The sequence below is a fragment of the Chelonoidis abingdonii genome, chromosome 2 (assembly GCF_003597395.2).
Source record: "Chelonoidis abingdonii isolate Lonesome George chromosome 2, CheloAbing_2.0, whole genome shotgun sequence".
Taxonomy (NCBI): Eukaryota; Metazoa; Chordata; order Testudines; family Testudinidae; genus Chelonoidis; species Chelonoidis abingdonii.
Window position 1 is genome coordinate 151,859,385 of NC_133770.1, and position 71,236 is coordinate 151,930,620.

The window sequence follows — 71,236 nt, forward strand, 5'->3', positions numbered from 1 at the left end:
AACCACTTCAGCGAAAAATCTTTAAACCAATAGATATGCGCATGTTTAGTGACCTGGTATCTAGCCACTGGCCACATTGCAGATCCCCCCACACGCCCTCTAGGGATTGCGGTAGTAGACTCTGTTCCATGACTCACAAACCAGTCCAATCCCACTGCCGCCACCAGAGACTCCATTAACTGTTCAGTCTCCCTTTGGCCACCATGCTGTGTAACGTCACTGCTGGAGCCCGGAAGAATTCCGCTCTCTTGGAACGGGGTCCAGCGGGTTGCTTATCTAGAGTCATTGAGTTAATTTCATTCTTGTTGTTCTAACAGCTACCCACCAAGTCAGACAAATAGATTCACCCAGGAGGGTCCAATAACCCTGTGCAGCCCATGCAGTAAGGTGCCTCACTGGCCAGGTCATGTTCAGTAGTCACACAGCTATCTCACAGCCGTGCTCTGGGATGAGTACAGACAGCTCCGCAGCCACCCCAGAGCCTACCCCCACAGCTGCTACTCGTTGTCCCCTCGCACACCCTGGTTTGCTAGTCACATTGGAGTGGGCACAAAGACTGAGCACCCTGCTCCTTCTACAAGTGGTCCCTGTGAGCGAGGGTGCAGGACCCTTGTCCTGCATGGTTCTTGCTGTGGATTCATAGAGGCACATGTTTGCCAAGGCTGCCAATCCATCAGGTTCCATGAGCAGGAAATTCATCCCTTTCCCTCACCCAAATCGCCTCGATCCTGGTGAGATTGGACACAGGAGCCGTAACCATTTTAAAATGAGAGTTGTGGAGCCATTATTTACCTGTGACCAGTGTGTTTGCAAAAACCCAATAGCTCCTTGACGGTGGGCGATAGTTTTAAATGCCGATTCTTAATTTGCTAGTCAGAGCTCTGGATCATTGCCTGATAAATCCCAGTGCACATCTACAGAGCATGTGTGCACTGAAAACTGTGATGACCTCTTCAGCAAATGGCAATTATCAACCATGTGAAGGAAGTTGGCCTCTAAAACAGAATAACTTACTGGATTACATTGTTCTCCAAATAGCTTGGGCCAGGCGCCTGCACTAGAAAAGTGGCGTTGTCTAGCAGGCAGAGGTTGAATGGGGCTGATGGGGAAGGTGGGAGTGCAAATGCTTGGTGTAACCATAGACACTGACTTCAGTGAAACTTGACGCATCTCTGGCAATCAGACTCTTCACCTCTGCCTGCTTCAGTGTTCCCATCTGTGCAGTGGGGACAACACCACCCACTAGTTTTGCCATTACACCGCGTCCACTGAGTGCACGTTCGTGCCTCAGGCAATGGCCAAGAACTGATGCTTCAGAGAAAGATACAAAACCTCAGCCTGCATCTGGCCAACTGCACAGTACTGCACATGAGAGGGAAAGTCCATCTCGCCCTGTAGGTGATAACATTACTCTTATCTTTGCATAAATGCACAACTGCAAATGTTATTAGCTGCTGTCAAATGATCCAATCCCTTACAAAAAATCCAGCTAAGTACTTAACTCTGTGACCCTCTGCTCCTGTGAAGTCTCCAGGCTGCCGACCCAGAATGGGACACTTTATTGCCAAGGAGTTTACAAAGGAAAAGTGGACAGGCTGTAAGGGAAGGCCTGCCTTGTCTTGTTCTTTGAAAAGCCTTGTGTGAAACAGACCAGATTGTTCAAGGGGAAGGAAGTGTCTACTTCAGCTCAGTAGACAGCACAATCTGCTTGCAAATTTGCATCATCCCTTGTCATGTGAACGGGCAGAAAGGCCTGGCCTGTCAATGTTGCTAATGAGTGGATTTTCCTCTCCAGAAAGAAGCACAGAATAATGAAACACCACATGCATCTGATGCATCTCAACCCTGGGTGCAAATGGACTTCGGAGGCCTGCCCAGGGAGATACATCCTGAGGGCGAAGGCAAAGGGAAGGCCCCAGGTGTGTGCTGGAGAATGGCACCTGGCTCCTTTCTGCTGGTTAGCTCTGTCCCTGCACTGGATCAGCTCAGCACGCAGTGCAGGATGATTAAGGATGTGTGAATCAGGCACCTGTTGGACACACCCCAATGGTTACATGTTACCAGGCACATTCTTCTACCTTTGCTCAGTGAGGTTAAACCCTTTCCTCTTCCAGGTTGTAAAACAACCCCCCACTCCCCTGGGGCTCTATTCTGCGGGTCTCAAGCATGAGGCTTTTTCTGAGACACCAGATGGCTCAAAAGACGTGACAGTATTGTGATAGTTTCAGGGTAACTGGACCTGTTTTCCCCCTCTGTGGTTCCTCAAGGGCACCCACGTAAGGCTTCGAGCTCCCAGCCATCACCTCTCTTGGGCAGAGAAATGTCTCTCTTTCCCTCTGACGGGATTTTAATGCTCACAGTCCCCTGCCATCCACTGAGCTATCCTTAGCAAGCCGATCTGCCCACAGGCCAGCCCCTGGGCTGTGCTTTCTCTCCCAGGACAATGAGCCATGGGCTCCAGCAGGTACAAGTCACCGCCTAGTTCTTCAAAAGGACGTTTGTTCCTAAAGCAAAAGAATCATATAAAAAACACAAAAAAGTCCCACCTGTGTGCTAAGCCCTCACCAGAGGTCACCCACAGCTCCAGCCTCGGGCTCTGGGAGGTATCAGGCGTTCAACTCCTCTGAGGTGTTGTCTTGGTTACCTGTTTATGTCAGGTTTTAGATGAAGAACAAAAACCATGTTGGCAGAGTTCAGCTGTTTCTTTACACAGCCTGGGCCTTTGTTCTGTAGGTTCCTGTAACATCAGTCACTGGCGCTTTCCTTAGGGCAAAGCGTCAAAATGCTGGGGGGGGGGGGGTGTTGCATAATGGGGGCTGAGGCATCTGTACTAATCATCCCTCAGTGATTCCAGATTCTGCAGGAAACCCACCCACAGGGAGCCAGGAAGACACAAATACACAAGAGCTGTGAATATTCAACACCTCGCACTGTCTGGCCCTTCTCAGTACAATGGCGTTTCAAGGGTTTTAATGTTTTAAACAGAAACTACAACATGGGCCCCAAAGATGGTGTATGTGGTCGCAGTATCTGTACAGGGGATCTGGTCCCTTTCCTCACGCGGCCAAATGGAATGAACTGGAATCCTCAGTCTATGTTATGGAAATGTCACTTGCCATTATGAGCCCCTGGCTGGGATCCTTGGCTGAGGCTTAGGTGAGCTGTCCTTCGCACTCTTGGCAAGAATCCCTCCAGGATGGGGAGGAGATCTGCTGTGAGGGAGGGAGCGCACCTGCCCTCTGGCCATGCCACACCCATCCCAAGGACAGCAGGGGACACGACTTGCAAGCTGACGCTCTTCCTGTGTTGCGCTGGGCTTAGTAGTGTGAAAAGCAGGGAACAGCCAAGCCCCTCCTACATGGAGTGAGATGAAGTGAGTTCGGTGCCACCAGCATGGAAGTGGAGCAGTTTTGGCAGCCATGTGCATCCTGTCTCACAAGTGGTCTATTCCTCATGATCAGAGTGCTCCTGAATCTGTGCAGGGCAGGCCACTGACACGGGGTTTCAGCTGCTGACATCCAGCTGCAGCAGGTTTTCTGTCAAAGCGTCACCTTCGAGGCTGCTTCACCCAGGTGAGCTAAACTTTAGCACCTGCTGCACCCACATCCCATACAGCTTCGCCTCTGAGGCTGGCACTGCGAGCTCAGTGGCTGTTCCATTCCCTCCATCTGCCTTGGGGGGACCCTGATGACAGCAGGGTGGGTTTGCAGACAGTAGGGTGGGCAGCGAGTGGCTCGCTGAGGAGAATTTAGCCCTGTGTATTCTCATCTGCCCCCCCAGCCCAGAGATGGCTGTTTGGAAACACCCTTCAATTTCTCTTTAAAGTTTTGTGACCATTAAAACAATGGTTTTGGCTGGAGCTTGCCCAGGATGTCCTGGNAACTGGGATTGTTTAGTCTGCAGAAAAGAAGAATGAGGGGGGATTTGATAGCAGCCTTCAACTACCTGAAAGGGGGTTCCAAGGAGGATGGATCTAGACTGTTCTCAGTGGTGGCAGATGACAGAACAAGGAGCAATGGTCTCAAGTTGCAGTGGGGAAGGTTTAGGTTGGAGATTAGGAAACACTATTTCACTAGGAGGGTGGTGAAGCACTGGAATGGGTTATCTAGGGAGGTGGTGGAATCTCCTTCCTTTGAGGTTTTTAAGTCAGGCTTGACAAAGCCCTGGCTGGGATGATTTAGTTGGGGATTAGTCCTGCTTTGAGCAGGGGGTTGGACTAGATGACCTCCTGAGGTCCCTTCCAACCTTGAGCTTCTATGATTTATCTAGGTGCCTAAATGCTAAGGCATTGCAACACTCAGCCTGACACCAGTGTCCCTTTGAACACCTGAGCCTTTGTCGCGATTGCCCGCTCATTTGTTTCTTGGTTATTTCAATGGAAGTGCAGCACCTAGCCCAAGGGGTCCAGGCTGGCTTTGGGTCTTTAGGTACCGCTAAACACACAGTATACAAAGCTCAGAGAACAGCACCAGGCAGTTATTTTTTAGGTCCTCAACAGAGAGCAGCTGTGGAGAGGCCCCGGGGCCAGCACCTTTCTGCGGCCCTCTCCTAGCCAAGATCACTGCAGCGAGGCCAGGGCACACAGAGAATGCTTCACACTCCTCTGACTTTGGGTTTTTTTGTTGTTTTTTTTTTAAAATAACAAATGCACCTGCTCCTGTGGTTCACATGCATTGTGAATTGTAAGCGGCCCTTTCCAACTGGATTCTGCAGGCCCTCAGAAATGAGTGTGGGAAAATCTTTAAGCTACAGCACTGCCTGACTGCTCCATGGAAGATGCATGCAGTAAGCAGCATCCCAGTCCCTGGAAGGAGAGCCTATGGTGGGAATGGAAGAGCACGACCAGACTCTGCTCCCCAAGGCCCCGGGGTTCAGCCCACATCTGTGTATCAGAAACTCTAGAAACACAGAAAACAAAAAAATCCCTTGATCAGCATTTTAAAATCTAGTTTAATTAAGCCCATTGTCAATAGTGAGGGATGGGAAATGCAATGTTACATCAGCAGTAACTCGGCCAATCCTCTTCCAGCTGCTTGGTTGCTCACCCACCGCCATCCTGCTCAAAATGCTACAAAGCATTCTTGCATTTTCCTGACATTTGACAAAACCTCCCCCTCTGCAGCAATGCCATTGAACCTCCACAGCCAGCAGAGCCAGGAGCAGGGGGCTGGTCCCCGCAAGCGCTTGCTGCCTTTTTCATTACACACAGGCTCAACAAAGTTTTTCAGAGTCGTTTCAATTTCTAGCTCTCCACTGAGAATTGCTTGTGCTGATTTCCACTTGGGGAATGCCAGCACTCTTCCCTCTCAACCCCCCACCCACCCACCCACACTGCAGGGGTAATGCACAAAGACCAACAGCGACTCCTCTCTACACTCAGAGTAGGTAAGTACTGCTATTTCTCTGGTGACTGAAAACACCCCTTTCCTCATGCATCACCTATAGACGTGGGTGAGCCCCTGTAACCGCCCCGGGGCAAGGGCTGTGCATGCAGGTGGTGCAGATGCTTTTGCTGCTGTCTAGTCTTGGAATCCAAGTCATTAGTTCTTCGATGCTGGACCAACACGCTCTACAAACTTTGCAGCCCATATGCTGGAGCTGTAACACAGAACTGCTCCCTTTCCAAGAGTTACAGCCTGGGCTTCTTTCCCCTCCCACACACAGCCCCACTAGAGCCTGGATAACAGATGGCCTTAGCTTTGGGTGATGGAGAATTTCAGCAGCTCAAAAGGAGCCGGTGGGGGGCAACGTCTGAAAACTCTTTCAGCAGCAGCCAACATCAAATGAATCCATGGTTGTCACCTAAACCAGAGAGCCGCATCACCAACCTGGGCATTGATTGCTACCGCCCACTTGGGCAGCCTCAAAGTGGCCAAGGGCTGCATGGACCATCTCTGGCCAGGATTCCTCCACCACCAGTCTTCACTCAGATTAGCAGGAGGAAACTTGCACTGTCTCCGCCTCCGCAGTTGTTACTGCTGGTTTGACAGTCTTGATGTTACTTGAGGCATTAGATCTTGCCCTTGGAACCAAGTAGAGACCCTCTTGCATCAGGCCCTTGCGTGAGAGTCTGGAAACACAGGAACCTTTTGGCTCCACATTGCAGCCCCATTGAAGCAGAAAACCCCAACAGGAAAAGACAGCTTAGGGTATGTCTGTATATTGCAGATTGTAAAGTGCCCTGGCTCTGTAAAGTACTCTGGAGACCAGCTGCAGCAGCAGCTCAGAACCTCCCGCCTCACAGAACCAAGGGAGCTGCTCTCATTGGCCCCCTGCATCCCTTCCTAGGTGTGTGGTACTGGGTTTGGACAGAAGATTTAGTGAACTGGCACATGGCAAAGCTTCCCTGGACACATTCTTCAGATTCCCATCAAGAGGTGTGGCCAGAAACTGGAGAAGGAGAAAGGGCTAGAGGCTCAGTATGGGACATGAGGTGAATAAACCTCCTTTCCTAGCTGGGAAGCTGACAGACACACAGCTTCCTGGGGCCGTACCCTACTTTATTATATTTAAACACCCTAGGGCTTAACTACTCAGGCATAGGGTGTGGCGGGGGGCGGGGGGGAGGAAGATGGCTGTTATAAACACAAACTAAACGAACAATAATACTGCAGCACAAGCCGTTAGAGACTCCTAAACATGACACATATGAGTGTTGTTGGAACAATTTAGTTCCTGAAAACCTGCTTCCAATGTGGGTGAGTTAAAGCACTCCAGCCTCTCCCACAGAGGGCCCAATCCAGCTCCCCTCACAGCAGAGGTGAAAGTGAGCCGGTACAGTGCGGCACAGCATACCAGCAAGAGCCAGTACGCCATGCCGGATCACACTGGCTTCCGCGGCAGGGATTTAAAGGGCTCTGGACTAGCAGTGACCAGAGCCCCTGGCCCTTTAATTTGCCCCTGAGCCCCAGGGGCTCCCAACCACCTCTGCAGCTGGGAGCCCTGGGTTGATTTAAAGGCCCTGGGGCTCCCAGCCACAGCCAGTGCCCCGGAACCCTTTAAATCTTGAGAGGCCACGCCTCTTCCAGTTGAGGCCACGCCCCCTCAGGACTCTGGCAGTACTGGGAAGTCCTGTAAGTTACTTTCACCCCTGCCTCACAGTGAACAAGTCTCTCTCCCTTGACTTCAAAAGTAGATGGGGCAGGCTCCAAGTGCCCAGAAATGGCTGGGAGATTACTGACTACAGGGCTAACTGCCTTGGCCTCTCCAGGTCTATGTGTGTTTCAGCATTGGAAATAATTAGATTGAAAACAAAGTATTTGAAAGCTAGTTTCTATTTCCCTGGCAAGAACTGCTCCAATCTCTTTTCCCTGGGACAGCTGGGAGCATCACTAACTACTGTTGAGGGCTTGACTACACTGGCACTTTACAGCGCTGCAACTTTCGCGCTCAGGGGTGTGAAAAAACACCCCCCTGAGCGCTGCAAGATGCAGCACTGTAAAGTGTCAGTGTAATCAGGGCGGCAGCGCTGGGAACGCGGCTCCCAGCGCTGCACGCTACACCCGTAAGGGATGTGGTTTACAAGCAGCGCTGGGAGAGCTCTCTCCCAGCGCTGCGGCTTTGACTACACTCATACCTCAAAGCGCTGCCGCGGCAGCGCTTTGAAATTTCTAATGTAGCCATACACACTAGTCAGTTACCAAACCTGCAGTGGATGGCTCCGCACTTCTCAAACATTTTGGGCAGTTGCTGTAGCCCAGCTGTATCATTCAGTAACCCCCCCTCCCCTCCATTCAGTTATGAGAATTCCAGCCTTTAACCCTGAGGGCGTCCCCAAATGGAAGGACTGGTCTTTGGGAGCAGCTCATCCTCTGGGGAGGCTAGCTTGCACACAGACAAATGGCTGGCAAGCAGCAGCAGGATGCTGATCCCTAGCATAGAAGGTCAGCATTAAGGCTGCAGCACCTGCATACCAAGAAACATACTCAGGAAGCTGGAAAATTCAAAATAGGAAACCAATCCAGCAACGCTAAGAGCAACCCTGCTTGCACGGTGCTATTCGATGGCTGAATATGCATGACCCGAGGGGAAAGGTCGGCTCACGCAAAGCAGCTGGCTCATGTGCTGAATGACGGCTGCCTGTCCATCCCAGGATGTCTAAAACCAACAGACGTGAGCAGCTTGTATGGGCTTGCTGGAATCGCTCCACCAGACATTGGCAGAGTGGGCACAACCAAAATGGAATGATTAGGACAGGTTGAAGATGCCAGATAACATGGCCACAACATGGCAGTTTGCCACCTGAAATCACAAAAAGCTTCCTAGTTGCAACGAAACTGCTCAAAAAAAAAAAATCACAGACAGGTGCATGGCTGGAAATGTGGTGCCCACCGCTCAAAATACTCAAGGACATCAAAATGCACATGGCCTTTGCCTTCCTGCAAGTGTGGAAAAGCACTGGTTGACCTGGAGATGTTTAAATTGCTGCTGAACAAGAGTTAGCAGGCCAAAAGCCAGTATCTCACAGTGGGATTATTCCAACAACTCAGGCACGTGTGACTGTGGTGAAACACAGACCTTGGAACATCTGTAGGTCTGCCAGCTCCTGGAGGAACCGTGCACTATTGGAGATCTCAGTAGAGATCCAGGCCCAACACTGCAAAAAGCCTAGGATTGTGGTGGAAGGACCCAAGAAGGAGAAGCGGCATACTGCTCATAGAAACGTAACGTACCTGTGATTAGAACCACACCTTTAGATACTGGAGATATCAGCCAGTGGTTTTACCTGCAATGGAACTGCCTCTGCAGTGTGTTCCCCTCAGAAATAAGCTTGGCCATGTTTAGAAGGATGGACTGATACAGCTGTTTGCCTACCACTGCTTTGTGGGACTGGCAAGGTCTCTCTCCTTTCTCTGTATTTATAACTACAGGGGAGCATTATGGTTTTGCTCCCCAAACTCAGAAATGTTAAAATAAAATTTTAAGCAATATCATGCACCCACATTTCATGACAATAGGCCCCTTAAAGGTCCATAATAAAATAAGCATGAAGGAGAAATCGACTGTGAAATATTTTTGTTGGAAACCTGTGTTTTGAAATAATCTCCCCTCTGCCTTAGAGAGCTGCTTGGGATCAGAGAGTTCCTATTTATTTTTTAACACCAAAGTTATCTGTTCTCTTGTTTCCATCAAGAGCAGTTGCTACCCTACTGCCCCAATTACTGGTCTCCAACTGCATCAGCACCACAGGGTCAGATTTCTAGCTAGTGTAAGTTGGCGAACTTCAGTGGAACTATGGCAAGGTACAGCAGCTGAGCATCTCGCCTGGTGCTCTCAGATGAGAAGGAAAAGAAAATGGGTCTGATTCTCTAGTGCCCTGCACCTTGGCCATGCTTTTCAGATGGGCTTGCTCAGCACCCATTTATGCCCCCAAATGGGTAGCCAGATTTTCAAGCTCACTTGCTGAGTACTGAGCTCTTTTGAGAAATCTGACTGTGTGTGTCAAAACAGGGGTGCTAAGTGCAGGCTCTTTTGAAGCTCTGACCCCTTGGGCGGTCATTATCACTTGTGGAAAAAGCTATGATTCAGCTTTGGCAGCATTTTGCATCCACTCTGCACACGTGTAAATGCCTGTACATGGGACATGGCAACGTAGATTCAGGCTCAATGACTCAGTGACTAAATATTCCCTGGCATGTTTCAGAAGAACAGAGCAGCTCTCCCATCCCAAATTCCAACGGGAGTATACCTTGCCTCCACACGTCAGCCCTGTCAGTCCAGCTGAAAGAAATGCTTTCAGTTCCTATTCCAGACATCATGGGAGGTGTTATGCATCTCCTGCAGTGTAGTGGGGCATGAAGTGATTACTGTAGATAGCAGTTTGCAAAGATCTTTGGTAAGGCAGTGTTAATTATTATATATAAACAACAACATTTCACAATTGTAGTAAGACTTCATTCCGTACACTGATATTCATTCACACTGCACTTCCCTGCTGCCAGGCGACTTCAGTAACACATTACAATTCATGCCTCGTCACGCCTGTTAGGGTTTCCTAAATGAGACCCGTACGTATATCTAAAGGAGCCAGCGTGTTTACCCATTTAGCCAACACAGAGATCATATTTAATAGATTTATACTTTCAAAGGCTATAAACCTCTAGTCCAATGGAATAGTAAACACCTTAGACAAATACATAGGAAGAAAACACAAATTGTCCCCAGGTTCACATTTTTATTTGCACGTGATCTCAGCCTCTTGATTTATAGAGCACCAAGGGACATTTCATCACAGCACCGTGCACCTTCCCCTTGGTGGGCTCCCAGCGAGTGACCGACAGAGTAGAAGAGCCTGCCTCCATGAGGCTAAGCTTTCCAGGGGATGACTGTTTACTTGCTAATGCCAGGCTCATAAAGCTGCCAGATTTTACCTGCTTCTTCGTTGGACACTGATGGCAGCTAGTCTCTGCCAAGGAAATCCTGTCGTGCAGGTGGGTGAGGCTGCATAGCAGAGTGCATAGCATCTCTAGCGCTCCCCACCTCATTGACCAAACACACAACTCCAACATCTTCGACAGAAACCAGCTCCCGATGCAATGGGTTTACCAGAACAATGGGCCAGTGCACGTGATTTGCCAACGGAAGTCAGCAAATGAAAAAAGGAGAAGATCAGAGAAAGCGTTTGGAATGGAGGAATACCCACCTCACCCCACCACAACTAACAAACAACACCAGCAGAGGTTATGACTGGTGTGATTTGGGCACTGGAACAAACGTTTGAAAGACCAGAGAGCAAAACCAAAGCTGTAAGTGAGAAAATAAACACTCTCACTTCGGCTACAAGTAGGGTGACCAGATGTCCCGATTTTTGGGTCTTTTTCTTATATAGACTCCTATTACCCCCCACCTCCGTCCTGATTTTTCACATTTGCTGTCTGGTCACCCTAGCTACAAGAGAACAAGCTGGATCTGACCTAGAGCACACATTCAGCACACCAGTGAGAAAAGGAGGTACAGCCCAAAACTGCAAAGGAGAAATTAGATGATATGGATAATCAGAGATATATAAGAACACCTCGATCTCCAAGTAGACAGACAGGGAAACTCCTGTAAATATCTTGCACAGATGCTCAGAAAGCAGAGAACGAGACAATTCAAACTGAAAGGGCACATTGGGTTCGCACCACAGGCAAAAAAATTGAGACTACAGAACTCCCTCGACTAATAACAGGTTCTGGATGCTGCTGCTCCATTCTCTGCCTGAAGCCTCTTTCCATGCAGTATATGTAATATATATATTTATTTGAGAGGGGATCCCAAGGAGGAGAGCAGAGTTTAGTATGCAATGCTTGCCTTCCTACGCGGCTCCTCCAAAGGCCACAGAGGAAGAAGCAAGAGCAGGATTTGTTGGCACTGGAAACCAAGGCATGGCAGCGGCTGGACAGGTTATTCTTGTGTCCTTTGATGGATTCCTAAGGCTCTTATAATGAATTTACATACCAGGAAACGGCAGTAACCTAATTCAGCAGTAAGCTTCAGAACAAACAGTTGTAACTCCTGACTAGCCACTTGAGGGTGCTGAACACCAGGAGGTGTTTCAGAACAAGCACAATGGGATTTTTGTCACACTTCTTCGTGGCAACAACTGGGCCCCCTCAGAACCAACCCTTCAGACTAACACCATAACATACTTGCAGAAGGTTTCTTTTTAACCCTGTTATCTCAGGACTCTGCCAGGAGACACACCCCATTACAAGTGGGATTCCTCAGGCTAGAGTAGTGGTTTGTAGTAACTCTGCCAAACTAAGTCCATACCGAATGACAAAGTGTCCACCACCTCCCATTCACATCACCTGAGGCTGTTCTGCTCTGCTAAGACCCCTGGTAAATCGGAGCATGGATGTGTAGGGCTGGCAGCCAGAATGATACACTGGCCTAATATATTAGGGTCACTGGTGTACAGCAGCAAAACCAGTGAGAATCCCTGCCCTGATCTTCAGTGCCTAGCAAACTGGCCTCACATTGTCCAACTGCAGGGCCATAGGAAACCTAACCCTGAACAGCAGTTAAATACATTAATTCAAAATAATAGCTTGACAAGGAACCTTAAATACTGCATTGGGGGATTGAAAACAGACAAGTCATTTTCAAGTAACTTCTAAGAACAGCCTAAAAACCAAGTCCAAAGTCCTCTCAGCCAGTCACCAGTTCCTCAAAATAGAATGTTATTCTACAGTCCCTAACATCATGCTAACTCACAAGACAACTCTCACCTTTGTGCCCAATTTTCTCCACCTTCAAAGCCCTCAGCAACTCCCTTTAGCAGAGCACATGTGAGAGCCGGAACGCTGGCCACAGGTCTGGGTGAAGCTTTCCCAGGATTCTGAACAGTAACCGCTGTATACTTTGACCCATAGCTAATTATATAGTGGCCATAAATAGATCCAGGGCTGAAGCCTTCGATTTCCACCTGCCCTGCCTGAAACCAGCTCTCTGGTCTGTTTTCACAGGGCCTCCGGGCTGCATGGGAAATTTTAAAACGTGTACTGTAATGGGATGTCTATACAGAAATCTGTCTACTGTGCCCTCTCAAGGAAAGCATCTTGAGCTACTTCAGTGCATCTACACTTCACCAACAGGTGTGCTGGCACCCATGGTTACAGTCAACTCTTTTGGAGCTGGAGCATGCAGCAGTGGCCATGAGAAGTTGTGGATAAGCTTGAGACTAGTCTGTTTTCTAGCTTGTGTTCATCTCAGCTCCAGAAGAGATGTCAAACCCAGCAGAGAAAGCAGCACCATGGAGTAGGAACTAGACCCAAGGCCAGTAGAAAGCACATGAGAATGGAGCAGCTTTCTCTGAAGCACATGGGACTCACCTAAATAAGGCACTTGTTTAGGATGACCACGGGACCCCTTAGGGTGGAGGCCACCAGGGCTCCTTGGACCCAGGGTGGGAAGCATGCCACTGCCCAGTCTATTCCGCCAACAGAGAGAAGGTTGATTTGCAATGAGGTGAAGGCCAATTCAGTGGGATAAAACAGTGATCATGCCTCCTTATGCCAGGTTCCCCAAGGGTCAAGGGACTTTTTGGCCCATATCTACTTTTGACAGGACCCTTGAGTATCTGCAAAGCATATTTCAGAGTCTTAGAAGCACTGCTCTGTGCCTCAGGCAGCATGGTATTTGTGCAGAAATAAAGGAGAGGGCAATGCAGGCAGCATTCCTGCAGCAGGAATGCTTCACAGGAGACACTTGGGGGCCAACCAGGGGAGGGAATGCCTTTCATCTTTAGGAATTTAGGCCAGTCTGCTGGTAACGTGATCCTGCAGAATCGGATGAGCCTGAGAAGGCTGGACCCAAGGCCAAGTAAGAGACATATGGAGCTTGTCTCTTTTGGGAATGTGTGGCTAGGTCACCTGTCCATCTGGACACAGTTCCTCTATCCCTTACCAACAGCAGCATTTGTTAATACTCCCATCTACTGTCCCATCAAAGGACTGGAGAGAAGTGTAAAGTTAAATGGCAGGTGATTGTTTCTGCTACCTGTGTGTTGATGCTTTTCTTGCTTCCTTCCTCTTTTCTAGCCTCTGGCCACATAAGTCACAGCATCTTAGACTCAGGCCTGACCTGGCCTGGCCTAGAATTTAAAGGAGTGCTGTTAGCTAGAGGGAAGCTGAAATCTAGGCTATGTGAAGGTACAACTTGCCTCGTGTTGATTAGACTTTCAAAGATGCTGGTTAGTCCAAGCCAGCTGACACGATCTGACACTACACCTTTAAATCCTGGTTGAGCTGAAGCCTTGTGGGGGCAGATGCAGGTAAGCTCACCTGCATCTGGTAAGCGGCTGTTTGAACTGGTGCAACACACACACAAAGGGAATGGAAAGCATCAGTCACACCACTTCAGACTCCTGGACACGCTCACTTCTGAAGTTGTCCCTGTACTCTCGAGAGCTCTGTGGGCCTGCAAAGTCCCCAAAGGCAAAAGTTAGGCAGGATAGGGCACTAGCTAAAGTTCCTGGTGGGTCACTGAATTAGAGAAGAGAGTTTGTTTGAGGGAGCTGAACCAAGAGTTAGAAGGGAGAGTCCAGATATGCCCTTCACCAACACTGCACAAGGGAAGGATGGCCAGAGGGACAGGCAGAAATTCCCATTTCTAAAAGGCAGGAGGCATTTCAGTCGGAGCAGTAGTTTTGAGCACGACACCATCTGCAGAAGCTGAGCAATCCCCAAGATCCCACAGCTGAGGTGGCAAAAAGTCTTAGTTCCCTGCCAACTTTAAGATTCTGCATCTTTAATCCTTTCAAGGCCTTGAACTTGCTCCCACTGAAGTCAGTGGACAGGTTTGGCATCGAAATGGATAGGAGCAGGAGTCAGAATTTACATCTCCTTCCAATCCCACCAGTGCGATTAACCCTACTGAAGTCAGTGGAGTCGTACCAGCGCTTACACCCTAGGTGAGGACAGGCAGTGCCGTTTGCTGCTCAATCCTGCAGCAGCGTCCAACCACCTTCTTTCAAGGTGGTGCCAGCCCGTTCCCAAGAGAGCTATTCCTCACCAGCCCTGTACATACTGCCAGGTCAGCAGGTCCCTATCACATGTGCTTCGTTAAGTGACAATGCAATCACCACAAAGCACACACACGGCACACACTGTTTGCTTAGTATTGGGCACTCCTGATGGGCCTCTTCCTCCTCCCGCCACAGTCCCAGAGACCACAGAGACCCCAAACACTCTACCCATTTTGCACCATCTTGGCCAGTTTTATTGTACACACCTAGATGCTTCCAACCAGACCAACGCAGCCTTTGGAGAGATCCACAGGAACCTCCACAGACAGTGTCATGAGAGTAACTTGGGAACATCTCAAACCATTTCAGGGTTCTGCAAAACCAATGGGTGTTTTAACTTCCCGCCCCCAATCCCCTGGAAATTTAAACCCAGGATTCCTGTCCTCGAGGCAACTCAACTGAAATAAACTTGCTCCGTTTTTAGATCAGAAGAACTAGTGCTCTGTAACATGGATCATAGAGCACCCCAAAAACTCAGCTGGCATATTGGGATACCCTAGAAACACTACTTGTTAGTTCATTTGAATTTCTCCTCTCTCCCTGTCTTTACACTCCTATTTTCAGTCCTGCTATTAAGGAGCATGGACCGACAACATCCAAGTTCACGCTGCATTTTGGAACATACTTGTCTGAGCGACTACAAGGCGGATGGGGTCACCTCTGGCATTAAGAGGAATCTCCAGAACCTATTTTGCTCCCATTTTTTTTTTAAACCCACAACGTGTGTGTCGAAGTCCCCAGCGTACGATGTCAATTACAAATAAAGCTCAAAGATCAAGAGTAAAAATGATGTGGTCCAGGCCGTCCGTATATTCTCTTACCGCTTTGCAACACAAGGCTACGGGACAGGGGCAGCTCCAAAGGCGAGATGCAGCACAGCTGCATCTCCAGTGTTACTGAGTGTCCTACCCCTGAGCCATGGCTGGCTGAGACCCACTACCATCAGTAGAAACCCTCTCTCTCCACAAAGGACAGTGCCCACGCCAGTGGCTACAGCTTGTTGTTCCGGTGGAAGGTGGTCCCGTGGGGGGAGGCGTATGTCGGCTGATTGTGCCATGTCGAAACAGGGTATAGCCTGTGCCGCAGCGAGCTGTCGTAAGATGTAGGGTAGTGCACTAGGCTGGCAGCCAGCGGCCGGCAGAGGTCTGAGGATTGAGTAGAGGCAGCTAATATGTGGCCTGGAAACGCAGGGATAACAAATGGATTGCCAGAGAGTGAAGGGATCAGTGGAGAGGACTGGCCCTTTAAATGGTCCGCGGGGGTGCCAAAGTTCACCGGGAACCTCAGCATGGTGCCCTTGTAACTGTCCTGCCCTGCAGCGGAGGGGAGTGGCGCTGGGAAGCTGGGATTTGGCACCATAGCCTGGGGCTTGGCCAGGCCCGGCTGGAGGCTTGGCGACTCGCCGCGCTTGTCCTTTGGCTCCACTCCCTTGATGAGAGGCGAAATGGCCTTTAGCTTCTTCCCATGAACAAAACCCTCCTCCTCCAGACTGCGCTTGGTCCTCGGCCTGGGGCCCAGGGCAGGGCTGCCCACCTGGCTCTGTGGGATGGGCTGGATGAGCCCTCCATTCTTGGGTAGCTGGGGACTGGTCTTGGCAAAGCTGGCCATGGGTGGAATCCAGCAGCCTTTCACACTGGTGAAGGGAGAGCCTCTGCTCCCTGCAGAGCCACTTTTATAGAAGGCAGAGGGTCCCTGGCTGTCTCTGCTCCAGGAGGGCAGAGCCTGGCTCGCTTTGCTGCGCAGATCTTCTGGCTGCTCCACACAATCCTCTGTACACTCCTGCCTCTTCCGAGGGAGGTTGGCTTGCTGCAGGTCCTTGCCTGGCTGCTGATAGATGGAGAGAGACTCTGGGAAATCCTTGAAGCCACGAAAATACTCCATTGGGCCTCGTAGGGGGTGGCAGCTCACGGGTTTCAGAACCTCACTTCTGTACGCATGGAAGTGGCCAGTGAAGAAGGCAGGAGCAGGGGAGAGGTGGTGCCCTGAACTCCCGTCCTCTGTCCTCGGAAATATCTGGCTGCCTCTGGGGCTCAGAGATCCCTTTGGGCATGGTGCCCCCTCCCCTTTATTAGGGGGGTGACACACTTGGGCTGGGTCATTGGCATCATCCCCCCCTGGCACAGGGCTCCTTCCCTCTTTGCTCTGATGAATGACTGATGGCCTCTTGGAGTCAAGCTCTGAGCTGGGGCAGGGGAGCCCTGCAGACCTGGATTTCTTGCCTTCGGGGCAATGGCTCAGGTGTCTCTCATGACAGTGCAGGGATTCCGCCTTGCTCACTTGAGCCAGCAGCTTCTTCTTGGCCAAGGGAGACATGATGCCATGGTTCCCTTTGAAGTAGAAGCTGGAGAAGAGCCGTTTGTAGGCCTCGGAGCAGCCGTGGGCCCTGCAGTTGCTGTGGCAGCTCAAGGACAGGTGGCTCTTGCCCAAGTCTTTGGTGTTCGAAACGGGGAGCCCCTCAGCTCGGTCTCCCGGTCGGCTCTGCTCGGGGCCATCCGTCACAGTCTCCCTGGCCCGTTTGGGAGCGGCAGAGGCATCCGGCTTCACTTTCTCAGGCAAAACCTACAACCCAAAGGATGGGAAGATGAGCACTGGGAAAGGGCTGAGAACACTCCCGTGAGCAGGTTAGGGTTAGAGGGGGCCTGGGACACAGCCCCTGCTCATCTGCTAAATGCAGGCCGACCCCTGACCCGGGTGAGCAGCTCCCGCTCTCCTCAGCCGCTGTGATAAGAGATCCCCATTCTAGCTGAACTTCTAATTACAGCTGTGTGGGTTCCAGATCCACCCACCTGTCAGAGTCCCCCCCAAAAGCCATGGGGAGCCAGCCCTCCAGCTCCTGCACTCCTTTGTTCTCTTCCCCCAGGCATCCAGCCACAGCCTCCTCCTCCCTGCTGTCCCCCAGCCCACTGCAGTTCTCTTCTCTCAGAGGCTTTTCTCCCTGTCCAGTCCCTCGTCCCAGCACAGCCCACAGTATCTCTCCTTGCAGCATGAGCACTGTCAGCAGCAATGGTCTGGAGGCTGCTGTTGAGGGGCCCTGAGAAGGGGGTGACCCGGCCTGGCCCAGTCCTGCACCTGGTCTCCGCTTTTCTCCTTCTTGACTCTCTTGCTCTTTTCGGCTGCGTCATTGCCCTGCTCCCCACGGGGCTCCCTGGAGACCTTGTACTGCTTCCGGGGCTTGGCGGGGGGCAGGGGCTTGTCATCCTCGCCCTTCAGGTGTCGCACGTATGGGAGGACCAGCCTGCAGGACAGAGAGGCCAAGCGCATGATTCAGGGACTGAGGCCCAGAGGAGCCCAGTTCCACTGAGATGTGCAGGCCCTTCCCACGCTAACCATGACACACAGCAGAGGACTTGGCTGGGCCCGGGCAGAGCACCGCAGTGGCACTAGGCCCATGCAGCAGTACCCGTGTTCCTAGGAGGAAGCACCAGATTCCAGCCCTGCTACACCCTAGCAGGTGCAACTAGCATCCTTGGGGACCTGTATGTCCTCAGACAATTGGGCTGTAATAAACAAACCCTCCCCGCCACCCCACTCTTCTCTGGTCCCTTCCATCAGAGGATCTCAAAATACCTCAAATGTGGCTGGGTGCATCCCTGCCAGAGCTTGCAGAATAAGAGCAGTAGAATCCCCCATTTTACAGATGGGGAGACTCAGGCACAGAACAAAGGGGCAGGACTTGCTGGGGAACCCAGTTTACACATAGGGTGGGCACAAGCGGGGGGAGGGATAGCTCAGTGGTTTGAGCATTGGCCTGCTAAACCCAGGGCTGTGAGTTCAATCCTTGAGGGGGGCCTTCAGGGATTGGTCCTGCTTTGAGCAGGGGATTGGACTAGGTGATCTCTTGAGGTCCCTTCCAACCCTAATAATCTATGATTCTATGATAAGGTGAGAAGCAGCAGATGCAGGGTGATGTTAACTGGAAGCCACTGATCTGGGGACCCAGGCCTGGAAGAGTAACTGAAGAGCAGGAGCTTCTGCTGCTTGCATGAGAGGTACAGCAACCTGCTCAAACCTCATCTGCCACAGAGGGAGCAAGCACCCCGCTGTGCTAGTCTGGGCTCAGCACCACAGATAGTGCCAGTCGCCAGGACAGGCCTCACACCCTGGCTAGCAGGGCAGACACTCAAACCGAGGCCTCAAGGGCAGCCGTCCGTGGCCAGGAGCAGCTGCTCCTGGTGAGACTGGCAGCCAGCTGAGGCGAGGCACTCTGGGAGGGCTGGCTACTCTTCCTGTCTGTGCCCTCAGGGCTGTGGCTTGGGCAGGAGGGGTCCATACCTCTCGTAGTGCCTCCTGGTGCAGGTGGCCGCGCTGGTACTTCCTGGGCTGCCTCCCAGCTCATCATACACGTTCTTCCAGAGGCGTCTTCCTGTGACCTGCAAAAGGAGGGGAGAATGAGCCCTACTGGGGACGCTGTGTCCACAGCATCAAGGAGCACCTTGTGGGAGCCACCCTTACCCCAGCGATGTGCCACTGCTGCAGAGAAGGGAGAGGCCCTGCCAGAACAGGAAGCTGGGGTGCCTGAGCAGGGCTGGGGGCGGCGACAGCAGCTCCCCTCCAAAGCTGAGGGTTGGGGAGCACCCAAGAAGCTGAGCTCAGGTTCTATGTTAGAGCTGGCACCCTTGGCCCTAGGCGCTCGGCCCTGCTGATGGATGTTCATTGCACTAACACCTGAGACTACATCCAGACCTCCATGGAGCCTCACGACAGGGCCATGGCTGAGACAGTGAGCCAATGAGCACACAGATCACGGGCCACCTGTTGGGATCTGGCCTAAGGCTGTGACCATCACATTTTACAGCTCAGGAAACTGAGGCACAGCGCGACCATGGCAAAGCTAGACCAGACCCCAGGCTTTCCAGTTCCAGTGCAGCACTGGGGTACAAAGGTACAACCTGTCAGCTCCAATGCGGGCCCGACCTCCTGCTGTCCTGCTTTGACCCCCAAGCCACCCTTCCTCTGCGCAGCAATCAGCACTGTGCTGCACTGGGGAGCCAGAAAAGAGTTAAGTGATGGGCACAGATGAGGCTAACTAGATCCATTCCTCTCACTCCAGGATGGGTCAGCTGTAGGTAGGGTGACCAGATGTCCCGATTTTATAGGGACAGTCCTGATTTTTGGGTCTTTTTCTTCTATAGGCTCCTATTACCCACCACCTCCATCTCGATTTTTCACACTTGCTATCTGGTCACCCTAGCTGTAGGTGGCAGGGCTTTTGGTCAACTTGCTGAAAACGCCACATGCTCCATCTTACTGGTGTCTGGAGCCGGAGAGCCCCTCTTGGGGGCTCCAGGCAGCCTCCTCTCCCCATGGAACTCCGCACAGGTGCTGGCGCCAGCAACTCGCATTGCTGCTGTTTGCAGGAACAGATGGGGCGATGGGGAGGAAATCAGCTGAGCCAAGCAAAGTGCCAACATGAAGGAAAATGTTCATTCTGCAGCAAAGTCCCCTCCTTCCTCTGCCCGTTAAATCCACCAGGGACAGGAAGAGGCAGCAGGAGATGCCAGCACTGCTCTGCTCAGAGAGATAAATCACCAGGTGCCTGGTTAACTCGCTCAGGCCCATGAGCCTCGGCACGGTGGGGCTTTAAAGGGCCAGCCCCAGGACTCTGCACACCACTCTTGCTCTGCAGTGCTGAGCAGGGTGGCAGACGCCAGGTACCTTTCTCTTTCCCCCAAACTCTCTTGCTCTGGCTGCCGATGTCCCCAGGGACTGGATTTTCCACCCCTCTGCCTTCAGGTCCAGCACTGTGCTTTGCTTATTGCACTGCACCGTCTGTGCCAATCCGCAGCTGTGTGCGCTGTCCCTTGCTCCGGAACCTGAATCATGAGCTTCACCAAGACGACCCTGCCCTTGCCCCTCTAACACGGTGGATTTGCTTGTTGCAGGGAGGCGTGAACCAGCTGGGACACCCCAGCGATACCATCTTTGCAGTTCTGCTGCAGAAGAGCCCAAAGGCAAGTCTATACCAGCCTCTGAGCCCCTTCTCTTCATTCCAAGCGGGGTCGCTGGGGCTGAGATCGGCACCAACAGCACAGTTTGGCCACCACAGCGTGCACTAGGGACCACCTTCAGCCCTCTGGGCATGAGTCTGGCTGGAAGCAATGGCCGTTCCACCTCAGCTGAGAGACTCTGGGAGGTCTCTTCCATGCCAAGGGGCCTTGCCCCATCACTGTAACATTGCAGCTGAGACCTGTTTGAACAGGAGTTTGGCCATAGGCTAGGACAGTCCCCCCTGAGCCTCTAAACCCTGTCCTGCTCCCAACTGCTGCGCACAGTAACAGATTTAGGCTCCAGAGGAAGTTGTGTCCCACTTTGCTAAAGAGATGATCCTGCAACAGGGCAGCATAAGGGTGACAGTAGTGGAGTCCCGGCCCCAGTAATACAGTTCCACTCTTCTTACCAGCTCATATGCTCCCAGCTTCTCCACAGCTTTGTAGATCTTCCACAGGTTAACTAGACAAAGACAAGGAAGAGGCAAGGAGTGAGGGCAGGTCACTGGGATAACATTTCATGACCCCTGTGCCAAGGCACTACTCACCCCTCATCAGCAGCAGCCCTGTCAGTGGGACTCTTGGGAGTTGTGTGAGAGTAGTCCCCACTGACTTTAATGGGAACTACTGGATGGGCCATCAGCAACATGACACTGGGTTGTCAGTCAGGGCAGGGATCCATACACAGGATGTGTAGGGGGCACCACAGCCGTGTCATGCTGGGAGAACAGCTGCTGTGCTACCTTTCAGGGAGAGGTCAGTGCTGGGACACTGGGTGGCTTGGACATGGCACTGCCACAACAAAGATTACCAGACTGTTATGGTCCCAGTGAGCACAGAGGTGCTGTCGCAAAGACGCTGCCCACCCGCCCGAGGCCTCTGCTGGCATGGCCAAGGCGCTGGCAGAGATCAGAGCAGAGCAAACGCTTCACCACACACAATGGCTTTCTCCTCTTGCTCTCTGCCGTTAGCACTCCCCCCCCGCCCCTCGTACAGGGCGCAGCATAGATAACACCCCTACCCATGCAGGGCCTGGGAAGGGGAGTTCTGGTCACTCAAAAAGCCACCCTTGAATTGTTGTGAGCCACCTGCATGAGGATCTCACCAGCAGCCACAGTTTGCTTCCTTTGGGCCACTGAGAGGTGCTAGTTGCTCCAGGCACTGGCAGGTTACTCAGCCAACAGGTCTGGGCCTGCCAGTCATGGAGGGGGAAATCACTGGCACTGTCCTGGGGTAGCCCCACCTTCCTGCCCCCAGGCTATGACTGGCTGTTACATGGATGTGACGGCTCTCACAGGCCAGCCCTGAAGAGCTGGCTGGCATGTCACTCCTGCACCCACTCCTGCCGTGCCACCTGTGCTGGAAACCAGCAAAGGATCTGGGGACTCCCCGCCCCACCCCGGCCCCAAGACATGGTTATGAGCAGCCGAGCAGTAGGCTGTGGCAGGAGAAATGAGCGGATGCTCGCAAGGTGAGTGGACGCACTCTGCTTGAAGCCAAGATGAGGCACCCTCTCGATGGGGGTGTGACGGTCCTTCATAAACTTGTAGAGATTGACCAGGAAGGCCTGCTCCTCCTCCTTCTCCCTGCTCGATGCCTGCTCATCCCCCATCTCCTCCACCAGCCTCTTCTGCTCCTCTTTGGGGCTGGTGTCCGGCTTCAGTGCTGGCGAGTCCTGCGGAGAAACACAGCCAGGCAATCACCAACTGAGGCGGGGAAGTCAAAGGACAGAGAGGGAGGGGACCTGCCTCAGCTCACATAGAGAGTCCATGGCAGAGCCAGGAATAGAACCTGGGAGTCCTGGCTCCCAGCCCCGACTCTATTCACTGGACCATGTTCCCTATCAGAGCCAGGAATTGTACCAGGAGTCCTGACTGCCAGGCCATTGCCACTTGGTCATCCAACTTGTATGCGTTTGCCACACAGAGCCAGCTAAAGTCTTCCTGACTCCAGAGGAGACTGCATTTGTGTGTGGGGGAACGATATTAATTCCTTAACCCTCCTAGATATGCACAGCTGAGGAGCAGCAGCAGCTCCCACGGCCTAGCTCATGTTTGCTTCAGAACAGCTGTGCAGGCTGGAGTGCCAAGATTCAGGACCAGTTGCCGCCAGAGTCCCTCAGCAAGGAGGGGAACAATGCAAGGCCACTTACGGAATGGCAGGGATGATAAGAGAGTTACTGAAGCTTCATATTTTCTTGCCTCTTTTCAACCTCATCTTGGACACCCCCAACACACATCTGCATGGCTCTGCCTGCTGGATACGCACTCGCAGTAGTGAACTGGGAGTCCGGACTCCTGGGTTCTACTCCCACCCGTGGGCTTTTCACAGAATGCCATGCTGCATTGTACCACTGCTCTAAATACCATTGAGAGGTGTTTTGTGGTAGGAGGCATTTTATTAGCTCCGGAGAGTAACAGACTTGTGCAACTAAAGAGTGAGAGCCAGAGTTTATTATTCTCCCGGCTGGGAAGGCAGCCAAGTTGGTCAGAGCACTGGAGCTGTGTGAGAACACGAGGAACAGCTTCCAGGAAAACAGAAGGGCAGAAATACTCGCTCTCATCCTCTCTCTCTCTCTCGGCTAAAAATGTTTCTCATTTGTTTGTTCTACATTTTCCAGAGTTATAAAACTTGTTGCTATTTTTGGGCAAAGCAGCTGCTGAGCTCCCAGCACTTTTTCTTCTTTCTGTTCTTTTAACTGCTTGTGACAGACGTGTTATTTTAGCTGCTGAGCTATTTCTGGGCCTCCTTTTCCTTTTTTAAACCTCAGTGAATTCAGTGCGGGGGACTGGTGTGTGAGCTAGAGTCCTGGCAATTCAAGGCCTCTGCCATAGGGCAAGTTTCTCAAACCCACTCAACACCACCACAATCCACTCAGGCCTGCCCTGATAGAACAGCCCTCTCCTCTAGGGCACGAGACACGCTTTGTACACCATCCGGTCCTTGTCCACTCTGCTAAGCCTGCCCACTCAAGTTGGCTGTGGCAGTGGTTTTGGTGAAGTGGCCACCTGCCCGCTTGAAACCGGACTGAGTGAATGAACCACTTCACCGAACTCCTTTCACCACAACAACACTCAGAGGGGAACAATTTTTCCTAGATTGGATCAATACTGGTGGCCTGGATGGCGAGAGGCATGGTCTGCCATTGCTGGTGACCCAAGACATCCAGTGCCATTTAATAGGAGCAGCGCTATGGACGGTGTGTCCTGCCATGGCTGTCACAGCAGCTAGGCTCAGGGCAGGGGACTGCTGGGGACACTTTGTCTCTAGTCCCATCTTTAGCAATCACACCAGCCACCCAGTGCTGAGGACTCACACAATCTACACCCCTCACTCTCAGCGACAAGGGGAAAATCTCTTTTGTATCCATCCCATCTCTCTCCCCACCAAGATGGAAGTGGCAGGCGACCCTTAGATGTGCCCACAAAGACACAAGGCATCATATGTGAGTTTGCATAGTGCTTGGGGAGATAATGGATTGACAAGAATCAGTGTAACCCAACACTCGACCCAGGGAGGCTGTACGACTCACACCCACCCCATGGCTGCAACCTAAGATGACTTTAAGTTGACAGCTGAAGTGGAAGAGGAGGTCACACCGGTCTCACGCGACAGTCCCATGGAAGGTTCTGTGGCCAGGAGGCCATGGAACAGGCCCCGCAGGCAGGCAGATGCCTACAAGCAACAAGAGGAGCAGAACTCACAACCTTCCACAATGGAGAAGCCACAGGCCTCTGGTGAGCTAAAGGGGCATATTCCCCAAAACAGAGAACAGACACGCTTCCTATGGTCCACATGCTCCATGCAGTGACCTGCACTGGGCTGGGCGTGTTCCCGCAGGCCTTTCACAGAGAAGCATGGGGCCACATGTACCCAGCAGCATACATGACTATGCAACACACTCCATGCAGCAAGGGCAGCAATGCTCAGAGACACAAGGTGGACATGACTTCCCCAACTGCCCTTCACCCATTTCCCCCTCACTAATTCCTTGGCTCTGTGGCTCCCCTCTCCGTTTCACATGATGCAGGATGGACAATCTGAGCATTTGCTTTCTCTTTTGGGTTGTCACCATTCCTGGAAATGGTCTCAATTCCATAACTGTACCGATTAGAGGCCTGTAATGATTTTGGGGCAGGTCCCCTCTCTCAGTGTCTCAGTTGCAGCCTGACTTCCGACTCCCTGCTCCAGATGGTGCACACCTGTGTGTGCACACCAGCCATTTGTGTGCGCAAACTGAGCACCGGGCAGGTTTGCACGCCTAGGACTGCAGCGTCATCAGTAGTCTGTTCCACAACTGCTTCAGCAGCACAGGTTGCATTTGTCTGGAAGTTCAAGAGAACCCCTGAGGCTTATTTGCATCCAGCTGCCTCAATTAACAATCCCCTTCTATTTATGACAACCAAGTTCTGGGTCTTCTCTATTGTAAGGGACACATCTTTGCTGCATGTTGCAGGTGTAAAAAAGGGACTGATGCAGGTGCAAGTCAGCCCTGGCCACACAAACAGGCCCCATGCAGAATTCTGTAGTCACTCTATGGAATGACTCCACATCGCGCCTCCACATCTCTAAGGAGCCTGGTGACTGAGGCCAAGCTGAGGCAGCAGGTTATAAAGACGATGCACACAGTCTCCCTCATAGTCCCTTCATCTCCATGTCACTCCACACCTGCCCCTCCTACCCTCTCCCCTTCACCCCTGTCTCTTTTCTTTCCCTTTAGCTGATTTTAAGGAAAAAAATCCTGGCACTAACTTGCCATTCCACAGTTCACTCTGCTGGTGCGTTCTACCCCTTCGCCCTGCATCTGCCCTGCCCAGGTAGACAGCACTATCTCATTGCTTCCTTGTGCTCTGTCTTAGCCTGTTGGCTCCCATCAGGTACTTTGGGGCAGGTCCCCTCTCTCTGTTCTGGGGCTGTACACCGCCCAGCCCAACAAGGTCCCAGGCCAGGACTGGGGAACCTATGAGAGTACAAATAAAACAACCCTTAGCAGCTCTTCCCTGGAGGCTTGACTTAAAAATTGGTTGTTTTTCCTTCATCTAGAATAAGAGTGAGAACAACCCAAAGTCTAGGGCTGTCTTTCAGTACAGACACTCAGAGCAGTCCCCATCGGGGTATGCTAGAACAGCGATGAACAGCCTTTAACAACTATTTGCCATCAAGGGGAAGGAGAGAGATTCCCCTCGCACTAGGTTGCGCAGGAATTTCAGCTGTTGCTCCTGGGGCATTGTTGTCAGTTGCTGCCCTGGCCAGTCGAACAGCAGTGCAGCTATGGACAGAGGTACCCAAATAGTAAAATACACCTTGACAACATCCTTTGCCCACCTCTCTCAGAGGGTTCAAGCACCCCATTCCCATCTCATGGAGAAGGCTGAGTGCCTCAAGAAACTCCAGTGGGAGACAAGGAGAGAACTTCATGCTGTTCCTCACTCACCACCTGGTCCAGCGGGTCCACAGTGCTCTGGCTCCCCTCGGGTCCAGGTTGCACAGCATCAGCCTCTTCCACAGGCCCCGGCCCAGCAGCCTCCATTGTGGTTGTCTTCTTCTTCCTCTTCCCTTTAAAGCTGAGTGCTGTGGCCAAGGGAGAAGATGGAGAAACCATTGAGAAGCAAAAGGCCCAAACAATCATGCAAATCAATGGGAGGTTCTCTCCATACTCTGCACACACTCTGCAGAGTGAGACACCAGCACTCCTTGGCAGCCCAAACAGATGCACGTACTAGGGAATACACGTGATCAGTCCCTCAGTAACCCAGGATCCAACCTTCCCTCCCCTCAAACGCAGGGCGCAGAGCTGGAGCTGGAGCCAGATTTCCCAGTCCAGGCCTCTCCAATGGATGGAGACCTGGATGGCCAGATCTGCACAGCCCTGAACTCGAGGAACAGTCGGGTCTCTCAGGATTTCATAATTGGGCCCATGGTTCATTGCTACACGCCACCCTTTCTGAGGGAGGTCCTTGCTCTGCACAGGGGGCCAGGCCCCAGCTGAGCCCAATCAGAACTCCAGAGAGGGACACTCTTCAGCCTTGGACATGCCAGAGGGACCCACTGCCCTGGACTGGGTCTGAGGACAGGCAGACTTTCCAAGAATAGAGACCTCTCTGACGCAGGTAGCTGCCTTGCTTCCTGTTCAGAGACACGCCGTGTTTGTCAACAGCTCCTGACGGTGGGCCGTCTGGCCACTGCTTTCGCTTTCAGGGTGGCTTCCTGGAGCCGTGGGAGCCAGTGCAGTGCTGTGAACGCTTCCCCACCTCAGCCACATCCGTTCCTGCCAGATGCTCGGCTAACTGCCTCTGGCAGGTGGCTCACTCTCCCTCCAGTTGCTGAGGAGGGATGTGAAATCCCCCCAGCCCCAGCGATCAAGTGGAGAGATCCTTCCACTTCCCCACCTGAGACAACGCAAGACATGAGGACCTGACTTAGGTCTACTGCAGCACCTGACCACTCCTGCTACTCCTGCCCTGTCGAACCCCCCACCCCTCAGGTTTTTCAATAAGAGCCCATAGACAGCGAGAGCCAGGTAAAGGCCACCTCCCTGCACTGCCCAGCAGTTAAATAAATAGTCCTCATCAGTTCTCCTCTGGCTCGTAGAAGAATCCCAACCCCTCCAAGTCAGTACGGGGGTACAGCTGGGTAGAGACTGCCCTGCACAGTCCCCATTAGGCCTAATGCAAGCACTTGGGTCCATGCTGTTGCTAATCCAGCCCGAAAGTAATGGACAATTGAACAATTACAAAAAAGCACCCCCAGCCCCGACCAGAGAGACAGCGGGAAACTCCTGCCCAAAGGCCAGGCCAAGGGAAGCACAGCCGGGACACTGTAAGAGGTGTAATTACTGTAGCATCTAGAGGCCACACTGAGATCAGGACCCCACCATATTGGGTGCTACACGGACACCTACCTGCCCTGAAGAGTTCACAATCTAAATTGAGAGAGTGGAAACTGAGGCACTGAACAGAGATGTGACTTGGCTACGATCACACAGCAGGACAGTGGCAGAGCAAGTTCTAGTGCCAAGTTCCAGTCCCGTGGCCTCTCCTGAGGAGGGTCCTTGATTGCCATAGTGGGTACTGCATGGAGGCCACTCTGTCAGAACCTGGGACGTAGCTTGTCTTTGGCTGTGGTCCAGTAAGCAACCTTGCGGAGCAACTCCCACACTACACAATGTTTCTGGAAATGAGGGGCTTGGAATGGTGCATGATCTGCTGTGAACTCAGGGCAGAGGCTCCACCCGACCTTTCTGCTCTTGTGCGATTCATTCCACATTGCATAACTGCTTAATATAGATTCTGTTTACACAACAAGGAAGGAAGAGAAACAAACAAACAAAAAAACCCTCCTACTCTGCACTTCTGCTGATGCCAGAGCCCGAATGAGCAACATCTGTCGGGTTGAGGTCACCCACTACTCCAACAAACCCCATCTCCAAGCTGAGGGGAGGGCAGTTCGGAACCAGAACCGGTGAATCAGAACCAGGCCACATCAGTCTCTCCTTCTGAAACTGGTGAAATAGCCACCTCTCCTTCTAGAGCTTTTCAAACAAGGGCTGATCTGTTCCCAAGGCTCAGCCCCTCAGCCTACTCCAGTTCGTGTTTGCTGTGTGTCGTTCTCAGCCCCACGGGGTCAGCAAGCTCATAAAATGCTTTCACATACTGTACAAAGGGGAGAGAAAACTGGTCGGTTTAATGTTCTCTGGGCATGAGATCACCATGCACTGCAGCCAAAACAAGCCCGGCTTCTGAGAGGATTACTGGACATGATGACAACTTTGGGAAACAGAGCAGAGAACAGCTTGAGCCTTTTACCCAGCTTATGGCAGGAGCCACTACGGGGGAGAGAGGAAGGCTGAGAGTCAACCCCTCCACCCCCCAACTGCCTGGGCTCATCAACATGGCACACAGAACAGGCATGGAGAGGAAGGGACAAAGACACCTGAACCACACACTGACACAAGAGCACAACTCCCAATAAACAAACTAGTCAAGTGCAGGTGTTTTTGTTAATTACAAAGCAAGCCGAACACTATTAATTAGGGAGTTCTCCTAACAGTTATACTGGATGGATCACGGCTTGTTGACAAGCTGTGCCCTCCTCTCCTTATATAAACAGGGCAGACCCCTGCTCCTGCTGACACTAGAGACATCAGGGGGGTTGCATATGGAGGAGTGAAAGCACAACTTGGCTTATGCCACATGTAAGAATCTGCCCCTCTGCTCTGCAGAGTCCTGCTGCTCCCGCTTCATTCTTCCTATGCGGATCTCAGCGGTTGTTCCTCCCCTCCTCCCCCACCCCATTTCCGATCCTGACGATCCAGTATTATACTGTTCTTTGTTTCATGCCAGTTGGGATGTGTCTTATCTGGGTTGCAACACTGAAAAGCACCTGTTTATTTGCAAGGCAGCTGCGCAGGACCTTGCTTGGCAGTTTTATTGGGATGGCAAAGTGCCTGTTTTGGGGCTGTCCTTCTGCACAGTTGGGGGCTCACACAGTTTATGCTCTGCCAGCAACCTCCTCTCACCAGTTCAGAGAGGAGAATTGGCCATGCTGCTCTAAATCATTTCTTTATCATCCCATCATTAGTGGATTAATGTCAATACCACAGCATCACATGTGATGGGGCAGTATCATCACCACCATTTTACAGGTGGGGAAACTGAGGCATGGAATGGGGAAGGGAGGGACTCACCCATGGTTGCACAATGGCAGAGCAAGGAATAGAAGCCAGTTCTCCAGGCTCCGACCCCTGTGCTTCAGCCATGAGATTACCCTGCTACAAAAAGAAACCTTAAACCAAAAGCAACCCAACCTTGCTAACATATCAAAGACTCAGTACAAACAAGAGTGAGAGCAAGAAACCAGCAGGGCGCCAATGCCAGCAAGGCAGAAAGTGCAGCAAATCCATTCCTAAACTTCAGGGAATCACAGAAATTAGAGATGGCAATGACCCATGAGCTCATCTAAACCCTACCCAAGGGGGCAGCAGGGGGTGCTCAACCTCATACATATTCCAGGGCATAGAGAAAGGGAGACTACGTTAACTCAATCCCCAAGGAAAGACGACTCCAATCTAATCCGCAACAGCAGAGTCCTCTGGTATTTTGGATTTTTGGTTCTGCCTTTGCCAACAGTGACAGTGGATGTTTGTATTTCACAGCAGCAATCTGCAAATTCCAGAGTCACACACACGCCCACTGCTAAACATTTCTCTTGTTCACACTAACTACCAAGGTATGTGTGCGTGTATGTCCTCCCGTGAGGGGCAAATGGGAATAGCTTGCTTCACTCCTCTACACTGCCGTACTGGCTGGAAAAAAAAAAACTGTTCTTGAAAAGGTCAAAGCATTTCTTGGCTCGAAAGGAGGGGCCGTTAGCATCTTCAAAGTACAAGCGTGAGCCGCTTTCGGGAAATGACAGAGTACAATGGAACCCGAATTCTGCGTACACACTGTACATTACCTCCGCTTAACCCTTTGGAGGCCGTGACGGGGAAGGGGAAAAACAGGCAGATTCTTCTGGGAACCAAAGAGAGAGAGAGAAAAGAAAGAAGCTGTTGCTGACAGCTGTCACAACAAATTAGCTGAGTCCAGCTAAAGATCACAAACCACAACAGGAAGTGGGATGCCAGAACCCGACGCAGCGCTGAAATTTACCAACTAGAAAGAAAAGTGTATTTCGAGATAAAAAGTGACTGGGAAGCCCCCTGCAGCCAGAAACTTTTGAGAGAAGGAGACAAAAAAAAACCAAAAAAAAACCAACCCTCTCCCTGCCCCCTGAAGAACCTGCAGCCTAAGACAACTGGGGCCCGGCTCCGGCCGTGTGAACAGGGCTGGGCGGCTGCCGGCGAGCCCCGGCTCTCTCCGAGCCCAGACCCCGTTGCCGGGCAGGTGATCGGGGGCGCGCTGCAGGATTTACCATCACCGGGATCGGAAGCCGGCTCCCGCCCCAACCCCCAACCGCTCGCAGCTCCTGGGGCGCAGCCCCCTCCTCGCCTGCCCCCCAACTTACACCCCCCTACGAGCCCGTCCACCCCGCCTGCCTCCCAACTTACACCCCCCTGCCAGCCCGCCACCCGCCGCGCCCCAACTTACACCCCCCTGCCAGCCCGGCCCTCAACTTACCCTCCCGGCACCCCGCCCCCCCGATTACCCCTGCCAGCCCGCCCCCCCGCCCGCCCCCAACTTACACCTCCGCCGGGACACGCTGCCCGGCCAAGACCCGGCAGGGCTGTTTCTTACCATCGCCGCAGTGCCGCGGCCTTAGCGCCCGCCCGGCCCCCACGCCGCTACCCGCCCCATGCGAGACTCCAGTGTGTCCGGGCTGAGAGCAGCAACTCGCAACCTCGCCGGCCTGGCGCCCCGCCCCGCCCACCGATTGGGCAGGGGTAGCCTGCGGCGCGGCCGATAGGAGAAGAGCGCAGTCAGTTAAGGGCTGGGCCCGCCCCGCGCAGCTCGGACTCCTGGGAGTTGTAGTCGGCCCTGGGTGCGCCGCTGCTTTGCCGCGCGCCGCTTTCCTCTCAGCGCGCCACGCCCGCGTGCCGCTCCCCTCAGACTCCTTTCTTAGTCCGGAGTGACACCGGTGTAACCCGTTCACACCACTAGGGTTCTTCTGGTGTGACACCGGTGTAACTGAGAGGAGCTGTGGCAGGGGAGAGCCGGCTAGCGCGCGAACACTCTGGACGGAAAGGCGGCCCCGCAGAGAAGGTTCCCTGGGGCCCTGCCGGGCACTGTTACCCTGGCTGCGCCCCCGCGGGCCAGGGCTGTATTGCTGAGGCGTGTCCTGCAGGGGAAGGGACGTCAGAGCGGCTTTGCTTGGGGAGAAGTGCCAGGCCAGGCTCCTCTGGGCAGTGCCCAGCACTAGAACTCAGTTGCCCCTAGCAGGGCGTGACTAGCAGGTGAGACTGGGGGACTGTCCCTAGTGTTAAAGAGAGAGTTACAGAACCAGAGGCTCCTTTCAAATGCCTGGAAAGCAGTGTCAGCCCTGGTGCTGACTTCAGTGGGCTGTGGCCCAGGACCCTAGAGGCATGGCTCTTTAAAACGCAGCCTCGCTGGAGCTTGTCATAGAATAGCAGGGTTGGAAGGGCCCTCAGGAGGTATCTAGTCCAACCCCCTGCTCAAAGCAGGACCAACCCCAACTAAATCATCCCAGCCAGGGCTTTGCCAAGCCTGACCTTACAAACCTTGATACCTCTGTCCATCCCGAAGCACTGGGGCTGCCATTCCTCTGTTGTTGTGGTTCAAGCCTGTTTCAAGTCTCCATTTTCCATGCTCAGGTGTTTGTGCATAGCCCATTGGTAGCGTTACACTCTGTAAATGCATTTGCCCTTTTTTCGCTGGCTTCTGCTACCTTGTGGTGAGGACTTTATGTAAAATAAACGTGTGCTGTACGGTAGTGGGGAATGGGGTTTAATAGGCCAGCTTTTGAATCACACGCTCAAATGGCAACTAGTGAGGAGGACTTAACCTGGAAAAATGAGAAGACTTAAAATAAAGGTTCATTGGGTGGAAACAAAAAACGAATTGATTTTAGCCTGTGCGAAAATGATCCACTAACCCACATGGCACAGTCGGTGGAGTGACTAGGGGATCTCAGGTTGCCTGAGCCTGTTATACAGTGTTGCTAAAATGCACTGTAACATTCTGGAGTTTTGCAATGATCTTTAAATTGCCTCGTAATCTCTGTTCTGAAAGAATATAGCAATTCACTGCAGAAGCTTTATTGCTTTCACAGTGGTAGCTGCTGCAGTTTAAAAAAAGTACATTTCAAAATAAAAATCTAAGCAGTAATGATGCAGGTAGATGTGAGGCTAGGTTTCCACTTCAGAGTTTTGCCAGCATTGCTTTTTGAGTTTTCATGATATTGCTGTACCAACAAAAGCCCTTGTATAGTCTCAGTTATACTGACAAAAAGTGCTTTTGCCGTGGAAGCTTATTTTGCTCAGGGAGCTGGTATAAACTATGCCACCAAAACACCCCCTGCCCCTTTTTTTTTGGCCAGTATAAACTGAGTCTCCACTAAGAGGGACTGCTGGTCTGCCTATACCAGCCATGCTTTGAAATGTGGCCACATCCTGACAGGGCCGGCACTTCCATTTAGGCGACCTAGGCAATTGCCTAGGGCACCAGGATTATTGGGGGGGGCGTTATTTTGTCCGGGGGGGTGGCAGGCAGCTCCAGTGGACCTGCTGCAGTGGTGCCTGTGGAGGGCTGCTGGTCCCGCGGCTCCAGTGGACTCCCACAGGCACGCCTGCGGGAGCTCCACCGGAGCCGCAGGAACAGCGGACCCTCCGCAGGAACGCCTGCAGCAGGAACGCCTGCAGCAGGTCCACTGGAGCTGCAGGACAGGCGCACAGGGCGGCAAAATGGCCGTGCTCCTAGGGCGCCAAAAACACTGGCTCTGCGCCTGCATCCTGAACAAGCACCTGGCTGAGTCTGGTGAAGGGAAGGGTAAGGTGAGTGTCACAGACAGGGATAAACTGGAAGAGGCTGTGATGATGGGGCAAAGCGGGGGGAGGACAGCCTGCTTTATATAACATTCCAGCTATGATTGGACTATTGTCTCACATTTTGTTGTGTTACTGTCATTGCAAAAACTTAAAAGGAAAGGGTTGCATTATTTCCTTTCTTTTGTGAAAAAACAGGAAACTGGAGTTGTGCTCCTCAGTGCAATAGCACAGGAGAGGTGGGGGAGGCTGGAAAAATATTCTACTATATTGTTGTAACTGATCAGAGAGAAAGGACAGCACAGGAAGGGCTGTGGTGTAAGGTACAGTGCATGATTCATTCTTTTTATGACTTCCTTCTGTTCAAATAACCCCATCCAAGAAACTTTCCTACAATAATCCCCCAATGAGTTGATAAGATAGATAGACATAGAGCTAGAGCTAGTGACAGAGACAGAAAGAGATGGGGCTTGATTTTTGTGGTGCTGCACACCTGAAGCTCGAAGTGAATCCAATAGGAGAGGTATCTGCTCAGTGCTACCGAACATCTGGTCCCTAGATGACCTAGATAGTACATGATGGGTAATGTGGGATATAGGTTTTGTTGGACTGAGGCTGGCCACATTACTCATGTGAGGCAATGCAGCTGAATACAATGGTTCTGCAATTCATTACATGGTTCCTCAATTTATTATGAGTCCAGTCCTGCTGTGTGACCTCAATTCATATTGATATTACTGGGAGTTAAGGCAGTTAGTACCTTGCAGGATTGGGCATTACAGTGTGTGAGTATCATCCACATGTATGAGATTAGATAAAGAGAGGATGAGTGAGGTCCAGTCCCTAGAAAAGCCACATAGAGTTAACTATCTAGCTATGCGGGGACTCAAGCTAAGGATTTACTGGAAATTGATCTCTGACTGGCACAGTAAAATATCGCCTGGTGTTATACATTGTGATTGTGATTGTATGTATTGCCCAGAGCCATAGCTATTCAAAAAATACAATCACTGACAGTTTTATTCGGCTTCATAAGGCAGTGAGATGTAAAACTGAATTTGCAGAGATCTCTGTCTGAGGAGGGGTGTGGGGGTAAGAATGGGATATTGTAATAAGTTAACTGTTAGAAATGTATGAACTTACGGCACTCTGAATACTGTAGGCCTTGAACTGAGAGCTACATCATCTGACATATAGTCTGTATTGTCAGATGGAGAATGTATTGTCAGATGGAGAAGACGGTGGTTTCATGCCTGAGTGTTAACTATTCTATTAATATAATAAAAATTAATGAAACCTTGTGCGTACATGGGGTTTACAGCTTCCAAAGGATGTGGAGATGTAAATTAATTGGAGACACTGTGGTGAGAAAGCTACTATAGGGCTTGATCCAAACCCACTGAAGTCAATTGATTGACTTTCACTGATTTGATTGGACTTTGAATCTAGACCATATTGGATAATTGTATCTTTCACTCTGTATTCTGTCCTTCTGTCCGGAATAGCTGGATTGGTTTCCAGGCCACAAACCAGCTCTTGCTGGGCTTTCGTGATCACAATCAGGGTTGTTTAATCTTAGCCAAGCACTGATATCTTAGAGCAGAGGGAATGGTTTCCCATGCCTAAACCTCAACTTTGAAATACCTGGACTCAGGAATCTCAGGCTTGAATACCAGTGGGACTGAGTCACCCTTTCCTCCTACATGTGTGAATTTCCTTTCCATTTGTTATGTGAGTGTGTTTAGGACAAGACCTTGTTTCGGTGGCTCTTTTCAGGAATAACCCAACTCGGTATTTATACTGTGCTTGTTGCTGTAGTGTCTGAACAAGCAATAACAGTGCAGCTTGGCATGGATAGAAGGCCCTTTATCCAAACAAAATTGAACCAAGCTAATCTCAGGGTGTGGGGAGCCCCTGGGTGAAATACCTTCCTTTGTGGTGTGAAAGAAGACACGAGGGGCTAGCAGTTACAGTCATGCTGTAAACCACCAACTGCAGGCTATATTTCTGCCCAGATGGACTGAGCCTTTGTTATGCTCCAGAAAAGGGTTCCTGCAAAGTGCTGATCTTAAGTCCCTCGCAAGTCCCTGCATGATGTTTTCCTGCTCCTGGGGGTTTGTGTTGTCACTTCTGTTTGAGTTAAAGCTCCACCATGAATATTGTTTAAATACATCTCCTGTGCAATGAGAGGCTAAACCAGTCCTCTCCTCTGCACCCCTGGAGACTCCTCTGCTGTTGTTCTCCTGCAAAGGTGCTGTGATTGGGTTGCACAGAGATGCCAACCCCAACTTCACAGGGACTCTGCACAGCAGTTGGCTGAGGGAGGGGCAGCACCAAAGTGTCCATAGGGGCATGGATTGTTTATCCATCCATTTATTCATCACGCCATCCATCCACAGCAGGATCCTTCCTTCCATCCATAGAAGGATATATCCATCCATCCATCCATCTATCCCACACAGCAGCATGGTATCTGAATGCATCACAAGAAAATTAACTGGTAATGTATCCTCCCTCTGCTAAGATCACGTTAGGGAGCTCAGGGAAGCTTCCGTGGCTGGCATAAAGAAGCCTTCATGCACATCCTTCTCTTTCTCCCTCTTGCCCCTTATGTATCTCCTCAGCACCTGGCCCAGCTACTTGAGGTGGGTGCTGGGTGGAGGATGTAGCTCTCAATACTCAGAAGTGTGCAGTTTGCTTTTCAGAGCTGCCCTGTTCCTTTAATGCAGATATACTACATTTCCCAGAATGCAGTGTTCATAAAGGGGGCGGAGTCAGCCTTTGAAAAACATAGTGTAATTTCTCGTTAAAAAAAGAAGAAGAATCAAAGCATCAAGCGTCATGTCTAGGAATAGAACGGGAGCTTTGCCAAATTATTACAGAAGATGAGTAATCCACTTAAGTCATTCCTCTAAACACCATTCCTTGTAAGAAAATTAAAATATCAGCTTACATCACCAAGTGCAGCTCTTAGCCTGGATGAGATGTGCATACACAATGTGAAAATGTTACACTGGGATTGCAAATCATGAGTAAGATCTGGAGGGCAAATGAATGGCTCATTCAGGATACAGATTTCAGAGCAAAATATGTGCTCACTTCCAAGCAGCAACAGCTGGACATAAAACACAGATGAGAGATCCACAACTCAGGGAGAAATTAGACAGTGGCTTATAATAATTAAAAATATGTTTATATTGCCCCTTCTCTTGCCGTTTTGGAGACCCGCACCAGGGTTTGTAATTAACAAGGACGAAGGCCAGAAGAAGCTGAGGGTGAGTTAGCTCAGAGGCAAATAGTAACTTTTAGTATTTACAGAGCACTTTTCATCACCAATGGAAAGCATTTCAAGGTTGATTTCATCATTAGTCTCAACTTTACAGATGGGGAAACCAAGTCATTTGGGGGGAGGGGGGGAAGGATAACTCAGTGGTTTGAGCATTGGCTTGCTAAACTCAAGAGGTGTGAGTTCAATCCCTGAGGGGGCCATTTAGGGGGAAAAATTGGAGATTGGTCCTGCTTTGAGCAGGGAGTTGGAACTAGATACCTCCTGAGGTCCCTTCCAACTCTGACATTCTATGAACCCAGAAATATTTTGCTCCAGGTCAAAAATCAGCAGAGCTAGGGCTAGAATTCACACCTTCACAACCCCTGTTTGGTGCCTCATGCATTAACTCCTGTTGTGTCTTACAGTATAGCTGGGTGAATAGAGCAAAAAAGTCTTTGTGAATATACTTTGGATTCAAGCTCTCCACTATGCACCTCACTGGTGTGCACTAGTGCCCCTAAGCCACAAATGTTCAGGCCAGCAAGTCTCACTCTCACCCCTGTTGTCAGAAAGCAAAAGCCTCATGAATACCAGTACAATGGTTATCATGATCAGGAACTGAACCAGTAACCTCCAGGGCTAAAAAAAGCACAGGGCACAGCAGTTTGACAACTTTTGACTTGAGGTTATGGCTCCTGTAGTAACAGCTATAACAGAACTCATTCTCTGTGGATTTGGCACAGAGGGTGACAACCCACTCAATAGTGACTTATACTGGTATGTATATCCCAAGTGTATATACGCTGGATATGCCCAACACAGCTCCATCCAAAATCTCTTCTTATCGCCCATGTAATAGATTAATTGAAAAGCTTCCAATTTTCATGGATAAATCGCAAAACAGACCAAAAGAGCCACCTCCCATTTAATAAAACTGCCTTAGATCATCCAGTCAGAACCCAGAACCAATGCCTTGTGACTCAGCTCGCCCAAGATACCATGCAAATAGCAAATATTAGTAACCACTGACTGGTGTACTAACCATTCTGCGATCAAAAATTAATTTTTGCAAAGACTAGAAACGCTTGAGATGTGCAAGTGACCTTTTCACTCATATCACATACCCCACCACTGGGACTGCACTCATGCAAGAATCCACACAGGCCCTGGAGGAAGCACAAACTTAGCAGGCCAAGGTCTACCTTCAGTTACACCCAGGCAATTTCACTAAGGGCAATTGTACAGGCCCAGGGGATGCCGCCAAATTCTGGCCCTGTGCTTCTATAACCCACAGGTCAGCGTGTGACTCCTTCTCATCAGAGCTTTATCCACAGAAGATGTGAGCCTGCTACAGTTCTAGCTGTAAAGACTCCTGCATCTAACTCAGGAGTCATCTAATGCTGGAGTCCCTGTTTGGCCAAGATGGTGTCCATCACACATCTGTTTAGGAAGTGACTCTTCCCTTTATGGCTTGGCCGCAGATGCTGTTGTTTAGTTAACAGCATAAATGGTTAACCAGGTACCAGAGGAAAGGACAGACATGGCCTGATTTTCAAAGGTGCTCAACACCATTAAAACTAGACAGCCAACTCCTCATTCTCCTGTTCTCAGTGCTCAGCTGCCATGCACACCCCTGGCACCATCTCTGCCAAGGCCTTGTAGCATCACTACCAGTCTCACTACTGCACAGAGGGCTTATGCCTCATACAGGCCAACTCCTTGTTCTGTCCAAGGATCTCAGTGCTCCTGACAAACATATATGCACTAAGCCTCACAGCAGGCAGGAAAGAACCACTATCCCCACCTTAGAGATGGGGAAAGGAGGCACAGGAAGATGAAAGAGCTTGCCCAAGGCTACCCAAAGAATCAGTAGAGAGATGAAAATAGAGCTCAGGAGTCTGGACACCTGGTAAGAGCCGTGCTGTAGATTTGCATGTCTTACATTGTACTCCTCTGAATGTAAATGGCATTCAAGGCCAAGCCTTGTTCAACCAGACTATTTCTATCTATTGTAGTGAAACAGGAAAAGTTACCGTTTCAGCCACAAACAATCTTCTAGACACACTGAAGGAGGTCTCTGTGCTAAGAGGAGGGCTCAGAGTTCAGCTGGACAGTCCTGCTACAGTTCCAGCTCCACTGAGCTGGCTGTCCATGCTTAGCCCAGACGGTCTTTGTGGTCCAATCAATGGTCACTTGCTGTGTTTTCCAATAGGTGCCCTAGCTGGTTAGGCTGGGTCCAGAATGCAAGAAGGAGATGGAGGAGAGTGGTGGTAAATACCAGTTCACCTCTAAGTCCAGAGGAAGAGCTCTGTGGTTGCTTGTATTAATTCTACCAGCGGACAGAGTGGTGGGCTGTGAGTCATACCAAGACTCAGGGAAGTGGCTTGTGTGTGAATATATGTGTATGTGATTAACTCTTTCATTACTGGAACACCTGGGCTTTTTGGGGCTGTTGTAACTGTGGCTCGGGGTGGCTTGCTGAATGAGTGTGCCGTACTTTCCAATAGCAGAACAAAAGCTTCCTCTCCAGCGAGCTGGGTGTAATATCAGCACCGCTGCATCAGTGAGAGCTTGGGAAGCAGACATGCAGGGCAACCAGCAATCTGAACTCCTCAGTCTGACTGATGGCCCCTGCCCTCCATGATGGGACACTGAGCCATCCATCCTCCAAAGACACCAGCTCTAGCTGGTAGGCACCAAATAATTTCACCACTTCTTGGGTGCTTTGTGGCTGATACAGGTTTGGTGAGTCTCAGCCCAGGGATCATATGGACTAGTTGGCCCCTTGCTGGCAATCTGAGCTGAGAAGCTCATGAGACTGAATGCCCCCCATCCAGAGTAGTGGGAACAGAGGAATTTCTCTGCTGGGTCTGCCCCAGGATCCTGCATTTGGTAGTGATGAATGCCTGATGCTTCAGATGAAGGCCAAAGCCACCATGTGCCCTGGCCAGTGGTGCATCACTCTGAGGGGGAAACCTCAGCAACAGAGCAGCCTAGCACCCAAATTCGATGCAGAAATGAGTGGCTCCAGTTCCACCCCTCCTCCTGCCAGTGCAGGACTGTTCCCTACCGCACATTTGCAAGGGCAGTGGTTTTCAACCTGTGGTACACAGACTGCTGGGGGTCCACAGAGTATATCTAAGATTTCCAAAGGGGTCCACACCTCCATTTGAGATTTTTTAGGGGTCTGCAAATAAAAAGAGGTTGAAAACCACTGTGCTAGGGCTTTGTCAGGCCAGAAATCTCCCCCTTCCCACAGCAGAATGTTTTACAGCCTCAGATACCTCACTCTGAGGCAGTTTTCCCTGATAGATTCAGGTCCCTTTATTTAAACCTCTCTCTTCTATTTACACTCCTTGGTACCCTCTTCAGTGAACCCTCTGTCCCTTTCCTCAGCTACCTGCGGCTGCTATCACAATGCCATCTCAGCACTTAGCCAGCCTGGTTGTTTAGCTCTTTTAATCTTCTCCCACAGGTCAATCCGGACTGACTGCTCACGTTGATCTTCTTTTAACAATCTCCAGTTCACCAGGATCCTGCTGGTACACAGGGACCCAGACCTGAATGGAGCATTCTAGGAATGGCTGCACCAGGGCCACAGAGTGAGGGACTTTCACATGCCTGTTTCATGCTGATGCTCATGAGCAGGGGATAGATAATTTCATTAGCCTTTTTTTCTTCCCTCTTTCATTGCAAACTCATGCCTTACATGCTATACCCTCTCACTTCCATGTCTCTTGGATTCCTACTTCCCCACTGCCTCCTCACCACTGTGCATTTGTGACTGTCTCTACCTTGGTGCTATGGGATATTATTCCCAGCTCACATAGATATACACATGGTAGCTGTGTTTGAGCTAGTGTGCTAAAAATAACAGTGTAACCAGGTAACACGGGCAGTGCCTTGGCTGCGGGAGGATGTACCAAGGGGGTCTGGGTGGATATGTACTTGGGTGGCTAGTCCGAGCCACTACTCCAGCTATGGTGCTATTTTTAGCCTGTTAGCTTGATCAGAGCTAGCGCAGATACATCTGCACAACCTGGGATTCACACCTCCCAGCTACAATGTAAACATAGCCTGGGTTTCAGATTATTGCATGTTATCTGCACTTTTCCACACTGAAACTCAGGTTGTTATTTTTCTGCTCAGGTTTCTAGTCTATCTTTGTGATTTCTCTATCCTCACAGATGTTGGCAACTCCTCCCAATTTACTGTCATCTGCAGACTTGGTTGAAACTCAGAATTCCCATTCCATAGGTCATTCCCACATTTCAAATTTGTTTTCATTCCACTTCCAAATTTCCTGTGAAACCAATTTTTCATAAATATTTCCTTTGGGGTCAATTGAAATGTTTCATTTTGATAAAATCCAAAGGTTTTGTTTTATACTGTAATTTATAATATACTATCAAATAAAATACATTTCAAAACAAAAAGTTGCTTTGAAACAAAAAATGGAAACATTCCCTTCCAATAAGGTCAAAATGTCCTGTCCCCATTCCCCCTCCCTCTCCTGAAATCACTGTTTCCATGCAAAGGTTCTATTTCAACAAAACAGCATTTGCTGATGGAAAAATGTTTTGTCAGAAAAGTTCTGTCCAGCTCTAGCTGTCTGAGCATTTCAGGAACATGCCATCTGCTCTTTTCTCTGAGACGTGCCATGAAGCACCATGTCTAACGACCCTTCTCACACTCTTGGCTTGCTCAGCTCCACATGATGATACAATGGTTACTCCCAAAATCCCCTTGGTTTTAGCAGCTCCAGAGATTATGTCATTTCCACAGAGCTGCTCTGAAAAGCACAGAGGATTGTGGATAACACTCTGCATTGGGGGCATAGGGAGATTCCTTGCCTTAGCCAGGCTCTCTCGCTTTACTAGTCTTTCGCCACTCTAATCCTGGACTGCAGTGATATTGTCCTCCCCTCCTTAGTCGGTGCCCCTGCGCCCAATTCTCAGAATGCATCAGAGGACACTTTCAGGAATGTATGAGTCAATACTCATTGCAGATGAAAGCAACAACAGAAGAGGTTGATGGCCAGCAAACTGCAGTATTCGACACAGAGCAGCCAGATACTTCCTTCATGCTTCTGAGGTGCTGCATCGTGTTGGGAGGAGAAGACCCTAGAGCAAAGGTCTTAGACACTTAGTTTCCCTCAAACCTGGTTTTGCGAACAAATTCTGGCAGGGATATTAAACCTCACGCTTCAGTGTTTAAGCCAGTCTCTGATGATTAGGGTATGTCTACACAGCAAAACCCCCACGGCAGTGAGTCTCAGAGCCTGGGTCAGTGTGGGGCTCGTGCTACAGGGCTAAAAATAGCTGTGTAGATGTTCCCACGCAGACTCTGAAACCCAGTGAGGGGTGAGGGTTTCAAGTGAAACAGCTACCTGACTATTTTTAGCCTTGTAGCGTGAGCTTGAGTGCGTTGACCTAGACTCTGAGACTTGCTGCCAAATGGCTTTTTGTTGTTGTTGTATAGACATACCTTCAGAGCCCAGAATGGGACCAACTTGGGGACCAGCCACCATGTCATGATATAATTCCCCACCCTGAACCTTAGCATCCAAAAGATGGGGTACCAGCATGAATTCCTCTAAGCTTGATTACCAGCTTAGAATCTGTAGCGCTGCCACCAACCAGGAATTCCAGTGCCTGGTACACTCTGGTCCCCCCAAAACCTTGCCCGGGGAACCCCAAGACCCAGATCCTCTGGATCTTAACACAAGGAAAGTAAAACCCTTTCCCCACCGTTGCCTCTCCAGGCTTCCCCTCCCTGGGTTACCCTGGAAGATTACTGTGATTCAAACTCCTTGAATCACAAAACAGAGAGAAAATTCACCTTCCTCCCTCCTTCTCTCTCCCTCTCCCAGACTCTCCTTGAGAAGGAAAGTAATCCAACACGGAGAGAAAAATTAACCTTTCTCTCCCCCTTCCTCCCTTTCCCCACCAGTTCCTGGTGAATCCAGACCCCGTCCCCTGGGTTCACCACAATAAAAAAAACATCAGGTTCTTAAAACAAGAAATAATTAAAAAGAGAAAAAAATTCTCTTTGAAAATTAAAATGGATAAGTACAGGGTCTTCGCTATAGACACTGGGAATACCCTCCAGCCTGAGTATACAAGTACAAATTAAAATCTTTCAGCCAAAATACAAATCTGAACTCCTTCCAGCCAAATGCACATTTGCAAATAAAGAAAACAAACATAAGCCTAACTTGCCTTATCTACGTAGTACTCACTATTCTGAACTTATAAGAGCCTGTATTGGAGAGAAACCTGGTTGCACATCTGGTCACTCTCAGAACCCAGAGAGAACAACAACCAGATTCTAACAGCACACACACAAACTTCCCTCCCTCAAGATTTGAAAGTGTCCTGTCCCCTGATTGGTTCTCTGGTCAGGTGACAGCCAGGCTTACTGAACTTGTTAACCCTTTACAGTCAAAAGAGATATAAAGTACTTCTGTTCATTAACTCCTACTATCTGTTTATGACACAGGTTATTTCCACATCTGTTACTGCAGGGTTCTCACACCTTCCTCTACAGCATCTAGTGCTAGTCTCTGTTAGAGATCTTGGGATACTGGACTAGATGGACCTTGGGTTGAGCCAGTTTGGCCATTCTGATGTTCCTGATATTATTCTATTCCAGTGGTTCTCAAACTTTTGTGCTGGTGACCCTTTTCACACAGCAAGCCTGAGTGAGACTCCCTCTCCCCCTTATAAATGAATTTTTTTTTTTTTTACAAATTTAACACCATTATAAATGCTGGATGCAAAGTGGGGTTTGGGGTGGAGGCTGACAGCTCATGACCCCCCCATGTAATTAACCTTGTGACCCCCCGAGGGGTCCCGACCCCTAGTTTGAGAACCTCTGTTCTATTCTGTTGGAAGCATTTCTAATGTGCCCATCACTGGGATGTTCCCCATTCACGTATGTCACAATCCACCAAAAATTCAGCACAGCTGGTACTCGGAGAAGACTACAGGGCTGGAATAGCAGGGAGCCTGCAGGTTGGGACTGAGAGGTCAATGGCCAGCAACTGCAGTAGGTATCCCACCCTGCACTGATCCCACAATTCTGTATGTGGGGAGCCCAGGGCTGGAATAGCAAGGGGTTGCAGGTCAGGATTGAGTGGCACTGGCAGAACAGCATGGGATGGAGAGTAAGGCTTGTTCTACACCTGGTGATTGTTCCAAGTTAACTATGTTGGTTAGGAGTGTGATTTTGTACTGATATAGTGTTACCACTACAACCTCTACTGTGGACACAGTTATACTGGTATAAGGTGCCATATACCTGTAGCTTATTCTCCTATGTTTACCATTATACCAGTAAACCTAGGTCCACACTAGGGGCTAGCACCAGTTTAAATGATCGCAGTACAAAACCTGTGCAGAGGCAAGTGGAGAATGAGCTGTACTGTTTGACTGGTTTAACGGATCCACACTGGGGCTGTAGCCTTGGACTGTACTGGTTTCAGACAGATAAAGTGGCAAATAGCCTATGTCTGGAGCTGCTCCCACTGCACTAGCAGGAGCCTTTCACTTTTACTCACACTAGATTTACTCATAAACTTTAAAAAGCTATGCAGAAAACTTCCCTGGTCCCTTTTCTGTTGCCTTATGAAGCCCCCTCCTCCTACTCTTTCAAGCCCTGTTAACCCATTCCGGGGGGAGAAAGAGAAGCTTCTGACATGTCTACAGAGAGCTCTGTTCTTTTTGTAGCCAAGAATCTGCTAATATTCTGGTAGAAGTTTTGAAACAGCTCAAAAATCTCCCCTTGTGACTCAGCCAAAGTCAGCAGCAGGAGCGGCAAAAAAGCAGAACTGGGTGTGATAGGCAGCAAAACATAGGCCCAGTAACAGCAGGGTGACAAATGAATGACCAGAGGAAGTTGAAATGGGAGTTCTGAGATTATTGTCTAACTCCCGTAACAGGAACAGAGGAATTGCCTGACCTGCTCAGACCTGGGTCCATCCAGCACCAGCAGCTTCTGGGCAAAAAAGTGTAAGAACCCTTCTAGTGGGCAGTTCTGGAAGAACCTGACCGCATGGGAACTTCCTTCTTGACCCTGTCACTTGAGGGGGTTGCTCATGCCCTGATGCAGGAAGGTTACTATCCTCTCCAGTGTAACTGTGTGGCTGTTCTCATTAACAAGGCCGGGGGGAAGAGGGAGAGATGAAAAGAGAGGAAAGGTGCAGGGTCTCTTTCTCCTAGTGAAGTCCCAGAGGAGAGAGAGAGCTGTTGGGGCCAGGCAGGGGCACACTCCCTGTGTGGGAAGGGAGGGGGTTATGCCACACTGTGCCGGGGCCCTTAGGGAGCTTGGCCATGGAACCGGAGAACATGGGATGACTCAGGAGAGTTTCTGTGGTAAGATTAACCCTTTCATTACAGGAAAGCTCTTTCCACACCCTAGAGGGTCTGACTCAAAGCAGGGCCTCCAGTCAGAGTGAAAGAGAAATCCCACTTGCAAAGGTCTTTGAATTTCTCCTCTGTTATGAAATTATTAAAGGGAGCAGGAATAGCAGGGTTTGCTAAGGCCGCCAAGTGGATGGGCTGAGGGGGATGCAGCCTGAGGGGGTTCGAGGGCTGTTGGGAACCTTGGGGCTCAACTACAGGCCAGCCCGAGCACCAGCAGGAAGGGAGGAGGTATGAGGGAGAAGAGGGGAATTTTACACATTTGCTACAAAACAGTAAATATAGTTTAGGTTCTTTTTCTAAAATCTTCTTGGTAAATTTAGTCCTTGTGAAAGTGAGTTAAAAGCAGGCATAGCTTGGGGTCCCCCTGCCAATGCCCCTCATTCCCAACCTCGAGAGTCCGCTATCTCAGCTCTTGACTTCCCTACTGTTCTGCTGGTGCCCTTCAATCCCATCCCAGAGCCCCCTGCTCTCCCAGCCCTGCACCTCTCCAGAATGACAATGGCCTGCCACTGCAAACTGTGACAAACTGTGTGAAGAATTAATAGCATGGACGTCTGGGTCCTTGGGAGAAAATCACCCAAGTCATTGCATCTTGAGATCTGAGGCTGGCCTTGTGATGGTAAGACAGTATCGCCATTGCAGGGCTGGATTAAGACCTTTAGAGGCCCTAAGCACTGAAAAGATGATGGTGCCCCCCCATATGTAATTCAAAATGAAAACAATACCATAAAATAAATTTTTATTTTTCAAAATGACACAAAACGTACATGTATGCTGAAATTAAAATAGTTCTTTCTAGATTTTCTGATTGCAAAATTCTGAATCAACGAAGCATGCCTGCTTCCATACACAATAGGGAAAGTGAATCAAGTCTGTCCTGACACATTGTTGTTCTCTGAGGGTTTTTTATTCTTTTCATCTGAGAAAAAGAGCATTCTATGGAGCAGTTAGTAATCACCAATGTTAGAAAAATACGTAGTGCAATCTGTACATTTGGAAATATACATTGTATTCTGTCTTTCAATATTGTGTCATGAAGATCAATGTGACTGAATTTCATTTTTCCTGTTTCATTAAACTTTGCATGCATATAACAGTGGAACTGACGTACTTCTCCACAGAGATTCATGTTCAAGTCAATAGGGTATGAGTCAACTAGCTTTTGGGAACCTTGTGAATATTGTTCATCAGATAAGTCCATATCGTTTAGAAAAGAAAATCTACTAGATACTTCTTTGTACACTTCACCTCTCCTCTTCATATGAGCTTCAAGAGGATCAATTATAGTGTAGTAGGTAGACATGCAAAATTTGTCTCTAGGATTCAATGTTGTTTCTGTTGCAGTGCTATCATTTGCTTATTTTTTCCTGATTCACTTGCGGGACTGGGCTTCTTTATAGTTAGTATCAGGCAAGATATCTTTTGATATGTCTTCAGATCTTTCAAAATCATTCCTCAAAGTGTGTACGTGGTCTGCTAATGATTGACAGAGGTCTGCACATGTTTTCAAATTCAATTCTTTTTCTTGGAGTGCTTGACTTGTGTGGTAAAAGTGTTGTAAAATTTCATTCCACATGGTCAGCGTGAATACAAACTAGTTCTTGCATCTTGCTTGCAATGTTTTCTGCCTCTTGTATAGTTTCTCCCTTTTGTGATTGGTCTTCAGCTATACTTTCTAATGCATCCACAATCTTTGAGTGAGACTCCAGAATTGCACTTGTTGCCACTGCATGTGCCTCCCAGCGAGTATTAGAAAGAGATTTCAACATACGATCATTGCCCAAATATGTTTTAAGAACTGCCCATCGGTGTATTGAGGCAGAGGAAAATGTATCAAGTAAGTGGACTGTTGAGAAAAACCTCACTGCCACCGCACAACAATCACCAGCACTGCGGCCAACAAGACTGAGAGAGTGTGCAGCACATGGTATGAATATGGCATATTTGTTCTGTTCTAAAAGCTTCTTCTGCATTCCTTGATAATGTCCTGACATGTTGGCAGTGTTGTCATAAGATTGATCTCTGCACTTTGAGAAATCTATTTTGCAAACTTGGCACAGATAGTGCAGTACTTGATTCGCCATTTCTTCACCAGTGTGGCTTTTCATATTGAGGAATGTTATAAATCGTTCAACTGGTTTTCCATCTGTGGGAGACACATATCTTAGTACAATACTCAATTGATCAATATGTGAAAGATCAGGTATAGAGTTGTACACTATTTTTATGTGTATATATGTATATATATATATATATATATATATATGAAAGAAAAAATGAATCAAGTACGTATAATTCAGAAGAATATATCAATAATAAAACATAAATTTGTTGCAGTACATGACAGGATCTGATTTCCTCACATTATTTCAGTCTATGTTAGTAGGACGCCCCCTGGTTTAGGTGGGGATAAGTAATAAAAAGAGAACAGAAAAACAGTGGAAGAGTGTGTAGTAAAGTGTAAGGAAGTCTAACAAAGTTCTGATTTTTCCCATGATGACTACTTTGATGCTTTTTTTGGAAATATCAATTTTTTTCAAAAAAAAGAATCTCATTTTTTTGGTGCCCCCTGCTTTGCTGGTGCCCTAAGCATGTGCTTAGTCTGCCTATTGGGTAATCCAGCCTTGTCGCCATGGTTCCCCAAAGGCCATGTGGCACCTGAGCCAGGTGTCGTGCATGAGAGAATGTGAATGCACAGAACTCTCCTAGTACTTTGCTCTCTGCTGCCAACATCAAACCACGCTGGCTGGTCTATTCAAACTGCGAAGAGAAGCAAAGCACCCCAAGCTGATTAATCCTGGTAGTCGATACACAAGATTAAAGGCAGCAGGACTGTGTGTTAGCTTTTTCCTGCCTGGGAATGCGATAGCGCCCGTTTGGGTCCCGCACGCAGTCTGGAGGGAGTGAGCTGGCCTGCTGCGCAGTGCTTGTCGAGAGGGTGCATTCCCAATCCTTCTGCTGCAAAGAAACCTCAGCAGGACAGGGTTTTGCTCAGTGCCATCTCCATGGAAGGCTAAGAGCATTGAGGACAGTGTAAATCACCCAAGGCCATGGGTCTGAACTGCCGCTGGCCTGCGCCTTGTGCAGTCCTCTCTGCCAAGCAAGGTGAGTGTGAGATGCTAGCAAATCAGAATGGAACACTTGGCATTAGAGTCAGTGAATGGGACTAGGCTTGTGCTGTAGCCGCATTGTTTCCTTTGCACCACCTGTTCACCGTAAACTGGCCAGACCCTGGGAAGCAGCAGCCTCCATTAATTCCAGTGTCAGTGTTTTTACTGCACTAGGTCTAGGCACACATTGGAAGCCCCTGCCTGGCAGAGCAGACAGTCTCCCCACACCTGAGAGGGGCTATTCTCACCATTGCAGAGATGGGGAGCTGAAGAGACTGGCCCAGGGTCACACTGGCAGTGCCAGGAATTGAACCTAGCTCCCCTGAGCCCTAGCCCAGATTCAGGGGTTGGGTTCAGTGTGCAGGTGTGGGGAGTTGGGGGCCTGGATACACAGGTCAAACCAGAGACCTGGAGGTCTTTTCTGTCATTAAGCTTTATGATGCTACGATTCGTGGCTCCAGCACAAACACTGACATCTGGCAGGATTCTCACCACTATTCATAACTCCTAGCGATCCCTCATGCTGAGCTCCGTCAGGCTGAAACTGCATCCTGCACCCACGTTATTCCTCGGACACTGAGGTTAACACCCTTCTCCCAGAGGGATGGCTGCCTGCTCTGCAGAGGGCGATGGGAATGGCCAGTATTGAGACAGGAAATTCTGCCAAGAAGTAATAGCTTCGGGGGGAGCTTTGAGCCAGAGAGAGAGGCTGGGGAATGGGGGGACATAACTAGGGTTGTACCAGCCACAGAAGGGCATCAAGGCCTTCTGCTGGTGTACTCAATGGCCCTTAGTAACAGGAGTAGCTTCAGGTCTCTCATCTGCAGATTCCCAGTTGCTTTACCAAGGCAGAACAGTGTGATTGTCCCTAGTGTACAAGTGGGAAACTGAGGCACAGAGGGGTATGGATTCATTCCAAGCACACAGACAGCACACCCATGCTTACACACATATGCTCACATGCACATTCACTATGCACACACGCACACTCCCACACAATCACTCCGCTCCCAGTCACCTGCCGCCATTCACATACATACAGTTCTTCATTCACATCCATTTGCGTAGCCAGCCTGTGTATTGTCTCGTATTGTGCAGTCCCTTTCTCAGCTCACTGTAACCTCACCCAAAGGGGAAGTGGTGACAAGCTGTGTGTTGAACTTGGAGGCAGTGATGCTCACGCTGAGTACGTTCCGGCTGATACTGTACTGGCTGGGACCACAGGAAGGAAGCTCACAGCAGCAATAGACTAATAATATGCATTGTTATAAAGAGAAAGAAACAAAACCACCCTGCTTTCTATTTTTGACTCTGGTTTCTATTAAAGCAGAGCAGGGACTTTCTTAAGCCCATGAAGAAGATAGTTAATTAGCGACATTCAGGCTGCAAACAACAGGCCCAGATTCCAGGGATGCTGTCATGAGCAGGACACCAGCCTGGGATTCAGGGGATCTATGCAATTCCCAGCTCCACTGCAGACTCCCCACATCACACAGAGCCAGTTTCACATGGGGCATGTAAATGCCCAAATCACCACTGACATTTACAAAATCACTGCTCAGTTGCTGCTCATAGAATCTCAGGGTTGGAAGGGACCTCAGGAGGTATCTAGTCCAACCCCCTCCTCAAAGTAGGACCAATTCCGAGGCAGATTTTTGCTCCAGATCCCTAAATGGCCCCCTTAAGGATTGAACTCCCAACCCTAGGTTTAGCAGGCCAATGCTCAGTGGCCCTGTAGGGGCCTAAATTTCTACCGGGAGATGGGGGGCAGATCAATGTATTAAAAATTGCAGAGTGCTGAGATACGACAGTGATGGGGGCCTAGACAGATTTAACATCTCTTTCACCCCAAAGTTAAGTGGGGCCTTCCCCATGGCCTTAGTCCCAGACAGTATTACCAAATGGCTGGAGTGTGCCTGTCAGGACTGGCTCCAAGCTGTGTTTCTGTCTCCCTCCAGTGGTTGGGCTCTGCACAGAGGATAAGCCTTGTTATAGCGACTGATCAGGGGTGTTCTCCTTTAGCTCATGGCACTGAATTCAATGAACAGGGAAACAGGGTTGCTTGCGCAGGATGGGAGGGGTGCGAGGGAGTGGCTATGAATGGCGTCACAATGTCTGGGCCTGAGGCAGTCTGGGATCCGTGGGCTGAGCCAAGTCAAAGCCCCACATATCAGAGGACCCCAGTCCCAGGTGCTAGCTGCTCACACAGCAGAGCAAAGGGAAAACACAGACAGCTAACAGAGGGCTAGAGACTCCAGGAGGCTGGCAGGGGCATTCGTGGCATGCCTCTGTGTGACCCTAACATTCATAGGTTGGGAGGAAGATTTGAACCCAAGGCCTTCAGCACCCACTGTAGACCTGGGCCTGGTAACTCTGTTGTAGCTGGCAATTTTTTTCTTCATAGACATATTATGCCGGCCCTACGGGTACTTCTACGCTGCAGTAAAAGACCTGTGCCGTGGCTGACTTGGGCTGCAGGGCTATACAATTGCAGTGTAGACATGAGGGGAGTGGGTCTCCTAGCCCTGGCTCCAGCCTGAGCCGAACATCTGCTCTTCAGTTTTTAGCCCCACGGCCCATGAGCCTGAATCAATTGACCCAGGCTCCGAGACTTGGTGCCACAAGTTTTTTATTGCAATGTAGACATGAGCCATAGCAGCAGACCCTCCAGCCCCATGTTATGTGGGGGGGAACTGGACAGAGCCCTTGCCCCTGTTTCTCCAGAGCTGCCTCTGATTGCCTTGGAGCCCAACCTCCTCAGGGGAAGGAAGGCTGAGAAGCTGTAGCTGCTGTGATTCATCTCCCGACTACAGTCACTCAGAGCTGAGTGAAAATGGAACATCCCGCAAGCTACAGCTCTGACCCTCGGCATTTCCCCCCAAGCCCGGTCCCACTGCACTGAACGGAGGCAGTTATCAGAAGCCGGAGCTCTGAGTCATCTCACCTCACACTGTGGTTTGCAAAGATTCTTTACATCAAATTATGTGAAATTTTGTTTCATGATATTTTGGTCTTTGACGCAGTCAGAGGCACGATGGGGCAGGGAGGCTGGAGCTTCCAGCCCATTGCGGGGCGCCTTTCATCCAGGGCTCTTTGAAACCCTGCACACAGCTCACAAATCTCCGAGGCTCCAGGAACAAAACTGCAACTGCAGATATAAACACCCAGGCCTAAACTGACAGATATCCAGCTACATGCCCACACGCTGTGCACCCTTTGACACACTAAGAGGCACAACAGGAAGTGAACGGTTAACTGGTCTGAGGAACAGGACGGCTGAAAGTCCAGGATCTCACCCATAGCAAGACTGATCCTGCATGCCGCAAAAGACCAGGAAGATGGGGCCCTCTGCTGTGCAAAGTTATAGCGCAGATCTGTCATGCTGCCATGGACTATAGGGTGATTGGCTGGAACTGCAGCGTGGTGATCAGACTGATCCAGGCTTTGGCTTATGTGGACTACTGCACTGACCTCACTACGAGAGGCATAGGACGTATGTCGGTGCAGTTAGGGCGATGCAGTTTCTGTGTAGACACTTGTTCCTTACTTCGCCGCTGGCTAAAATTCTTGTCAATTTCACCACTCCCTGCTGGAGCCCTGAATTTGACAAGAAAGGTTGGTAGGTTCTCTGCTGTGAACCCTGCACCTGGCTCACAGCTTGGGCTGTCACCCTGGGCAGATGGGGTGATCCAGCTGTGAGCCTCACACTTAGCTGTCAGTGCCCCACAATGCCCCACTTTAGTCGGTTCAAGTCCTCCTGCTGAGCACTCGCTCCACCGGCAGAAGGGTAGTGTGGACACCAACAGCTGATTGAATTACTTCAGTGGCTGTAGGTGTACCTAAATTAAGTCGACCTAATTTTGTAGTGTACACAAGCCCTTAGAAATAGAGCAGTTCTCCCAGATGATCGCTTGCTCTGGATTTGCACGAGGGAGCAGCCACGGGAGTGATGGGTAGCATGAGAGCATTAAGGCTCCTGGTCACACTTTCTCGTGAGGCCTCATTTACAAAGAGTTTACAAAGGGTTAATAAATTATTCATAGACATGTTACTAAATGGTTAATCGATTGCATAGAATTGATTATAGAGTCCAAGGTGGCAGATAACCATGTACAACACACCCGCCTCCTGGTGGTGTCCTGCTTGTAATGGCTATTACTCATAGCAGCCCTTTATAAACCATGTATAAATGGAACCTTCAAGGAGATGCTGACTGTTAGGAATGGTGGTTGTTGGTTCCTTGCAGGCATTTTTAGCAATACATTGAAGATTTCATCTGAGCACAGGGACTGGAATGCCTACGGTCAAGCCCCAGCTCTCTCGCTGTGTGATCTTGGGTGAGTCCCTTCCCCTCCCCATGCCTCAGTTTCCCCATCTGTACAATGGGATTCAAGAGGCTTTCCCACATCCCAGGGTGCTGCAAAAGGTAATTGGGTGACTCGTGTTTGTGCAGCATTATGAAAATGAACAACTTTGTGGATGTTAATTATGACAGCCCCTCGCGTGTGTCACTTGTCAAACCAGCAGGGGAGAGTTTGATTTTTCAGCTTCCCCGGCACTGTGGGAGAACGAGACACCCAGGTGCCCTGGTCCTGATCAAGGGTATGAATCACTCCTGCTGAAGCTGGGCCCCAGGAATCCTGCCCCAGCATCCTCTTTGCCCTGGGACTTTCGTCCTGGTTTTAGGCACAGAGCAGGAGACAGAGGCGGGCATGCTAACCCCGACAGGGGCAGGAATGAGGCCCCGTGGCACAGAGGAAAATGGCTCTGAACCTGTAAGTCTGACTTGGAGAGCTCAGCTTCTAAATCTGTCTGTCTGCTGCCCTCTCCCAGCCCCTTCCCCTTCCCCCATCACCACTGTAGCACTGAGCTGACATTTAAAGGTTAACCCCAGCATGTTGTCACTTCCCCACCAGGCCTCCATCTCTGGTAACATTTCCAGGATGTCACGAGACACCATGACCCACAGGAGGGGCCCTCTGTGCCTCCTTTAACCCCCAACCAAGAGCTGGGCCTCTGCACTGCTCCCTTACAGGCCCTAGCAGTGGTGCCCTCCGGAGGGTGTCCACAACGCTGGCACTGGCCCATCGAGCTCATCTGGATGGGGGTGTGCAAAGGGGCTGCCATCCTCACAGGGTCACAACGTGGCACCAGCGCCCTGGCTCCTCACCACCAGGCCTTCCCCACATCCCAACAGGGGCTCCAAGCCCACAGGACAGGAGTGGTGCTGATGGCTCCCTTCTACTCCAGACAAATCTGGCTTGTGGGGCAGCTTAGGGTATGTCTGCACCGCAATGTGAGCATAGGCTAGGTTTGAGCACCAAGCCCTGTTCCGTCTACAAACAAATCTGACTTGGATCAATAGAACACAGGTCGGGGGGTGGGTCTGAGCCTGATTCCCACTAGGTCTATCATTTTGCAGTGTGGATGTAGATTGAGAGTCTAGGTACCCAGCCTCATATGCTGAGAGGCTGCTAACACTCTCCCACGATCCCAGGGAGCTGTGTTTCTTGGCCTTTCTAACCCTGGACTGGCTGAGTGACTCCTAGGCAACAGAAGCAAACTCCTGGTTTGAACATCACTGCTCATCATTTAACCCTTCCATTCCAGACCCTGACTTGGAATCCAAACCAGACTTACTTGTCTCCTGCACTAGCGAGAAGTCCTTTGCTAAGCACGCTGCTCCCTGGCCACGGGACCACAGTCAGCTTCTGGTAAATCACTGCTGTGAGGGGAGCAAGACAGTGACTAAAGTACCAGGAGTACCAGAATGACCGTGTGTACCAAGAAAAACCAGGTAAGCTGGCCGCGTTGGCTTTCAACGGACCTGTGGCACGTTCAGAGTACTGCTCAGGTGGCTCAGACCTGACCAACAGAAGGCATGGGTGAGACCTGCATCTCTGGGAACTCCCTGTCATCTCTGGTGTGTCGCAGTAGGGAGCGGGGTGGATTGACCTGGGAATGTCTTTTAGTTTGACTGGAACTGTCTGCATGGGGGATGGGAAAGCAGGGAGTGACTTTAGGTGAGGGATGGTACCTGAGCCTGTAACCTGATCCAGGAACGAGGTGGGGTGAGTCTACACCTTTGCCCGGGAAACTGGACAAAGAGAGAGGGGAAGAAGGAGGGGGAGAGAGCCTGCTGGAGGGGTTTTTGGTTTCAGTTTTGTGCTGGCTGGGAAGAGGCAGGGAACCCCCAAGAGGGACCTGGCTGAGGGGTCCGGGCTGTACCTACAAGCCCTGCTTGGAACTGTGTTCCTGTTGTCTAATAAACCTTCTGTTTTAGTGGCTGGCTGAGAGTCCCAGTGAATCACAGGAAGTAGGGGGTGCAAGGCCCTGACTCCCCCACACTACATGACAACTGGTGATAGCGGTGGGATCTACTGCACCCCGTGGACTGCGCTTTCTGCAGTAAGTGACTGGGGAGCAGTAAAACGAAGGGGGATTGATGGGGAGCAGGCGTGCTGAAGAGTCAGTGAGGGATGGTTTCAGGGGGCAATTAATCCCTGGGAGTGTGTGACCAGCAAGAAGGACTTTTGCAGTAACAGGGTCCCCTGGGGGATTGCAGCGAGTGGTCCCAGGGGTGGAGGAATCTGCTGCTCGACCTTGGCAAAGAGGTGGTGACCTCAAGGACTGGCACACTAGGGGTCTCCCTGAAAACTGTGGGGAACGGCGAGCACCCAGGCCTGTGAGTGGCCAGCAGGAAGATGTATGCCGAGTGCGTTAAGAGCGACCTGGTGGAGCTGTGCAAGCAGAGGGGGCTGCGCAGTGGGATACTCAACAAAGAATAGCTGATTGCCCAGCTGGAGGAGAAAGCTGCTGGAATGAACTGATCCCTGTCTCTGAGGGAAGCAGCCTGGTAGATGCAGTGCAGGCACTAGTGTCTGTCCCAGCTGGGAGTGGTCAGCCAGCTGCTGAGGGCTTCCCAAGACCCCTCCTTCCTATGCCTAGGGGAAGGGCAGGGAGGAGCCCAGCGAATACCGAGGGCACCGTGACACTCCTGGCCAGCAGGGAATCCTCCTGGCGACGCTTGGCATCCATGAAGCTAAAGCAGCTGAAATGGGAGAAAGAGCTAAAACTGAGAGAGCTGGCAGATTGTGAAAAACAGAGACAACATTGTCATAAAAAGATAGTAGGAGTTAATAGAACTGAAGTACTTTATATCTCTTTTGACTGTAAAGGGTTAACACGTTCAGTAAGCCTGGCTGTCACCTGACCAGAGGACCAATCAGAGCTGGCCCGGCTGAGGAGCCGTGAGGCCCCGGCTGCGGTGAGTGAGGGGGACCCAAGCCTACAAAGAGCTTTGATAAGCGCTTGCTGCCCCGGCGTAAGGAGGGGGAGGACATAGATACCTTCCTGACGGCCCTTTGAGAATGCCTGCGAGCTGCAAGGGGTTGGCCCTGCAGACAGGATCTCAGTTCTCACCCCCTTACTGGACTCCACGGCCGTGGAGGTGTACAGCCGACTGAAAGGGGCGGAGGCGGGGGACTACGAACTGTTCAAACAGGCCCTGCTCCGCGAGTTTGGGCTGACTCCTGAGATGTACCGGAAAAGGTTCTGGAGTCAGCGTAAACCCGTGAGTCACATACCTACAACTGGTCAACCGGGCGCAGGGGTATATGCCCGCAAGTGGACAGCTGGGGCCCAAACTAAAGAGGACTTGCTGGACCTGTTCATACTGGAGCACCTGTATGAGCAGTGCCCGTCCGACCTGAGGCTGTGGTTGAGGGACCAGAAGCCGGAGAACCCGCAGCACTCAGGCCAACTGGCTGACCAATTTGTGGACAGTCGGGCAGGGGATGGCAGGAGGAGTCTCGAAGGAGCAGGCCTGCCTCAGCGCAGAGAGAGAGTCATCATGGGACCTCCCAGCGGGGCCTATGGAGAACCCCCCAAAAGGGAGGCAACGGTGGGGGAAAGGGTTTACTTTCCTTGTGTTAAGATCCAGAGGATCTGGGTCTTGGGGTTCCCCGGGCAAGGTTTTGGGGGGACCAGAGTGTACCAGGCACTGGAATTCCTGGTTGGTGGCAGCGCTACAAGTACTAAGCTGGTAATCAAGCTTAGAGGAATTCATGCTGGTACCCCATCTTTTGGATGCTAAGGTTCAGAGTGGGGAATTATACCATGACAAACATGAAGAGAAACAGAGGCAGCACGAAAAGAGACCGAGGCAGCATGAACTGGAGGAGAAAGAGAGACAGAGGCAGCATGAACTGAAACTGGCCAGGCTGAGGGGCAGCGAGCCCATGGCTGCGGTGAGGGAGGGGGGACCCAGGACTGCGCGGAGCTTTGATAAGTGCATCCCAGCCCAGCGTAAGGAGCGAGAGGACATGGATAACTTCCTGGATGCCTTTGAGATGGCCTGCAAGCTGCACCAGGTTGATCCTGCAGACAGGCTCTGGGTTCTTACCCCCTTACTGGACCCCAAAGCCGTGGCATTGTACTGCCAACTGGAAGGGGCAGAGAAAGGGGACTACGAACTATTCAAAAAGGCCCTGCTACACGAGTTTGGGCTGACTCCTGAGATGTACCAGGAAAGGTTCCGGGGTCAGTATAAAACCCTTGATGTCTCATATCTGCAACTAGCCGTCCGCATGGAGGGATACGCCAGCAAGTGGGCAGTTGGGTCCCAGACGAAGGAGGACCTGGTTAAAATGATTGTACTAGAGCAACTGTATGAGCGGTGCCCATCCAACCTGAGGCTGTGGTTGAGGGACAAAAAGCCAGAGAACCCGTGACACACAGGGCAGTTGGCCAATGAGTTTATGAAGAGCTGGTCAGGGGGTGGCAGGAGGATTCCCAAAGGAACAGACCCGCCATGTTACAGAAAGAGAGTGACCCTGGGACCTCCCAAAGGGGGAATATGGAGGACCCCCTCCCAAGGGGAGCACCCAGCGTCAGGGCCTTCCGACCGGCTCGAGGGGACCAGCGGGCATGGGCTGCTATTACTGTGGCCAGAGAGGCCACATACAGTCCCAATGCCCCAAACTCAAGGACAGACTGAGCAGACTGAGCCCACACAGGGTTAACTGGGTAGAGACCCAGCTTCCCAGGCAAGGGGGGCTGGCAGCTTATGAACTGCTCAGGAGGGAGGAGGGCCCCAGGCCAGCTCCTCTGGGGGCTGGATGCCCCGGACTCAAAGTTCTCTGTTTACAGGGTGGGTGTGGGGCGGTCCCCGCGGAGCAAGTGCCTTGTTCCCCTGGAGGTGGATGGGAGGAAAATCAATGGATATTGGGACATGGGCACGGAGGTGATGCTGGCCCAGTCTAAGGTGGTAGCTCAAGTTCGGGTTATGCCCTACACCTATCTGACCCTGACAGGGGTGAGCGGGACCCCATTCAAAGTGCCAATGGTGAGGGTACACCTGAAATGGGGGGCTAAGGAGGGCCCCAAGGAAGTGGGCGTGCACCACCATTTGCCCACTGAGGTGTTAATGGGGGGGGACCTGGAGGACTGGCCAAGCAACCACCAGGGTGCCCTGGTTGTGACTTGTAGCCAGAGCTGGTGAGGGGCACTACACCCTGACCTCGGCGAGGGTACCTTGCCCGAGGCACAGGACCCTACCCCGGAGGGGAGAGAGTGCCAGGGACATGGCTCAGGGAGGCTGAGGCTTCAGACCCAGCCAGCGAGAGGGAGCCGGTCCCCATCCCTTCCCCAGCTGCTGAGTTTCAGGCTGAGTTGTAGAAAGATCTCTCCTTGAGGAAGCTAAGGGACCTGGCTGACCTCAGTGCAGTACATACCATAGGGAGAGGTTGCCAGGAGTGGTTCCTGTGGGAGAAGGGGTTCCTATATTGAGAATGGGTTCCCCCAGGGAAAATGGAGTCATGGGGAAGCTGGAGGCAGCTGGTGGTCCCCCAGAAGTTTCGCCGCAAGTTACTGTACCTGGCCCATGACATCCCTCTTGCAGGGGACCAGGGAATCCGGCGCACCAGGCAGAGGCTGCTACAGAACTTTTACTGGCCTGGGGTCTTTACTATGGTCCAACAGTATTGCTGATCCTGTGATCCCTGTCAGAGGGTGGGGAAGGCCCGGGACAAGGGGAAAGCGACTTTGAGACCTTTGCCCATCATATAGGAACCTTTTCAGAAGGTGGCTATGGACATAGTGGGACCTCTCAGTAAGATGACCCGGTCGGGGAAGAAATACATTTTGGTGGTCGTAGATTTCGTCACCTGCTACCCCGAGGTGGTGGCCTTGTCCTCTATCGAAGCAGACACTGTGGCAGATGCGCTGCTGACCATTTTCAGCCGAGTGGGGTTCCCCAAGGAAGTCTTGACTGACCAAGGGTCCAACTTCATGTCGACCCTGCTCTGGTGCTTGTGGGAGAAATGTGGGGTCCGGCACACCGGGGCCTCAACATACCACTCCCAGTCCAATGGGCTGGTGGAGAGGTTCAACGGGCCGCTAAAGATGATGCTGAAAACCTTTATGAACCAGCACCTGCAGGACTGGGACAAGTACTTACCTCACCTGTTGTTAGCATACAGGGAAGTACCCCAGGAGTCTACTGGGTTTTCACCTTTCAAACTGTTATACGGCAGGTGGGTAAGGGGGACCCTAGACCTGATGAGAGACGAATGGGAGGGGAAGGCCACTCCTGATGGAGAATCAGTGGTGGAGTATGTCCTGACCTTCCAAGAAAGACTGGCTGAGCTCATGGACCTGGCCAGGGAGAATCTGGCAAGAGCCCAGAGGAAGCAGAAAGTCTGGTATGACTGCATAGGGCATGGGCCTGCACTTGCGCCACCGGGGATAAGGTGATGGTTCTCATTCCCATGAGGAAAAACAAACTCCAGGCTGCCTGGCCAGGTCCCTTCAAGGTTGTCAAGCAGCTAAATGAGGTGAACTATGTGGTGGAGCTGTCTAACCGGGCACATCGCCGGGTGTACCATGTCAATATGATGAAGCTGTATAATGCCAGGGGAAATGTGGTGTTGACTGTGTGTGGACATTGGGAGGAGCAGGGAGCCAACCCTTTAGTAGATCTATTCCCTGGAAACAATTCCCCGCTCTGATCAGCTAACCCCTACCCAGCAAGCTGAGATCAGAGGGGTGCTGCATCTGTACCGACAGCTGTTTTCCAACCAGCCTGAACGCACTAATTTGACTGTCCACCGGGTGGAGACTGGATCACATCCTCCTATAAGATGCTCCGCCTTCCGTGTCACAGGGAAAACTGCGCAGGACCTGGAAAGAGAGGTCGGGGAGATGCTGGCTTTGGGAGTGATCCAGCCGTCTTCCAGCTCTTGGGCCTCGCCGGTGGTGCTGGTCCCCAAAAAGGATGGGTTGATCCGGGTCTGTGTGGACTATCGAAAGCTCAATGCCATCACCATTTCTGATGCCTACCCCATGCCCAGGCCTGACGAGCTCCTAGACAAGGTGGGAGGTGCTCTGTACCTTACCACCATGGATCTTACAAAGGGCTACTGGCAAGTGCCACTGGATGCAGATGCCAGGCTGAAATCGGCTTTCATCACCCCTCTGGGGCTCTATGAGTTTCTGACCCTGCCTTTCGGCCTCAAGGGAACGCTGGCCACCTTCCAGCGCCTGGTGGATCAGCTACTGAGGGGGATGGAGAGTTTTGCTGTGGCATATATTGACGACATCTGTGTCTTTAGCCAGACCTGGGAAGGCCATGTGTCCCAGGTTAAACAAGTCCTGGACTGACTCCGGGAGGCTGGGCTGACTGTAAAAGCTGAGAAGTGCAAGATGGGGATGGCTGAAGTATCTTATCTGGGCCATTGGGTGGGGAGAAGCTGCCTAAAGTTGGAACCAGCCAAAGTGGAGGTGATCAGAGACTGTCCCACTCCACAAACCAAAAAGCAGGTCCAAGCCTTTATTGAGATGGCGGGGTATTATTGAAGATTTGTGCCCCACTTTAGTGCCATAGCCGCCACCATCACTGAACTGCAAGAAGGGGAAGCCAGACAAGGTGGTCTGGACCGAGGAGTGCCAGGACGCTCTCTGGGTGCTGAAGGAGGCTCTGGTCAGTGGCCCAGTTCTCACAAACTCAAACTATGACAAGCCCTTCATGGTGTTCACTGATGCCTCAGACATGAGACTGGGGGTGGTGTTAATGCAGGAGGATGAAAAGGGAGAGAGACACCCCATCGTGTACCTGAGCAAAAAGTTGCTATCCCGGGAGCAGAACTACGCGGCCATCGAGAAGGAATGCCTGGCCATAGTGTGGGCCCTTAAGAAACTAGAGCCATATCTGTCTTGGCGACACTTCACCGTGTACACCGACCACTCTCTCCTGACCTGACTACACCAGATGAAAGGAGCCAACGCCAAGCTCCTGAGGTGGAGCCTGCTCCTGCAGGATTATGATGTGGTCCATGTGAAGGGAAGTGCCAACATGATAGCAGATGTGTTGTCCTGGAGAGGGGGCCCTGAACTTCCCCAGGTCACTGGTCAGAGTGACCCCACTCAGTTCAGTCTCGAAAGGGGGAGAGATGTGACGCAGTAGGGAGCGGGGTGGATTGACCTGGGAATGTCTTTTAGTTTTACTGGAACTGTCTGCATGGGGGATGGGAGAGCAGGGGGTAGGGTGACCAGATGTCCGATTTTATAGGGACAGTTCCAATTTTTGGGTCTTTTTCTTATATAGGTTCTTATTACCCCCCCCCACCACCTACTGTCCTGATTTTTCACATTTGCTGTCTGGTCACCCTAGCAGGGGTGACTTTAGGTGAGAGATGGTATCTGAGCCTGTAACCTGAGCCAGGAAAGGGGTGGGGTGAGTCAACACCTTTGCCCGGGAAACTGGACAAAGGGAGAGGGGAAGAAGGAGGGGGAGAGAGCCTGCTGAAGGGATTTTTGGTTTCAGTTTTGTGCTGGCTGGGAAGAGGCAGGGAACCCCAAGTCTAGGTCTAAGATCCTTGCCCTCCAGAGGGACCTGGCTGAGGGGTCCTGGCTGTACCTACAAGCCCTGCTTGGGACCATGTTCCTGTCATCTAATAAACCTTCTGTTTTACTGGCTGGCTGAGAGTCACAGTGAATTGCAGGAAGTGAAGGGTGCAAGGCCTGGACTCTCCCACCTTCGTGACACCTGGCTCTTCTGCAAAGTCCTGTGCTGAGCACTGAGCCCCCAGCAGCTCTTGACAGTCTGACCAGCAGGGACAGCAACCTTCTAATCCCCAAATCTAAGCACCAGAGTAGAGCCAGCAGCTGGCCACACCAGGCTTACAAAGTGATTTGTGTTCACGCTGGTCCCTGAGGAAGCTTTGCTGCTGGAGCAGCTGCAGCCTGGCCTGGGTCCATACTTGGAGGACCTGTTTGATGCTCTCCAGAGTAGCAGCCTGCCGCAGAACCGGCCGCAGAACCAGAAGAGGCAGAGGTAGCATGGGTGCTTGGTAAGTTTCTGTTTGTTGATACACGGAGAGGACTTGGGATTTCTGGTTTATGACCCAATGAAATCATTATTCCAAGCTGCAAGCAGCAGGGTGTGACCGCTAACGGTGGAATGTAGGCCAGCGCTTGGCACCCCGCACCTCCCACCACATGGAGTTCAAAACGGGTACCGGGAAGCGCACACAAGAGGGAAACAAGCAGGTTGATGAAATTCATGCATTGTTACAAAGACATGTTGGACTGTCCCAAGTCAGAGCCTTACATTGCCTTCCCTGACAGTGGGTATAATCAGCCACACCAGAGTGCACTGAGCATCCTTTAAAACTGGACCCGGGAGAGGGGTGTGACACATTAACTGTCTGTAATGCACCAGCGGGCTGTGTATAGTCCAGAAACGTGCCAGGGGCAGGCGGTGCTTGGCAGTTCCTTGTTACAGAAGTATGCTTTGGGCGGGGTGGAGGGAAGGGAATGTAGGTGATGCATTCCCTATGGAGAAGTCCAGGCAGTCTCTGTGGTGTGCATAGTCCATACTGTCTGGGGTGTTTGCATGTAGGCCATAGACAGGTGTAGTCCATGCAGGCTGGGTCCTAAGCTGTAGCAGCACCAGGATAACCACACGACGGCAGAAACCTTGCAGCAGCTGACAGGGAGGCAGCAATCCACATGAAAGCTAGCGCAGCGCAGCAGCCTGGTGATTTCCCCAGGAACTTTGATCCAATCCTGGGAGCTGAGAGCTGCAAACTTTTCCTCATGTAGGAAGTCCAGCTGGTGGCCACAGCGTGGGGCAGCCTGTACTTCCTGGGGCCTCCTCCATAGGTCACCAGCTCACTGCATTCATAGCTGTGCTGCTCAGGTGCTGTAACCTGCACACCTGGCCGGCTGGCCCCCGAGAGCTCAGAACAGACCCTCCCATTGCCAGGCAGGAATCTCCAGAATTGCTATGGCCTCCAGAAAGCTGAATGCCTGAAAGGACTGGGTGAAAACAGAGGTGGCAAAGCAGGGTGAGTGGATTTCAGAGCCTCAGCAGAATGTCTACATGGCTTTGGTTAGCCCCCAGCTGAGCACCGAAAGCCATGTCAGCTTACCCGGGCTCTGAGACTCATTGTCACAGGGTTTCTTTTGACTACTCTTAGAATGACCCCATTGTGATCAGCTCTCATCACTCGCTTTTGCCCCCTTCTGGCCAGTGTGGGCATGGCAGGGATGATGGCATCTTGGCTGGATGAAACACATCAGCCTCTGGGAGAGGGAGGGGCCAGAGGGCTGCCAGGTTCCCCCCCACCTGCCCCAGCTCAATACACCTTGAAACCCTGCAGCTGCCTTATGCCACAGCTCCAGAACTGCTGTCCTCAGGGATTTCCCTACATCCCCTTGAATTTCCCCAACACCCGCCCCCAACTAGTTTTGTGAGCTAGTTACATGCAGTGTAGCCAATTTAGTGATTGTTTGGAAATTTGAATTGAAATTGAAACATTAATACACACGTTAAAAGCATATAAAGTGTGTGATCAAATACATGTATCCGAAAAAGTATAATAGATTTGAAAAGTATGAACATAGACTAGCTTCCTTATACAGCTGTTGTTTTTTATGACAATGTCAGTGCATTCATTTCGGCGATGTTGGCCAACCTAATAATTTCAAATGATGATTTGTAAGCAAAGTCTAAATGAGCTCTCCCTGACAGCTAGTGATGAGCTGGGGGCTGGGGGTAAAGGCTTCAGGACCAGATTGTATTTACATTCACACCTAATCTACCTAGGTATCCAGTAAACAGAGCTGTGTTGCCTGAGTGATAGATTTTGGCTGGGGTTGAGTTACAAATCACTTGACTGCTGGAGTAATGAAATGTTGGTATTCTTATTGTATGATTAAAGGGCAGTAGAACTGTACTTAGCCTGTGCTGATTGAGGGCATCAAGAGAGAGGGTGGGGACAGGTGGTCTGCCTGAGTCACAAGTATTGTTTGACCTGCTCCTCTCCACTGTTTAAAGACAGAGCTGATTATGCTCCATAGATAATCTTTTGTTTTGTTAAGTGAGCACTACAGCTGAAATCATTGATGATCAGGTCTAAGTGCTTAGACCTGCTGTGGGACAGTTTCTGTGGAAGAGACAGCACAGACTGCACTAGCAGCGAGGTTCCCCCACTGAGAGCTCAGCTGAAATCACAGAGCTGGGTGGAACCTGAAGAAACCAACTTGCAGAGGTCACAGTGGCAGGTGGCAGCAGAAGGTGATGGTGCAGGGCCATTGGCAATGGAGCAATGGAGTGAACGGTGGCACAACGAACAGCTGTGGCCAAAGTGAACAAAGAGCAGCTGGAGGAACGAGCAAGGTGCCTTCTTGCTCTCCACATGGGAGATGAACCTATGTGAAAGCACCTCTGAACTTTGAGTCTCCGCTGACCAAGGACAACACCAGTGAGTGTTAATGAGGCTGTTAAGAATGCTGGAGACACAATACAGTTCATGCGAGCAAACATTGCTGTGGCATCATACTTCCTATTTAAGCCAGAGATACCACACACTACAAACTGGAGGCCAATGTTCAGTGCATTATCACTTGTCCATCCTGATGCTGAACACTGGTTCTGAACAAGACCAGCAAATGCTCACTGTCTTTCTGCAAGAAACTCAACTGACTAGCTAGAAGCATGTGGTGCAATAGTGAAAGACTCAACAGTTGAAAAAGTGAAGAACTCTCTCACCACATTCAAAAAATGTTCATACATGGCTCATGAATGCACCGATGTAAATGAGCATCAAATATTAAGTCACTGTGTATATTATCTTGATGTCAGTGGTAGGCCAGTAGATTCATTTCTAGATGTTCGAATTATAGAAGACACATGGGCTGCATCTGTGACCACCCGCATCTTAGAAGAGTTAAATGCTTGTCAGCTGAACCCCAGACAGGTGGCTGCTTGTGCATTTGATGGAGTTGCAAACTTCTCTGGAAGACATGGTGGAGTGCAAGCTTTGCTCAGGGAAAAGTGTAACCCTAATCTCTCCTATACACACTGCAGACTGAAGACATTAAAGTTATAGCTTTTTTTAATGTCTTTTGAAGAGTCTGCAGCCGTACTAGCGATAGTTCAGTTAGATCTTCATTTATATTCTTTTTTTCAGCAAGAGTCCAAAAGATTCTGAATAAATTTAGGAAATATTAGAAGATACACTGCGGACTAGAAGTTCAATTTAGTCTCATACTGGAAACCCTTGCTTCTCTATGAGCAATCGTTGGTGTCTTGTCTTAAAATTACTGCAGTTGTTTAATTACGGCTTGGAAAGTATCACCCAAGGTGGATGGATCTGTAGTAGTGAGGCTTGGTGGATTACTTTTCGCAACTACATTCAGAGAAGAACTTATTGCCATTCTCTCTTTGTAAGTCTACTCTTGAACACTTGAGTCATTAAACGATATGCCATCCAGGCATCTGCTACAACAGTAGTAGATCTTTGTCCAGCAATAGAAGCTACATTTGGATCAATCAGAGAGCTATACATTGAAAAAGTACTGGAAGAAGCAAAGACTTCAGTCCAGAAGTTGACTAATGAAGGCATTTATATTGAATCCTTAAGTGAAGTGGACAAGAAGTGTTTAAGACAACTGAAAAAGTACACAGATTTGATTTTTAAAAATCTACAACAGCGACTTCTAGATTCTACCTCTATGTAGCTTTTACAGATCTTTGTCCTATAAAACACCGACAGTTGAGTGGAGTGAGGCACTACCAACAACGGGGCTGCCATGTGTTCAGGACAGGACAGACAATTTGAACACAGAGTGGAATATCATACCATGAATGAACAAAGATTTGACTTCAACTTCTTTCCAATCAACACTAGTGGCTTGACCTGATCTTTATGCTACGTTTCCTGGGGTGAAAGAAGTAGGAATTCATCTCTTGCTACTCCCAGTCACAACAGCTACAGGTGAGTGTTCTTTTTCATTATTGAATAGAATTTTGTGTTCTGAAAGAAGTCACCTTCTGCCTGATCATGTGAATGAACTAATGAGCACTTCAGTTGAAGGAATGGAAGTACCAGTCACACAAGAAGCCACCAAGGATGAACACATTGCAATCAAGAAGTTCATTAACAGAGTTGTGCAAAATTATAACAAGAAACCAAGAAGGATGTAGATGTAGGGCTTCATAGAAGGCTTTAGTAGCCAACTTTAATTTGTGTGAAGATTTTAAAACATGAGTTAAATCTAATATATTGGTCATGAAACATTTTTCAGTTTTTACTATGGTGCCATACAGCCCACCTTCGCTCTCACGGTCTCACCCTTCATTGGCCCTGACAGCCCCCTTCCCCCCCGTAAATTTGAACATCCCCTCTGATTTCAATTCCTGAGGAAAACAGTGGATGGGATACCAGGAGGAAGCACAAGCAGGAGAGTGCAAGAGAGAAGGACTCCTGCCTCATACTGAGAAAGCAGGATGATCAGCGAGTTATCTTAAGTGCCTATACACAATGTAAGAAGCCTGGGAAACATGCAGGGAGAACTGAAAGTCCTGGCACAGTCAATGAATTATGATGTGATTGGAATAACAGAGACTTGGTGGGATAACTCACATGACTGGAGCACTGTCATGGATGGATATACTGTCAGGAAGGACAGGCAGGGCAGAAAAGGTGGAGGAGTTGCATTGTATGTAAGAGAGCAGTATGACTGCTCAGAGCTCCAGTATGAAACTGCAGAAAAACCTGAGAGTCTCTGGATTAAGTTTAGAAGTGTGAGCAACAAGGATGATGTCGTAGTGGTGGGAATCTGCTATGACCACCCGACCAGGGGGATGAGGTGACAAGGCTTTTCTTCCAGCAACATAGCAGAATTATAGATCGCCAGCCCGCGTTCCACTGGGACGACTTTAATCCCGATATCTACTAGAGGGAGCTAAACAGCATGCACGGACAACCAGGAGTTTCTGGAAAGTGTGGGGACAATTTCCGTGGTGCAAGTGCTGGAGGAACCAATAGGGGCAGAGCTCGATTCTTGACCTGCTTGCTCACAAACCGGGAAGAATTAGTAGGGGAAGCCAAAAAGGATGGACCTGGGAGGCAAGTGACCATGGCAGATGGTCCAGTTCAGGATCCTGACATAGGAAAGAAAGGAGAGGCAGCAGATACACGACCCTGGACTGAAGAAAAGCGAGCCTTTGACTCCCTCAGGAACTGAATGGGCAGGGATCCCCTTGGTGAATAACATGAGGGGAAATGAGTCCAGGAAGCTGGCTGTATTTTTAAAGAACCTTGTTGGAGGTTGAAGGAACAACCATCTCATGTGTTGTAGAAAGAATATGTAAATATTGGCAGGCAACCAGCTTGGCTTAAACAGGAATCCTTGCTGATCTAAACACAAAAAAGAAGCTTACAAAAGTGGAAAGATTGGACCAAATGACCAGGGAGACGTTAAAATATGCTCAGGTCATGCACGCAGTGAAATCAGAAGGCCAAATTCACGCTTGGAGTTGCAGCATTCAAAGGGCATGTTATAATGTAACAAGAAGGGTTTCTATTAGGTATGTTAGCACGAAGAAGAAGGTCAAGGGAAAGTTGGGGCTCCTACCTAAATGGGGAGCACCTAGTGACAGATGAGTGGAAAAATGAAGTACTTCTATGCTTTTTTGTGTCTCGTCTTCACGACAGGTCCAGCTCCCAGACTACTGGCACTGGGCAGCACAGCTTATGGGAGAGGTGACCAGCCCTCTGTGGGAAAGAACATGGTTCAGGACTATTTAAGCAAAAGCTGAATGGAGCACAGTCCATTGGGGCCCAGGAATAGTGTTGCATCCAAGGGTGCTAAAGGAGTTGGCTGCGAGTGTGATTGCAGAGCCGTTGGCCATTATCTTTGAAAACTCATGCAATGCGGGGAAGTCCACATGACTGGGAAAAAGGCGAATGTAGTCCAAATGGGGAATAGAAGAGGATCTGGGGACTACAGTCCAGTCAGCCTCACCTCAGGTCCCTGGAAAAATCATGGAGCAAAGTCCTCAAAGAATCAATTTCTGAAGCACTTAACAGGAGAAGGAAGTGTATCAGGAACAGTCAGCAGATTAACCAAATGTAAGTAATGCCTGACTCCTAATTACTTCTGGCTCTGTTGCGATAGGGAAAGCATGGACATGTTATGCCTTGACTTTTAGCAAACCTTTTGATACGGTTTCCCACAGTATTCTTGCCAGCAAGTTAAAAAGTATAAGCTGGAATGAATTGACTACAGGTGGATAGAAAGTGGCTAGATCATTGCGACTTCATACGGGTAGTGATCAAGGCTCCATGTCATTGGCAGCCCGGTATCACAGCGGGAGTGCCCACAAGGGGTCAGTCCTGGGGCTGGTTTTATTCAATATCTTTCATTAATGAGTCTGGAGGATGGCATTACTGCACCCTCAACAATCAGTGACACTAACTGGGAAGGAGTGGTAGATACGTTGGAGGGTTGGGATAGGATTACAAGGACTAGATGAATTAGAGGATTAGTGCCACAAAAATCTGATGGGAGGTTCAACAAGGACAAGTGCTAGAGTCCTGCATTAGGACGGAAGAATCCCTGGCACTGCTACATCAGGACCTAATGGCCAGGCCAGCAGTGCCGCCAGAAAGGACCTGGGGTTCAGATGGACGGAGAAGCTGATATGAGTCAACAGTGTGCCCTTTTTGCCAAGACGGGCTAATTGGCATTTGGGCTGCTATAATAGGAGCATTAATCAGCAGATCGAGGGGACGTGATCGTTCCCTCTATTCGACATTGAGTGAGCCTCATCTGGGAGTACTTGGTGTTCAGTTTGGGCCCCCATCACAAGAAGGGATGTGGAAAAATTGAAAAAGAGTCCAGGGAGGGCAACAAAAATGAGGAGGGTGGCTGGAGCACATGACTTACGAGGAAAAAAAAAAAACCTCCCTCATATTCCAGAGGACACGCTTCCATGCTGATGACGGGTTCTGCTCGATAATGATCCAAAGCAGTGTGGACTGACACATGTTCATTTTCATCATCTGAGTCAGATGCCACCAGCAGAAGGTTGATTTGCTTATTTTGATGAGTTGGGTTCTGTAGTTTCCTCATTGGAATGTTGCTCTCTTAAGGCTTCTGAAAGCATGCTCCACACCGCATCCCTCTCGGATTGCGGACGGCACTTCTGATTCTTAAACCTTCGGTTGAGTGCTGTAGCTATCTTTAAAAATCTCATGTTGGTATCTTCTTCGCGTTTTGTCAAATCTGCAGTGAAAGTGTTCTTAAAATGAACACGTGCTGGGTCGTCATCCAAGACTGCCATAACATGACATATATGGCAGAATGCAGGTAAAGCAGAGCAGGGGACATACAATTCTCCCCCGAGGAGTTCAGTCACAAATTTAATTAATGTATTATTTTTTTAATGAGTGTCATCAGCATGGAAGCATATCCTTTGGAATGGTGGCTGAAACATAAAGGGGCATACGAATGTTTAGCATATCTGGCACATAAATACCTTGCAATGCTGGCTTCAACAGTGCCATGTGAATGCCTATCTCCCGTAAATGTAACCAAACTTGTTTGTCTGAGCTATTGGCTGAACAAGAAGTAGAACTGAGTGGGCTTGTAGGCTCTAAAGTTTTACATTGTTTTGTTTTTGAGTGCAGTTACGTAACCAAAAAAAATCTACATTTGTAAGTTGCACTTTCAGGATAAAGAGATTGCACTACAGTACTTGTATGAGGTGAACTGAAAAATACTGTTTCTTTTGTTTATCTTTTTACAGTGCAAATATTTGTAATCAAAACAATATAAAAGTAAGCACTGTACACTTTGCATTCTGTGATGCAAGAACCTGGGAATGAGCGACAGGGGATGGATCACTTGATGATTCCCTGTTCTGTTCTTTCCCTCTGGGGCACCTGGCAGTGGCCACAGTCGGAAGACAGGATACTGGGCTAGATGGACCTTTGGTCTGACCCAGTAGGGCCATTCTTATGTTCTTATTCTGTTTCTGGGTTGAGGCTAGGGAGGCTGGGTTGAGGCTGAGTCTTAGGGAGGTCATGCAGCTCCTCACAAACCGGCATTTGTTTCCTGCAAGTTTACAGCCTGACTCCTTAAAAAGCTTTAGTGTCCCTTCCTCTCCTCCCAGATGTGCCTCCCATGTTCTGTGGAACCTACCCAAAGAAGTCCTGCAAGTATGGAAGGAGGTCTTCAGTTCTCAGAACTTGGGTTAGATCGTTTACTTCCCTTCAAAACGTGGGTCCAATTAAAAAGAATGAAAGAATCCTGAAATTGTGACTGTCATGAGATACAAGCTATATGACAGTCACGGACAAGCGCCTCACTCACGCCTAAAGTGTCAGCATAAGGGAGATCCACCTCGCTATCCCGGAAGCATGAGAATGGCTTTTGAATGTTAAGATTCAGTGCTAATCTCAGCCTGCTGCTTTTCCAATGCTGTATGAAAGAGGACGAAAACCGAAAGCCATTCTATGGAACTGAAACAACCCAGAGGGTGTCATCAAGGCAGTTCTGTCTCGATCTTCAGTGTATGTGCTATGTGTGGAGTGGGGAGCTATCTTGGACTGTCTGGGAATTACGTCTTGTTCAGTCAGCGCATATCCTCATGTCTCTGTTGGACTTTTCCACACTTACCATGATGCAGATTCCTTAATCAGGCGCCCTCCAGCCTGGGCTTTAGTTTCTCCAGCGCAGCGACTGACATGCCAGGGGAATCGGACAACAGGGACTATCTCTCAGACACACTCCCTGGCTTATTGCACCCGATCATCTCTCCCACGCTCTTCATTATCCCCGGAGACACACCAGCACATTGTAAGAGCAGGTGGTGTAATCATTTCCTTTCAGGGCCTTCCACGGCTGCTTCTGCCAAGTCAACCCCTCATTCTTTTACTTCCCAGTTCTTGATCGCTGTCCCTGTGAGAGGTTTGAGACACCAGCCCCACCATGACGTGATTTTTCACTAGCTGCACTTCCTGGTCCGTCACATGAATTGCTCTTACCCAGAACTCCCGCTTTGGTCCAGCTGGAAACAGCAACCCTGTCCGGTCTGGATCTTGCTTGCTTCAAACACTCCTGCAAGTTCATTGCCGCTGTCCTTTATCCTTGGGGGCATCACCGCATGATGAACTGACTTCACTTCAGCTTTATTCCAAGTCACTGCAAGGAGCAGTTGCTCTCTGTCTCCCTGCAGGCAAAGTGGAGTGATCTCTAAGCTCCAGGAATTGTCCCCAGTGCCAAACACTTCCTCCTCCTCACACCCATGAGACGCCAAGGACAAGTCTGTTCATTAACACCCCTGGAGTGCTTGTGACACCCTGGCATAAAATCCACTCCCAATGCAACAGCACTAGAAATATTGGTCACCCCAGCAAAAGTCTATTTAGTATGCAGAGACCCCATGTTCAGAGGGGCCTGGATTTCTCGTGTTGTCTACACTGCCAGATATTATTAATCACCAGTTTAAGGCCTGAAGTACAAATGTTTTTTCCCTTTCAGGACAGGGTGTTCTCCATGGATCAGAAAGTTCAGATCCTGAGTCCAGCAGCGTTGTGTTTTCCAGCTGTTGGTGTCTTGAAGCACATAGTAACAGGTATCTCGCAGCTCCTCACATGGGTGTCTCCCTCGAGTCGCCATCATTTCTTGAAGTGCTGCCTGGGGTATAAAGGACTCACCCTGAAGCTGGGAATTAACAGCTGATCCCTTTAAGGAAACACCAATTTCTGCTTCCACATTTTGAGCTCTGTGTCTAATGTGATCCATCAGGGTATCCAGCCTGTCCTCCTTCACCTGCAGGTTAGGATGGTCCCCTGCTAAACTTTCCACATAGGTTTCTCTCATGACTTGCCACTGGGGGTAGGCTTCTCTCTGCATTGCCAGCTCCAGCTTTGGCGCAGCAGGCTCTCCCAGGCAAGGTGGTGCAGGGAAAGCCCTGGTGAACAGGCTGCTCATGCTCACAAATAGCTATGGTGAGGTTTCCCTCCCTGCCTCCTCCTGGCTTCTCTTCCTTCTGGTGTTTCGGGGGGCCAATCTCCCCTCAGAGCGGTTGTATAAGCACCTGTGTAACTGTCTATGAGAATCACAACACACTGGGAAGCTGCTGGTAAAAGGCTTTGACATCACAATCCAAACACACTGTGCTGTTTTTTCATTCATCCAC

At 50.3% G+C, this 71,236-nt stretch overlaps 1 protein-coding gene across 5 annotated transcripts; it reads right to left on the reverse strand.

Annotated features, from left to right (window-relative positions):
• Positions 1 to 14,677: 14,677 nt before the first annotated feature.
• Positions 14,678 to 30,851, reverse strand: ARID5A (AT-rich interaction domain 5A). Of its 5 annotated transcripts, XM_032790308.2 has the most exons (8): positions 29,953 to 30,194; positions 27,840 to 28,148; positions 25,931 to 26,067; positions 21,982 to 22,171; positions 20,907 to 20,959; positions 18,782 to 18,879; positions 17,579 to 17,744; positions 14,678 to 17,068 (listed from the first exon to the last, which is right to left on the reverse strand). In XM_032790308.2, the coding sequence occupies exons 2-8, from the start codon at positions 27,877 to 27,879 to the stop codon at positions 15,500 to 15,502; spliced, it is 2,253 nt and encodes a 750-aa protein (XP_032646199.1). In that variant the 5' UTR covers positions 27,880 to 28,148; positions 29,953 to 30,194; the 3' UTR covers positions 14,678 to 15,499. The 5 variants fall into 5 exon arrangements, with proteins under 5 accessions (XP_032646199.1, XP_074918805.1, XP_032646198.1 ...); XM_075062704.1 differs by lacking the exons at positions 27,840 to 28,148; positions 29,953 to 30,194 and adding an exon at positions 30,732 to 30,851; XM_032790307.2 differs by having other exon boundaries at positions 27,840 to 30,194.
• Between the last annotated feature and the right edge of the window lie 40,385 nt (positions 30,852 to 71,236).

Coding starts and splice junctions, on each gene's coding strand:
- ARID5A (XM_032790306.2), bottom strand. CDS start 26,125: ATGATTGTTTGGGCCTTTTGCTTCTCAATGGTTTCTCCATCTTCTCCC. Junction 18,880..20,906: donor AGCTGGGAGCATATGAGCTG/GTAAGAAGAGTG, acceptor CTCCTTTTGCAG/GTCACAGGAAGACGCCTCTG. Junction 17,745..18,781: donor ACCAGGAGGCACTACGAGAG/GTATGGACCCCT, acceptor TCTGTCCTGCAG/GCTGGTCCTCCCATACGTGC.